The following is a 72,089-nucleotide window of genomic DNA, read 5'->3' as shown; positions in this document are numbered from 1 at the left end:
CTGAGTATATTGGAAACCGTGTATACTGGTATTGGATGCAGGAAATTGAAAGGGAATACCAAATTTGAGAGACACAGGGTAAAAAAAGACAAACAACTACAAGAAATGAAAGTCATCAGTAAAGTTTTTAAAGCCCAATATTCAAATACTGCTTTTATTTTTCTATCATGAGTACATTTCTCTAATAAAAGAACTCATACATTATTGTCTCAATAAGAGCTTTCTAAACTTCTCTTGTCTTTCCATCCATTCTTAATCTTTCCAAAAACACAGAATGCCAAAAGTCCATGAAACTAGAATTCTATATGCCTGAAATTACAAATTTTGGAGTGGTGATTATATTTTTCAGAATCTAAATAATAGTTATTACTTAAGTAGTATAAACAATTTAAAAAATTTATATTCTATATTTCTTTGTCTTTTTATCTCTAACATTATGGATATATATATAAATATGTCATAGATATATTTATTAGTATATTACTAATATATATTTATATATTAGTACCAATATCAGAGCTTGACTCACACTTGAACATTCTTGGCTTCCCTATTTATTGCTAGAACTCTACCACTTGAGCCATGTCTCCAGTTGGATTTTTGCTGATTCATTGGAGATGGACTCCCAGATTTTTCGATTTTGGCTGACTTTATATGGTGATACTCCAGATCTCAGCTTTCTGAAAAGCTAGGATTATAGACAAGAACTACCAGTACCTTCCTTAAAGTATAAGTAATTTTAGTTGACAGTATTCTGATTTTCTAAATTTTACTTTAAACCCAGGATATGTGTGTATATTTAAAATATCCATATGGGTGTGTAGGAAAAGATTATTCTTAGTAGTGAATATCTCAATATTTATAAATATCACAACTTGTATGCAAACAAAATTCTACCATATATAGGTATAAGGATGTGATGTTTTCTACAATTTAACTATTAATACAAAATAGTGCTGGTTTCCTCTACACTGCATACTTAATATAACTCTTGATAAACTAATTTGTCAGCAATATACCATTTACAAAATGCTAAAACTATGCAGCTTACGTCAATGCAACTATGATCTTGGAGTTTATGAAGTTTAGAAGCTATTACAAGATATGAAAAAATAAATGTTCTTTAAGACACTATTAAAGTTAATACAGACTAATATATAAATATATTATGTATATAAATATATACATATATCTGTTCAGGAATGTTTCTCCTATGGAAAGAATATATTTTCTATATAAATTGACATTAAATATAAATCATATAAAATGTTGCTATGCTTAAAAGTGTACAATACATATAGTATTATTTTCTTATAAATATTTATTTTAAAATTTATTTATTTTATCATCAAAGTGATGTACATAGGGGTTACAATTTCAAACATAAGGCAGTGCATACATTTCTTATTCAACTTGTTACCTCTTCCCTCATTCCTCCTCCTGCCCCCCTGCTTCCCCCTTCCCCAGTTTTCTCCCCTGCCATGAGTTGTACAGTTGGTTTACAGCATATCGTTTTGTAAGTATTGCTGTTGAAATGGTTTTTCTTTTATCCTTTGTCTCTCCATTTTGATATCCCCCTTCCCTTTCCTAGTTTCAATATGCTTATATACAATATCCAGGGACCCTAAATTAGCTACAATGGTATCAGAGGTAAAACCATGGGGAAGAAAGACTAAAGCAAAAGGCATAGTTTCACATGGTATGTTGAAAATAATAGCAATGATAAACCATTTGTTTCCATAACTTGAAGTTCATTTAAAATACTTCTTGCCTACAATAAGGAACACTAATATTACGTAAGTAATATTATGTAAGTAATATTTATGTAAGTAGTGAAAAAGACAGGATCATATATCAATTATATATTTTTATTATTTCTACAAAACTATTGTGTATTAGCTATTTTTAAACTACATTTTTCATTATAATTTACAAAGTTTCTATTTGTTATTTTAAATTAATCTAAGAGCACAACATAAGCTCCATTGTAAAGATACATTTTTTGTGGAACACACAAAATTGTTAATGGTAGACATATACACAACGTCTTTATAATTTTATCATCTTACATAACTGAAATTTTATATATGTTGAAAACTGCCTGATTTTCCTTGTTTCTTCTTTCTAATCTCTGTTTTTACAAGTGTGACTTGTTTGTGTTTATTTTTAGCATACATAATAGCTTATTGGGTTGTACAAAGGAGAGAAGTGTGGGAAGAATGCAATCAAGAATTCAAGAAGAGTTAAGAGAAGTGACGGGTAGGAGAGAGATAGGTGAAAGTGTTGAAAGGGGAGACATTGATCAAAATGTGTTGTGTTAATAAACTGTTTTGTTAAATGGAAACTCCTTTGTACAGTTTCTTGAAGATAATAATTTAAACCCTCCCCTCAGGTTACCCCTAAACAAATTTTTCCCTTCTATCACTCCCCTTGTCACTGTTCAACCCTTCTTATAACAGTTTCAAAGCTTAATCATACTGTTTTAATACCTTCATATTAAATAGTCTACCATATTAGTTTTCATTCACCTACTTTGTTTACCCTGTACCACCTCCCACTGCCACCTCCAAGCCTAACTTGTTCTAAATGTGTATGATTTGTTTCCTTTAGTGTATATTAATTGCACAAAATGGCTCCATTATGTTATTTCACACATGCATATATTACACCTTATTCAGATTAACCTCTCTATTGCTCTGTTCAACTTTTGTTATTCAACAGCTTTCATTCTTTGACTTAATTCCATCTTCATGAATAGAAGCAAGTATTACAATATCATTCATACTCCAACATTCTCTGTCTTTCTATGAGCTACATCCTCCAAAAGGGTCTCCTCACATACATAATTATATCAGCTGCTGCACATAAGTGGAATCATGCAATATTTGTTATTCTCTGAATGGCCTATTTTACTTAACATAATGTTTTCTGAAAATAATAAAAATCATAATTTTAATGAGGTATTTATGCTCTCAGGTTAATTGCAGCATTGTCCACAATAGCCAAAAGGTAAACAAAATAATGTCCAATGAAGATATTCATTTGGTAATATAAATGTGCTAATTGCCAGCACAATAGAACAGAAATCACAGAGGTAAGTCCAGGAAATACTGTCATCTGCTTCTGTTTGTGTGTGTGTGAGTGCGTGTGTGTGTGTGTGAGTGTGTGTGTGTGTGTGTGCATGTGTCTGTTTGTACTAGAGCTTTATGTCAGGTAAGTGCTCCCTTGCTTGGCTTCTTTACTGAAGGCTGGTATTCTACCACTTGAGCTACACCTATATTTTCTGTTGCTTCTTTTTTTTTTTTTTTCAAATTTTAATTATCAAACTGATGTACAGAGAGGTTACAGTTTCATACGTTAGGCATTGGATACATTTCTTGTACTGTTTGTTACATTATTAGAGATGAGTCCTTCGGATTTGTCTACCTGAGCTAGCTTTGAACTGTGATCCTCAGATCTCAGCCTCTTGAATAGCTAGTTTTACAGGCTGTCACTAGATTTTTGAAAAAGAAAATACAGTGGGGAAAAATAAAATAAACAGCAGTCTCCTTAACAATTGCAGCTGGGGAATTGGATAGCCATATATGAAAGACTGAAACTAAACTCTTTTATGAAGAGTAACTCAAATATCTTAAATTTGACTATGAAACTACTGAGGAAAACACACTGGAAACAATTCAAGATGTAAGAGGTGGCAATGAATTTGTGAATTGGAATACAAAAGACTAGAAAATAAGAACAAGAAATGAGATATTCATCAAATTAAGAAATTAATCAAATTGAGAAATTAATCAAATTATGAAGAGACAATAGAATTGGAAAAAATCTTCACCACCTCACCCAATGGGAGAATTATATCCAGAATATACAAATAGCTGTAATAAACCTTAAATGAAAGAATATAATATGGTCCATAATTTTAAATTAGATTCAGAACTTTTCAAGTGTAGAAATATAAATAGCCCATAAATATATTTTAAAAAGTGTTCAACACTTTTAGCCATCTGAGAAATGCAAATCAAAACTTCATTGGATTCCTCCTCACTACAATCAGAATGGCTAACATTAAAAGGCAAGAAAAGAACAGCAAATACTACCAAGGATGTTAGAGGTTAGGAAATACCATTGGTGGTTCAAATGTAAATTACTGCAGCCAATGTGGAGATTAGTATGGAATTTCCTCTACAAACAGTTTTAAAAATCCTCATGTGATCTATCCATATCCATTCTAAAGAAATAAAATCAGTATATACATGTATTTACACATTTTAATTGCACCACTATTTATTCTGGTCAAATTATGGAGTCAGCGTAGGCACCAATCAGTGAATAAACTATAAAGAAAATATGATATACATACACAATTGAGTGAAGACAATTAATGATAGTGTGTTACATGTCTCAAAAAATTGGAAGAGAGCAAGCTGAGTGTGAACTTTGATAACAGATTAAAGTGATAGATTGCTAATTATTCTAAGTTTCTAATAGCAAATATATCAATACATAAGACTTGCATGTGAATCCAAATATCATATTATGCCTAATGAATATATACAAATAATTCTGTTGCCACTCAAAACTAACCATTTTAAAGCAATTTTGTGAATAGTATATTGAGGGATATCCAGAAGTCCTAATATTTAATAGAACTTACAGGGAACAAAATTGAGAAAATCTGTTGAATTATTCAGTATGCTACAAATACTTTTACAAAGAAAATGCCATGTACTACAGGACCAAATCATGGTAGCTGATATACTAATGCTGTTTGCATATGTTTCATCACCGAGATAAAATCAAGTCTTTGGGAGGAAAAGTAAGTTGAGAAGTTAAAGAACCATATTTAAATAGATAGCTTTATTTAAAGTAGGAAATTAGAAATTAATGAACTAATAATTACAAATGAGTGGAACCATGGTTCCTATTTGCTCTAGGATAGTCTTAAAAGAGGATCACAATAGCTCAGTAGCTATATACATATGACCATATAAGATGTTGCTAAGTGAAGTGAACTCCAAAAACAAGACAATTTTTTTGTTTGTTGTTGTTTTTAATGTACTGTGTGAAGTTATTTCTTTGTTTTCTTCATTTTCCCCCTTTGGCTTATCCCCTGTAGTCACTGTATTTGATTTTGGTTTCCTGTCTTGTATATATGTTTATATGAATTGGGGAAGGGAAAGGGAACATCAAAATGTTGAGACAAAGGACAAAAGGTGAATCAATACAACAGTGATACTCACAAGTCAATATGTTGGAAATGAACTTTACAATTCAGAGGGATGAGAGAGGGAAAGTTGGAGAAAACTGAGGGAAAGGGTAAAAGTGTTGGGCAAGAAATGTACTCATTACCTTACGTATGTAACTTTAACCCCTCTGGACATCACCTTGACAATAAAATTAAATTAAAAACTAAAAATAAAGTAAAAAGAATATGTCCATTTATAGTAATATTCTAAAGAAGAACCCAAGCTTTGAGTAAAGGTTTTCATTTTATCAAGTCTTCCCAGGAAAATTAGTTGTCAAGACTTCAAATAAAGTAATCTGACAAATTTAGCTGTTACCCTTTACAATTCCTGAAGGTAGCTTTTTTAATCTTCCTGAAGTCCTTTAAATCTGCATTTGTTAATCACTTCTACAAACCTTCATGAACAGACAAACAAGGAAGGACTCCATGAATAAATTGGAGTCATCCCATGCTAACCACATTTCATTTGATATTTCCCTTTTATACTACTCTATACTATTTTTTAAATATTGTCTTATAAAGCTTCCAACTAGGAACTTCCTATTTTTCATTTCCATTTTAGTCTCTGGTTCCCTTCATAGCAGAATAATATATTATTCTCTCACCAGCCCTCCAATGTCTTACTTTTTATTTACAGTCTTTCACTAATTCTCTTTGCTCTCTACAAACATACTAAGTAATTTCCAAACTTCTCACTCACATATGCACACATAATGTGTATACACAAAATGAACACTTCCTGGCATTTTTCTGTCTTTGTGCCCCCTATAATCTTTGTCACTTGCACTCCTTCCCAATCATCTCGCTTCTTTGTTTTCTTTTCTGTGTCTGACACTGTTTCCTTGTGGTTATTTACTTCTCAATCAGCTCAAACCTAGATTTTTCTAATGGACATATTTATATCTCAGTTAGAATTATATCTTTCAATTTTATATCATCAAATATGTCAATACTATTGAAGGAATTTTAGATGTTCATGTTCATGGACTTCAAAGAAATGCCAGATTATCTATTCTGTCCTGAAAACTCTCTTCAATGTCTATCTATTTGTATTTATTTTATTTTATTGTAAAGTTGATGTGCAGAGAGGTTACAGTTACATAAATAAGGTAATAAGTTCATTTCTTTCCATATCTATCTTTATATCCTCCCAGTCTAGATCTTGAATTGCTAAGCTTTCTGCTTTTTGTATTCTTTAATATGTGTGTGCAATTCCTAAGCAGTCTTATTCATGTAAAAACTATGTTAATTTCTTTTCTGAAAAAGACATCAGTGTTTATAGTCATACCTAGTTCTATCAAACTATAAGCACATCCTGCAGAATGGATATCCAGGTGAAAAACCAGAAGCTGCTCTCAAATGTTCAATCTCACCCACTGGAGCAGGCATCTGCAAGCATGTTCTTCATTGGGGTAAAGGGCAACAGTGCTTCCTGACCCCAAAGCCAATTTCATAAACATCCTCCCACAAATTTTCTGGGAAATCTAACTTATCTTATTTGACATAATAAATATATCTAAATAAAACTCCTCTTTTCCTTTAAATAGGCATAGTCATAACATGTCATTTGTTACAGATCAGATATTAATAACCTCTTACATTAAATATACCTTGCAAAATAACTTTCCTTTATGATCTTCAAAATATTTTGTTAGAAAAATATTTCTAAACACAATAGTCATCATATAATTTTCTATTCATAATTGTTTAAACGAAGAGTTAAATATTTGACTAATATTTTATTGGCTATCATTTTGTTTTTAATCAATAAGATGTATTTGATTGTTTGTTATAGGTCTATTTACCTGAGGTGAATATACACTCATGGAATATTCATGACATCAGAAAGCCAGGTCACAAAATATTACACAGATATGAATCTTTTTTCAAATATATATCCATGTCTCTATATCTGATATGTGACCTAAGACTAATCTATGTGTTCATTTGTAAGTTACAGTTTAGCTCATCTAACTAAGCTATATATTTTGGTTATAATACCTTTATATTCAATTATGTTTTGAACAAAATATTTCTATAACATTATTTGAATTTTACAGTATACATGGTATATGTTGTTAATCAATTAACAGTTTACTCAAGTCCACTTAACATTTCCTGTATTCTTTTTGATAGTGCAAAACAATTCTTAAGTTATTTACTATCATTCAAGATCTGGCCTATATCAAAATCCCAGTCCTGTGTTTTCCCCTTCCTCTGAAGTATATTTAATTAATTCTGTTTATAGAAGGTGCTTTAACATGTTTGCAAATTCTTGGGTTTTTCTGATTGAACATTATTGCCCAAGAAAGAAGCCACAAAAATATGGAAATTCTTTAGCAGTCCTACGATTAAATTGCCCACCAAATTCTATTGATTCTAAATTTTAAGTATTTTAAAAATTAGTCTCCCTTTTGCTGTCATAATTTCATTTCTTGTTCTTTTCTTTTGGGTGAGTGTGTTGATACTGGGTTTAAATTTGTTTGCCACTTTTTACAGATATGAATTATCTTTATCTTTTCTTTTTCTTATGATTGAGTCTTAAGTTTTGTAGGCAAACATACTGTACCATTTGAGACACAATATCAGCCCTTTCAGATTATTTTTCAGGTAATATTGCATTTAGTCTAAGAATGAATTTCTCTATCTATGTGTCCCAGTTCACTTTGTGAGGTCAAAATGTTTTCATTCTCCTCTTTGCTTGGCCCCAAGTCAATAATTAACTGACTTTTAAACCCCCAGAAGCTAGGATTACAGTCTTATTCTATTATTCCCAGACGTTTTTTTATCATAATTTCTAACTTCAGTTCTAATCATTTTCTGATGCTCTCTGATCAAACATAGTTATATATTTTTAGTTTTGCTGCCATAAATTCTTGGTGTCTTCATTCTATCACATATTACATAGTTTCCTGTTTATAACTGCTTCTTAGTTTTTCCTAGATACAGTAAACTTGACAGCACTAGTCATATTCATTACAAAAACCAGATAGCATAAATTGGCCAGAAATGTCTGCCAAGGACATTGTCAGTAGGACTAATATATAAAGACAAATAAAGAATAGATTCTGCTCCATGATGACAGACATTAGAGAGAAAGTAGGAGACCGGAGTGATAAAGAAGAAGGGAAAAGGAGATCAATTATCCATTTTCATTAACTTGCTGTTATTTGATGCAGTGTGATAGAATGAAGAATCTGGCAGTAAATCAAAGAGATGAGAAACCATTAATGGATTACCAGAGGCTCAATCCTGTAATCCTAACTTTTCAAGAGGCTGAAATCCCAGCCTGATCAGGAAAGTTTGATGATTCTTATTTGGAATATAATACCAAACAGCTGGAGATGGAGCTATGACTCAACAGGTAGAGAACCCATTTTGAGCAAAGAAAAAGTTAGCAGTTACTGCCCAGACCCTGAGTTCAAACCCCAAACACACACCCACACACACATACAAACACACACACACACACACACACACACACACACACACAAAAGATGTAAGATATGTACTCTCCAGTAACTACAAGAATACTGAAAGAAATGTGTATATCTGAGAGCAATGGGATAAATTTTTTTTAGCTCTCTATTTTGTGAATTAAGCTTTTTCTCTATCCAATTTGGATAAAAGTGGAAAATACCCTATAGATAAAATAAACTTAGTATTAGATTATGATAGCATATCAATTTACTTCATGAATTAAAATATTTATTAAAGAAAAGAAATATAATAAACAAATTTCAAGAAACATTAAAATGGACTTGGTTTGGTCAAATTTTAGTATTAATTCTAGCATACATATTTATAATATTTTATGTGGTATGAAAATATGCTGCACATGTCTGCAGTGAATAATAATGAACAACTGAGAATGTGTTATACTGTACCATAAAATCATTGGTGTAGTTAAAATTAAGGAAGCATGTGGTATGATGTACTAATGTGCTAACAGTAGATTCCATATATGAGTTTTTCCTTATAAGTGATCTACACCTCCTATTTTAAAGAGAACATGTTCCTTATGTAATAAATGATAACAGAAACAATTCATTGATGGTTAAAGTTTTGTTAGCTTCTTAGTATAGTATTGTATTAGAGGAAGATAGTACTTTTTGCAGAACAGTTAGAAACATCTCTAATCAGTTCATAGACAGAATCTGTAGCATATCTGCCTTAAAACATTGTTGACACTAATTTTTCTACAGAGTTTGGTAAAAAATAATAATAATAATTGGCTTCCACTTAACTTAAATCCTACTCCCTAGTTCTTTTTTAATAAAGCACTTAAAATTCCAGCTTTACTCCTAATGGCATATGTACAATAAAAATAGTAATTTTATATCTAAAATTTGTTGGAAAGACTACTACAAGGAAGACATAAAGAAATCCCTGAAGAACTTTGATATATTGAGAAGGAACTTGCTATAAAATTTCAAAGTGCTTCTTCTTGTATTAGGTGAATTTAATGGAGGAAAATATGAATTTGACATATTTTCTTGAACAATTGTTCAAATGGTTTGGATTTGGCAAAGTTAATGCTGCATTTTTCCAATCCCCTTTTTCTTATAATTTACAAAGCCATGTATACTTCTAGGAAAATTTAATCCATATTTTCTGATTCATTTGCACTTAGCTTGTTATAATGTTGTTCATGAAATTCATCTTGTGTTTAGGAAAGATTGTGAGAATATTTTTAATAAGTCCCTATTACCTCCCTATTCTAAAAAATCCTGCATTTTTCCTTTAGTTAACCAAATGGGAACTGAGAAAACTGAAACTTTAAATAATATGTATGATTTCATACACAGCCAATTTTTTCTCTCCTATTTACTTGAGTATTAAAATAGTATATAGTATTGTAGTAAGTGTATTTTTGTTCAGCTAAAGACACAAAGGTAAGACTTAAAAGTTTTAATATTTTAAAGTCAGTTTTTAGAAATAATTTTAATAAATTTTTTTATGTTATGAACATCTATTTCTTTCAAAAATTATTATGTCCATAGAGAGAATGATATGTGTAAATATACATATATATATATGTGTGTGTGTCTACAAATGATATATATATGTCTACAAATGATATATATATGTCTACAAAGACAAATTAAAAAGCAGATGGTAGATTCATGAGAAACTTTGTCACCTATCATTCTTTACAACTGAAAGGCAGTTATCAATAATGAATCTAACACAAAGGAACAGAAAACCAAGACTCATTAAAGAACACCTTTGAAAGTCATAATTGCTTGTGCTATACAGAATTTGTTTCTGTATCTTTCACACAGGATGAAACCATATGGAAAATAGCAATTAAAGGGTTTGCAAGTTAATTAAATATAGGATATAGACATTTGAATACTGATGCCAGGACAATTTAAACTTTAAAAGATTCTTTAAATAAATAGTTTAAAAGAACATAATGTCATTTTTTTTCTACCAATGCTTCTAATCATTCTCCCAGCAGCAAAATACAAGACTTGTGAATTGTGGTTGAACAAACCCCAGTACCCCAGACATTTCAAGGATGCATTAAGAATGGTAATGTGAAAAACAGAATGTACTGCACACTGTTTAAGACACTGAGATGCTATAAAAAACTCCCCAGGAAGAGTGAACTATGGTCTAGTGTAAGGCTAAGATTGGAAAAGCTCAAGTTTTCAACCAAACCTAAAATTTTAGCCCCCATTTATTTAAATCAATGTGGGCGGACCTATCTCCAGGGAAAATGGATGCCTATATTTGCTATGCTGTGAACTATTATAGAGCAGAATTGTTGTAGGTTCTCCAATGTATGTTTATGTGCACATCTGGATATATGCAGAAATCTGATGTAATTAGTGGGCTATGTAAAGTAATTTACTATTTTTAAATCACACACTGATTCTGGGTGAGTGTACTTATGGTTACAAAATTAGGCTTTCAATAAGACACATATACATTCATAAACATACACACTTCATCTCACTAACCACCAACTCCAGTAATAACTCTGGAATTTAGACCCTTGGACCTGATTGACACTGCTGATTAAGTTCATCTGGCCTGGAATGTTATGTTTCTGAAAGAAGAAACTCTTATAGCATTTGAATATATATTCAAATATTATAGTAATTTCAAGAAATATAACATTATTACATACTTTGTCCTTTATAGAAATGAGCTGGTTTTATGAGAGGAACAGCCCTGCAGTTAGGAATTTGCCTTCAGAAACTGTAAAGTAGGATTATTATTTATTCAGTGTGGCTCTTTGGCAGTATCTTTTCTTTTGTTTTTGAACCCTGGTGTTGCATTAAAAATATCCTTAGGCTTTAGTGTGAAAGCAGAAGAGGACTGATAACACAACTAGAAAATTCTCAATCTTGGGATTCTGTTGCTAATTTCCTAAAAAACATCAGGTAGGACATTTGGAACACTGAATGCCTACACAAATAAAAAACTGATTCTATCCTACAAGCTAAGAAAGGGTTTCATAGAAAAGTAGTTTAGGTGAGTGTGATGATTTCCTTTTACTCTCTGGGTCATTAGTTCCAGGACAGAAAAATGATTACTTATTACTTCCTATAGTATTGTTATGAGCCATTCCACCTGGTCCCTACATTTCCTGTACCCTTATTTTGTATTTATTATTTCATACTGAATTATGCTAGAAAGGGATTGCCTTAATTAAATTTTCTTTCTCTTGGCCTTGGGGAATGATAGAGTCCATAAGTTATGATGAATTAAGTTATTTCTCTTATTCTTCCCCAGCACACCTAATATAGAGATATCTTTCTATTATCCAGAATGCTTCTTGGAATTAAAGACAATTACATATGAAAAAAGTTCTTTCTATATTTCTTTTTTCTGGATTATCTAGACCATTGAGCAGACTGTCATAAGGCAATAATGCCTGCAGTGAGGTACAGAAGTTACAAACTTTAATGCATTCATTCCTTCATGCAAGTGCTACGAAACAAAGAAATTATCTACCTTATACTTTGCAATATACTAAAAGATGCATATATATATATATATATTATCCTATAGTTAAGTTTGTAACATCTGAAGCAAGTATTTAATCCATCATTCACTAATGCAATGGGGGGAAATGTATTAACATTAAACACTATTTTAGTAGTTTTAAACAAGTAAATTTACAAGCAAAGTATCTTTGAGGATTAAATTTTTGGTGAAATACATTTTCAAATTGTATATCAAAGCACTGCCTTCAGGACATAATGCTTGATGCGTGTATGTCTATGTTTTCTGCAAAAATAAAAATTCATTCTTATTCAGAGATCAGTTTTTTAGGTTTAAAATACTATGGTGATGGTGGACATTAGAATTAATTATTAGAGTACTCATGCATAATTTCAATAGCTATTAGAACTTGTAATGATGCTAAGTATTCTTTTACATCAATGAATTAATAATGTAAATATGAATGCATATGAAAATCATCCGATGAATTGCTGCTTTGTCTGGGCCCCAATTCAAGTTCATGAATATTTCTTTTGTGAGGTATAACCTCCTGAATTATAGTTAGTTCTTTAAGTATATTTTTCCAACTGTTTAGACTGTGATGCCAAGTGTCTCTTTGTATAGAGCTTGACATAAATGAGTACTGACTAAATCTTTGTGGAAATAGTGCATGACACAAGTCCTGTCATCTGAATCTGGCATTAACACAACTTACAATCTTTCCCCAATGGGTGGGTAAGGTCTCTTACCCAGTTTCTATACTTCAGTAAAAAGACTAAAGACAGATTTAAATTAAATTTAAATATCCAGATTGCCCATATAACTCATGCTTTCAATATGACTTACAAAAGTATGATACTATAATGATATTTATGACCAACGTCTTTTGCTTAAATTCTAAATTTCAAAATACATTTTCTTGTTTGAATTCTGATCTAATGAATATATGGCTATGAAGATAACGGGAGGAAAGTGCAATTAGTGACATAATGAGATTACATCACAATAGAAAAAATTCAATAGAAATGTTTCTCAGACAAAGGTTGTAAATTTAATTACTTATTAACAAATGCAAACCAAAAAGTTGAGGAATATATATAATAATTTGATTGACTCAGAATTTAAAACTCTTCATTGAAGGCAAAATACAGCTTTAAGTTCTTTTTATTTCTCTGTTTCAATAGATCTGTCATTTTATTCGTATTAACCTGAAAAACATTTTTACTAAAGATCTGGCATATTACTTTTATGTATCCTTCTGTACAAGCCAACATACATGAGAAACTAGGGAGTTAGCTATGGACAAGGCCTTAAGTTTTATCCCCAGAAATGTGAAAGAAAACAAAATAATAATAAAAGTAAGCATTAAAAAATAAAATTATCAAAGCTAAAGGAAGCATATTGAGAAAAAAGACTATTAAAATCGAGATATCTTTTTTAACAATTCCTTTTGTAAATTACATTTTATTGACAAGGTGATGTGCAAAAGGAGTACAGTTACATAATAAGGTAGTGAGCACCTTTCTTGTCATATTTGTTACACCCTAATTTTCTTTTCCTTTTCTAGTTCAGGTAAGCATATATACAATATCCATTGTACCAAAATCATATACAGTGACTACCTAGGGTACGCCAAAGAAAATTCACCTAGAACATTAAACATAATGACAACAATAGAATCTTACAATTGGAGGATTTTCCAACAGAACTCCTCTTGAGTTCTTTTTGCTTATCCTCATCTTATATGATCATGTGTAGAGATATCTTTTTAATCCCTTGGGTATTAATAGTTAATAGTGAAGCCTTTCTTCTGCTGAAAATTCTATCCGAAGAGCACTATAGGTCTTTAATACCCATTAAAATTGCAGGTTGGAACTTTGAATGCAGTGTTTTTCTATTCATGCTTATAGTTTATGTAACTAGAAAATATTAATGCTCACTAAATAATTATTGATTTCTATGTTGCTCTGTCACGCCTAAAAACAGTTTGATCAATAGCTATTGCAATGATACTGAAAGTCTATTTACCCTTACATGCTTCTGAAACATAAGTCTTTTCAATACTTTGAAGAGTCAAGATAAATAAAATAGATTTTGTACAACAATATTTGTTTCTTTCCATTTATTGCCTCTGTACTTTACGTTGATTATACAGAATACAACATGAACATAACAGCTCTGTGGAGAAGACAGCCAATGGCAATTTCTGTAAAAATTTAAATATTCTATAAGCTGTTTTGTCTCATACCTTAGTCATGAGCTATATCAGGTTGTTCAGTTATTAAAAAGTGACTAATGACCCTGAGAAATTGCACATTTAGTGTCATGAATTTAAACATAATTAAAACTTAAATGCAAAATAGACTCTGATATTCAGGGTCACTGGACCAGTCTTTATAAGACTGTAAGTTAATGTTATAATTCACATTTAAACAACTAAAAAAGCAAAACTGTTTGGTGTAAGTGAACTGAACACCTCAGGGGGCGAAAGGGAAAGTGGGAGGAGGGAGGGGGATATGAGGGACAAGGTAACAAACAGTACAAGAAATGTATCCAGTGCCTAAGGTATGAAACTGTAACCTCTCTGTACATCAGTTTGATAATAAAAATTTGAAAAAAAAACAATACTTGGTGGTACTACTTGTATTCTTCAAGTCAAGTCAAATTTTGCCTTTCTTTTCATATTACTTTGGAATATATAAACATGATATTTTTTTCATGTACAACAGTTATATATAACACAACGCAACCACTTTACAAAAAGTTAAACCCACTCTTTCCATCTACCCTGAAGTCTAGCAGCAATAATATGCAGGCAAAAATGATCATTACAGAGAGAACGCTTACAGCTATTTTCACATACTTGTTTTCAAATAAATTGTCATCAAAAAACGCCAAAGCATTAGGTATTTTTCACTATCTACAATCTAATTCTTACTTCATCAAAACAAAAGAAAATTAAGTAGTTTTTAATATCATTTTTTTCATTTAGTAGAAGATTTATTTCTAGAAATATTATCATCAAAGTTTAAAACAATGAAAAATGATGAGAGATTCTAACATTTTAATGATCCATGCATGCCAAACTTTGTATACTTATGAGAACCTTAATGACTGGCACCAGTATCAGTAAGTGAATTTTTATATCAAAAGAAAACAGAAATAGAGCAAAAGGCTATGTTTTAAACAAAACACTAATTTGAGAACCTTAATGACTGGCACCAGTATCAGTAAGTGAATTTTTATATCAAAAGAAAACAGAAATAGAGCAAAAGGCTATGTTTTAATCAAAACACTAATTTTCATTAGGTATATAATTGTTGCTAGCCACAATAAGTAGAATGCCTTGTTGAACAATACTGGCTACTTTTTCGCAGGATTGTACTCATTGAATGCCAGGGATATCATTTTGGCAAGAGAGGCTTAAACACTTACTTCTAAAGGTACAATACACTTGCCAAGAACACTAGGGTATCTTTCTGTTTTTATTAGCCTGGCTTCTCTAATAAGTCCCCATAAATTCTGAGCCTTTGCAGGGCCACAAATAGCTGGGAAATAGATTGCTTTCAGGGTCCATGTATCTTTAGGCAGGCTTTCATGCAGCAGCTGGACAATGATTCTTGAACCAGACCCACAGTGTAATACTAGGAGAGATGATATTATAAAGAGTCAATTTACTATTCCATTTATAGCTGTCAGTAAATTCAACCGATTTTCTGGGATAAAGCTGATTACTTTGAAAGCCAAATAAGGACATTTTGTTCCTGATACGTTGGAAGAGGAGAGATTTCTTTTTATTTTGTGGAGACTTGTGGTTGAGTCTTTTCTGAGTCGTGTTTGTCATATACACAAGTCATAGTGCTTTGCACTAGTTTTGCACATGACATGTTAATAACAGCTACTTTTATACTACCTGTTCACTTACTGTTTTGATTAGTGTAAAATAGCTAAATATGTATAATTTTAATGTATAAGGGTGAGTTTAATGAAAATCTTATATTTTTTCTGAAAAATGCTTTGGCCTTTTTTTCACTTTTTCCCTTCACTTCCCCTCTCCTCCTCCTTTCTTTTCTTTCACTTCTCTTTCTCTGTTCTCCTTCCTTCCTTCCTTCCCACCTTCCTTCTTTCCTCCTTCTCTTCTTTCACTCCTTCCTTTTTTCCATTCCTCAATCCCTCCTACTCTGTTTTCCTCCCTCCTCTCTTTCTTTTTCTCTTCTTCATCCTTCTTTCCTCCCTTCCTTCCTTTACTTTCTTTTCTTCTCTTCCTTTTCTTCCTTCCCTCCCTCCTCCCTTCCCTCCCTTTCTCCATTCCTTCCCTCCTTCCCTCTTTCCTTTCTTTTTTTCTCTTCATTTTTGGTCAAACATATGTCAAAGAGCTAGTTTTATTCTTGCTGCTAATCCTTACATTGTATGATCTTTGCTTTTTTTTAAAGAAATAAATGTATTCTGACATACTTTCAGAGTAATTTTAGAATGAGATTGGAAGGATAAGAAAAGCAAAGAAGAGAAGAAGGAAATAAAGACTGCTATTCGGTTTGCTTCATAGCTATAATATTTTTTCCAATGTTATGTTTCCTATAAATATTTGGGCCTATTATACAAAATATTTAGGAAAGGGTTATGTCAATATATATGTCAATATATGTCAATTCATGCTCAGCATGAATTAAGCCAGCCAGCATTCATCTGAATATAGTGTTTAGTACCTTATAGATTTGGATGATTACAAGCTTCTGCTTCTGCTTGTGTCCTAATTATTTGTAAAAGACAATATAAATACTATCAAGCTGAGAACACAATCATCAATCCTTTATAGACTTAGATTAGATATGATATTAACAATATGTTCCTTGCAATTTATTCTAACAACAGAAATAATGTAATATATTGCTCATCACCCAGAAAAATTGAAAAAAAAAGCCTGGATTTGTTCTTATCCATTTCTTTCTGCCTTCTAAGAGAGAAGAGAACACTTACCAACTTTATGCTGAAATCATAAAGACAAGCCAGGCTACACACCCAGCTCTATGCTTAATCTCTAGATTTTTCATTCATAGATTTTTTTTAGTTTTTTTTTTTTGGTTCCTGATTTTATTTTCTACTCTGGGAAAATATTTCCCCATTGTGATCCCAAATAAAAATTTTTATGGAAGCAAACATCATAAAGGAAAAGTATTTTTATATTATTTTTCTTTTTATCCTTTGTCTCTCAATTTTGATATTCCCTTTCACTTTCCTAGTTTCTATAATGTGTTCCATTGACATATGTCCAGATTCACGAGCAACTCTAAAATAAAAAAATCAAAAGAGCCTAAAATTTGGTAGATATGACCAGTGCCTTTTAATCTTATGTTCAGTTATTAGTTTGGGTTTACCAGGAAGAATATGCCATAAGCATGAATGCAGAAAGTAAAACCCAGTATAGATGAAGGCTGACAAATGAGATTGTAATCTTGGCATATAAGTTCTCATCATGTAACTTCTCCATAGATCTATGTTAATAATGAATAGAAATTCCTAATATAAATCTTACCTGAAAGAATCTTGGTAATTATAATAAAATTTTTGGCATTATAATAAATGTCATATCATGACCAAGCAGAATTTATCCAAGGGATACAATGATAGATTAATATGTACACAAGCCAAGTTAAGCATATATCTCTTCTTTCAATTTATTCTAAAACACTATATACACATATATGATAACATTTTCATGTATACCTGTGAAGATTTCAATAATAAGGATATTCGGTGCAAAATTTCACAATTCATTTTTGAGGCACACACAGAGGTTGTTAAGCTAACCTTCCAAGCAGCTACACACATACACACACACATACACAAACACATACATAAATTCATACACACATACAACATATAAAGAGTGAGTAAGGAGGAGGGAGAAAAAGTTTCATGTTATCAGAACTTGCTTGCCATTCTCCAGATGTTTTGTTTTTATGGATGTTGCATATGATGATTTGATTTATAGAAATTCATTAGAGATTTGCAAGGTACATATTTCAAATTTCAACACTGATTTCTTTTTACTAATTACAGTCATAGATGATCATGGAACATACATAGTGTGAACTAATTGAGTCAAGATAATTCTAATATCCATTACCTTAAGTATTTATCTTTTATCTGACCAATGACTATTTTGCAAGGAGGTATTACTTGTCTTCAAAGATGAAAAGTATTTTATCTTTTGGTAAATACAGATGAACTTTGAAGGCATTGTGTTAAGGGAATTCGACAATGTACAGAAGTAAATATGCTGCAAATTTTTCTTGTATTTGTCATCTAAGACTAGGAGAAATGGTAGGCAGCAGGCTAAATAGATGGGGAAAAGAAGATACTGGCAAAGGGCTAAAATAAATAGAACTTGTCTTATCATTGAACTTCGTTGGGTAATAGTTCAAGTTATGTTTCAAGGTATTGGAAAGGTACTTTATATTAAAGCTCACTATGTTTGATAGTTCTCATAAAGTGCGAACCAATACTTTGTAACCTCATACTTGATTTTATATTACTATCCACCAAGTAGTTTGAAAGTATTCAATATCTGTTGTCTTATCACATTTGATATAATACATTATTTGTTACAACATATCATTTGAATAAAACCTAATTTCCCTAGTTATTGATAGAATGATAGAATAGTTCCTACTGAAGTTATATAAAAAATAAGCTATTCTGATTACCACTAATATTTAACAAAGTTTTGTAAATAATCATAAATGTCAGATATAAAGTTCAAAACATTACAATCATTAAGTTTTGGTTACTTGATACTAAACATCTAGCTAAATTTTGTTAGAGTCAATCATAAATCTTCTGAAATAATCAGTTATAAAATATATGAAAAATAATACTGTCACATGCTATCTGGCAGTAGATTACAAACAATTCTCTATGAAAAATATGTGAATAAATGATATTAATTACAGCAAATGTTTCAATGATAAGCTTTAAGCACTGGATAAAAATAGACAAAGGATTTCTACTAACAAGAGAAAATGAATGAAACCAAAAGACAGGAGGACTTAACATTATAAGGATATTAGTTCTTTTCAAATGATTTGTAAATAAGAACTTAAAATGGTTCATAGCTATTTTGTTCAAAAATATTTTTAAAATTCACTGAAAATGTAATCATTCAGAATATCTAACAGGATATATAAAAACAAGTTATACTTGCCCTGACTTATGTGTTAAATATTACAAACTTAACAGTTATTTTTGACTGTCAGTAATTTTCATAAATGTAAATATATTGATGTTATTTTATATTAGGGTATGCATCTTAAGATTACCAAAGTTCTAAAACTCCTAGCTACTAAAAGATCTTTATCAAAAGTTCAATCTCAAAGTAAAGAGAATTAAAAGAAATTAGAGAATAATTTCCAATGATGTATGAGATCTCTTCCTCTATAAATAGAACTAAAGCAAACTTTGAATATGACTATATTGGACAGTTAAAGGTTAAAATTTTCAATATTTTTCATTTATTTCTTTGAGAATATTTCATTGAAAATAATAAATTGGGAGACAAAAGTAATGTGCATGTTTTATTTTCGTATTATCTGTAGCTATCATTTTTAACCTTTTTAATCCTGCATATTTTCAGAACTGTTAGATTAAGTTATAATATAATTTAGTGTTCATGCCTGATTTTAATTTTCACTTTTCAGTGTATTTCCCCTGTCTATATGTTTCCTCATACATTTTTGAATCATTATAATAATTGGGATATTTGTGATAAATGGAAAATTTGGTGTATACCTCATAAAAAGGGGGAACATAGATTTTCATTTCTAAATACTCGAAAGAACATGAAAGTATTTGTCCATGAGGAAGTCTGGGTCCAAACACCAATGAGAGCAGTTAGGCTGGCAATGGTCAACTTATAAAATTTTGATTTTGTTAGTTTTTTTATCTAATAACTTTTAATTGCTTTTCAATTCAGAATCATAATCTCACATGTATTCAATTCATTTACTCCATCTGAAGAGCTGATGCTTTTTTGTTTCACATGTAGTCCATGAGATCCCATGGTAAATTGTGTTATTTATCAAGTGCTTTCTGAAAGATAAATTCCATATAATCTGTGTGGGAAGATATAAGAAATATAAATGCGATGAACTGGAAAATGTATTGTGCTCACCGGAAAGTATTTTATAATCAAACAGAAAGAATGTTTAATGCTACAATAATTTTTTATAAAGCAATTCATTTCCTTTTTGTGTGTTCTACAAATAGGCTTATTTGGTAAAATACAATTTCTGCACATAAGTGTAAGAAGAGCAACAAAATCCAGACATTTGTCTCAGAGAAGCACTATTTTGGTTTATATATCACAAAACAGAGGGGAAATAATTATTCTGGAGCAACACCTCACCTTTAGCCGGCATGGGTATTCAAGTGGGCTGAGACATTTGAAGTTATTTCAGACTATGTCACACTGGGAGAGTCTTTGAGTTTTCTCGGCCCCCTGAATGCCTCTTCTCTTTTATTTTACTTTCAGTTCTTTGTTGGTGCATTTTAATCGATTTGTGAATATTCCCATATTCTCTTTTGTGCTAGAAGTTCAAATTTCTAAGCTTAAACAGTTTGTTTTAAACTTTCCTTCCCAGATAACACATATTTTATCAATACCTCTGCAGAGAATATATGTATATATGTATATATATGTATACATATATCCAGCAATATTTATAGTTTGAAGTATCAACCACTTGTTTCATTTTGTTCAAACCATTTAATGAGTAATGACTTTGCTAGGTAAATATTATGCTTTCAGAGCATGGTACAATGTAAGTTTGGAGGCAATTGATTAAATAGATGAAGTCATTATCTCACTTCTTGCTCTGGTTCCTATAATAAGTGCTTGAACACTTTCAAGCTTTGCAAACTTGGAATATATTTTCTTATTGACTATAATTAAATGGTGTCACATTAGTAATAATTAAAAGTAATATGACATGCAATTCTATTTTTATTAAATAAGTTCATTATTTGCTATCATTTTAAGCAAAATAATATATCTGGGCTTTGTGAGAATGTTAAAATATATATTTAGTATTATAAAACAAAAGAATAAAGGGAATAAAGGATTTCAGTTAGATCTTTCTTTCTTAATCAGGTATTCACTTGCATAACCTGTGTTTTATGTCTGCACAGTGATATGTTTAGAAGACTATGTCAAAGGAACTTAGGAACACTGGGGAAAGTATTAAGAATGAAATCACAAAAGAATAATGTAATAGAGAAAGTATCTATATCATGCAAAGTATTTGAATAGTGTTCCTGAGTACTGTGGAAGGATGGAGTGCATTAGTCAGTGTCCTACTTTTTCACTGCTGTGAAGTGAATCATTTTAATGTTTGAACTTTTTATTCTTTTAGTTTGGTTTAGTGCCTGACAGAAAAACCATGTTCTTCACAAATTTAAATAACAGAAGAGTTTTGTTTCTTGAAACCTATGACCACTATTGATACTTCTTCAGCTTTTTCTATTTTTCAAATTTTTACCGGGATGAGTATTTCTCATTGGGTCTTAAACTGTAAGGCCTGCTATCAGCATTTCACCACTGCTATAACTGAGAGGTTTCACTATGATTACTGCAAGTATTAAATGACAAAAACACAGGGAGTTAATTGCAAGTCAATAAAAATTTCCCTTATCCATATGAGCATATATATGTATATATATATATATATATATATATATATGCTGAAGCAAATAGTTGTTACAGGTTTATAACAATCTGCACTCTCAAAAGGAACCTGTAAAATAGTATATCAATTTTGTCAGCTTTTTAATTTGTTATAACTTATCAACTTTCTTAGGGGTTTTTCTCCCACAAATGTAGGGAAAAATTCTTGTGTTCAATGAAATTTGCTTGGTTTTGTTTGGGGGGGTGGATGTCTGGTATAAAATCATCTTTTCAGGTGGTCATCCAATTGTTTTCTATTTTTATTTTTTCAAGATAGTGTCCACATATACAATACAGAATGAACAGCTACATGATGGAGTCAAATTAGTGAAATTGCTAATCTATTCTGCTCTTCTAGCAAGCTAGACAAATGTCTTCATTGTATTACTAGCATTGATTTGCCAATGAATGTTTCTCCCTGACAATGACTATCTATCTATCTATCTATCTATCTATCTATCTATCTATCTATCTATCTGTCTGTCTACCTATCTGGCTTTCTGTGATGATGCTGACTCCCATATTCACCCAACGCCATCAGTTCTTCAAAGTATTTACCACTGTAGAAGTAGGATTTACGTATTTTTAAGGAATAGTCACAATAAATTGGAGAATAACTTAGATGATGTATGTACATCTCTCAGTGATTTATGTAATAGTGTTACAATTCCTTTAAGTTTCATTGAGGAGTCCCATGTTTGCTGTAATTTTGTCGTTATTTCACCATGTTCAATTGGATTTGGAAAGAAATATTTTATACTCATTGTTGTTGTTGTTGTTTTCCTGGAGCTCTCATTTTTGAGATTTGTCATGTATTGAAACATCTGGACCAGCTTCAGTCACTCTCTCCTGTGTTAAAACATTATGAAATTTTGTGTGTTGGAAATAATTTGCTTGAAATAGGGCACACAAATAAGATTACATATTTAAAATCTTCTTTTACTTCCCTTGTTGTAGATATTGTCTTAAATTCTAGACTTATCAATGAAATTTTTATGTATTTTGGCATAAGGTAGATGAATTGTCTTTGGATAAAACTTTTATTTTGCAAATGATCCCTGGTGGCTCAATCCTATAATCCTAGCCACTCAAGAGGCTAAGATTTGAGGTTTGAAGCCACAGGGAAGGAAAGTCCATGAGACTCTTCCTTCAATTAACCATCAGAAAACTGGAAGTGGAGCTGTGGCTTAAAGTGGTAGACAACTAGTCTTGAGTAAAATAACTCAGGGACAGTGCTAGGCCCTGAATTCAACCATAACCACCACCAACATCAGCAACAAAGTATTGCATAGATTACAAACTGATACAGTACAAGCTTCATTCAAAACCAAGTTTTCCCTAAGTAAAAAGTAATATTGTTTCTTTCAAGCAAAGGTGTTATCCATTATATGTAAACATGCTTTTGAAATATGACTTTTACCATAATAGGAAATAGAATGAACCTTGATTAAAGATCTTAGATTTAGTAAAGTTACATGCCAACTTGTAATTTTTTTGTCATGAAGATAGTCACATATCTGACAGAAATAAATAGCTCCAAATACAATTTAATTTCTCTCCAAATATTAAACAATTTTGAATGTACTATGAGTATATTTTCTCCATAGAGCACATGATAGCATCCTTGTACTCCCTGATTACCAAAAGTAGTTCACTACCACATTAGTCTATTTTAAACAAAGTATTCATCAAAAATACACAAAATACAGCACTGAGAAGACTATGTGGAAAAGGTAATTGTTTGCAGTATTAAAGTGGATACAAGAAATATAGCATCTTCTATTTTTACCTCAGCAGAGATTGTGTTTATCCCACAATTTCATGTCCTTTTACAACCAAAATAGCAGTTAGAGCATTGATTTACCATGAAGGAAAGTGGAGGATGGGTGGATTTATCAAACTGTAGCAAGAAGGCAAATTCACAAACATAGAATCTGAAAATAAAAGGGGCTTATTATATTCGTACATATACATGTTAATTCAGAGTCATCACTTTTAATATAGTTATTACATTTATTCTGAAAGAAATAAATCAAATAGTAAAAAAAGTCTAAATTTACAAATAGTGAATTTCCATGTGTTTATGAAGAATACGTGTAAATCAAAAGAAACAATGGTAAATGTAATTGTGTGTCCTGGGATATGTTGTCACATATAAATACCATCTAAGAATATCCAACTGCAAAAAACTGCACACATTTTCCCTTCTAATTATTTAAATACTTGATAAAATATGTCTACCAATTAAGTGAAAACTAGGCTGTTCTGCATATTTTTATTAACATAACTTTGAAATTAAGCTGGAAAAAAATGAAGTTGGTCTTGATATTTTGTCCGAAAATGTGATGGGTGTCTATACCTTGACTTCATAGATACTGACTTGGCAAGAGAGAAGTAGACTTGTAATCCTTTGTAAAACCCATGGGTTTTTCTGTGTAAACAAGGTTTAAGAATATTCCATTGGAAATCCAGAGATGCAAGGCCTTTGAACTAAGACATTGCTTACAAAAGGTATACTATGAAGTATAAACATTTTTGATGGGGAAGAGTACAGAGAGCACATGGATGTGGAGGGGAGAGGATTAGCAAATATAGTCATTGTACTCAATGGACCTTAAGAATTGAGCCCTATAACTTGAGGACAGGGTAATCAGGAGATATAAGACTCAGCCTGACTTATGAAATTTAAACTTCTTTGTATAACCACTTAATAGTTTTAAAGAACTAACAAGTATGACAAAATAAAAAAGAAGTCTGTCATGAAGGAGGATTGTTTTTTTAAAAAAATTAAAAATTTACCTAATATTGGTATAATATAACAACTGCAGAAGAGATCATACTGCCTTTTCTTTTGGGGGAAAGATAAAATTATCTAATGACTATCTAAGTCTTTATACTGGCAGGAAAACTGTATATCACTTACATACAAAACTTTGTATTTATTTGTGAAATATTTCTGTTCTAGAAAGCCTAATGAAGAGTAACATTGATACAACACAGTTGTTTTGAAAACCAAGAGGACTGAAAGGAAATTTTCCAAAGCTACAATATTCTTGACCACCCAAGATGACTGCATAACTACTTACTTACGTATAGCTCACCCTTTACCATACTGAAAAGCAAGCTCCTCATAACTTCTCTTTTTTTAATGAGCAACCAGATTATTAAAAATGAACAACCAGACTAAATTAAAAAATGAGTACAAGACTATGAACGATTAGTCTAGCATGGAAGAACTATGTTTTACCTTTTCTCATTGCTGGGCCATATCCTGAAATTGTGCTAAGCCTAGTGAAATTAGAATAGGTCCTGAGAGACTAGAGAACTCTTGATGAGAGGGAATGGAACTACCCACTTGTGAAATTTTGAAGATTTCCCCCCCAGATTTTACAGTTTCCCATAGAAAACAATAATGACCTTATTAAAGTGCAAATACTTAGATGGAAAGCAAGCAATTGTTGCTTTCTTTTTTCTCAGGATGACTGGAAAAAATGCAAGATGAATAAAGCAGGTTTTTGTACTGCCAGAACCCCTCTAGGAAGGTAGAGTGCATACAGACTTTCTTCATGTTTCTGCCTTACCTTGTTGCATAAAAGAATGCTTATCAGGAGTGCAGTGAATCTTATGTTATCAAAGATGGTTTTTTAAGTTTGTTTCACAATTAGAAGCATGCATTAAAATCAAATAACAGTATATTTTAATGCCTTGGCATATAACTTTTCTGTTTCCTTAGGAAAAAAGTTAACTGAGGGTGAGACCAAACAAATCAACAACATACAGTAGGGTAGCAATAAAAGCAATTTATTTAAGCAACAAGAGCTAAGATACTACCTTTAAAAAAATCAAAGCAATACAAAAATACATATTTCTCCATTCTAATTTTATGCTATTATTGTCACATGCTATGTTACTTGGAATTTAATAGAGAGAATTTTATACATGTGTATATTGAATTTGTCTCCTAACAGGGAATATCATTTAAACTTAACCAGGAGAGCAAGAGAAAGAGAATGAGAGAGATGAGAGAGAGGAATTTCTTGTTTATGTGTGTATATGTTTGTATTATGTGTATTGTTACATGAAAGCATAGTTGAGAGCAAGCCATTAAAACCTTAAGTTCTATCTTTAAATGTATAAGTAACTTATAGGTAGATGCTCTACCACTTGAGTCATACCGCTAGGCCTCTTTTGTTTTAGTTATTTTTCAAGTAGGATCTTACATTTTTGTATAAGGTTGGCCTCATATTACAATCTCCTTACCCATAAAACATGCATAGCTTCAATCAAAGGTACACTTCACCACACTAGTAGTTTTATAAGAAGGGAAAATTCCATTGGCTTTTCATTTTAGAATTGAAACTATAAACACTATATCATCTGAGTAATCCTGTTTTTTAATTTTTAAATTCTTTAAGCCTCCTTAACCCAAGACAGATGGTATAAGAACAAAAGCTTTTTGTCAATACATTTCTTAACTTAGTTGTCAGGTCAGACTAGAGATCAATGAGGATTATACATTTCATAAAAGTTTGCCCTGGAAAATATTTTTAAGATCAATTGCAACCTCAGTTATGTATAACATGTAAAAGCATTCGTCTTCTATTCAAAATTCTGACAACAATTATTAGGGCTATCAACAAGTTCATTCACTTTTTTTCTGCTTCTCGTACATATATTCTTTTAAAATTTCATTATTACCTTTAAGTAGTTGTACAAAGAGTTGTTATTTAACAAAGCAGTTTAAGAATAAAATATTTCAACATTACTCCTTTCAACATTCTCACCTAATCCTCTTCTACCCTCTTTACCCTTCTTGATTTTGTAGAACATGCATTGGATATTTGAATGCATTCTGACCTTTTTCTTTTCTTCATTTGTCTACTTCTTTCCCCTTCATCCCACACTGCCCTGTCCAAGTATCTGTTTCCTGATGTTTTATTGTGATGAACTTCAATTTTGTCTTTCTAAGGAAATGTACTATTTGAGATATCCCTTGAATCTTCTGTATTTCAGTTAAAACATTTGTACACACTTGCATACCACCCAACATTTTTACTTAGGAGTTTGCAAGCTAAACCTAGCTTCTACATATAAGGGTTTTCCCTTTGGTTCTCTAGGCTTAACTCACTCATATAATTTTTAATTAACAAACATAATGTTTTTCCAGGTGTTTCTGCTTCTTTACAAATGGCACAATATCATCTTTCTGATGGATGAGTAAAATTCCATGGTGTATATACCCAGGTTTTCTTGAGCCATTCATCCTTTGAGGGGCTTCTGGGCTGATTCCATACTTTGGCTATGGTGAATAGTGCTGCATGAAACATGGGTTGTGCTGGTGGCTTTCCTGTATCCTGATTTATATTCGCTTTGTTTTAAAACAATAATTAGATACTAACAATGGAATTATTAGGATCCAAAACTAAAAACTATGGGAAATCCAGCAAGTTAAAGACTGATAAAGAATTTCTTCACCTAGTAACATAAATTTGAGTAAATTATACTTCATGTAGTACATAAGAAAACTTTATTAGTGACTGTTCTTAGATTTTTTAAATACTCATAGATTTTAAGAAAAAATATTTATATTTTCTCATTTTCTATTAAATATTTTATAAATAGTCTATAGTCCATTTCAATAATTTTCTGTTCCCTAGAAATTGTTTGATTATCAAGTGATTTAACAAAATAATTACGATTTTTTCCTACAAAGTGCTCTTTGTATATTGGTGTTGTTAGGGGTATTGAGATTCATAATGAATGCCATCAAGATGTTATCACTTTTCCTTACTTTTTAATACTATATTCCTAAGGGACTGGATCAGAATAACATCTTGTATTTCTAATCTTAATATTTTACATAAAATAAAACACTTTAATTCCCTCCAGAACACTTAACAGAATAATAAAGGGTATCCAGTATCATCTTTTACTGTTGCAGCTATAAGCATTTTTATACAGATGTGCAGGACAAACTCTCCTTTAAAGAAAAAAGGGGGAAATATGCCAGAATTGTAAAACATCTAGACAAAACACACTTTTTATTGTATAGAACCACAGCCTTTCTTTGTCTAAAAACAGATGATAGAGGAAACCTATCATAGCAACTGATCATGAAAAGAAACCCCAGGAGCACAGAGAAACTATAAAAGAGCTAGGAGGAAGTCATTATGCTGTTGAGCGAATGAGAATCTTATGTCAGAAAGTTGTGAAATGTACTCATTATAGGTCATCTTGGTAATTATCTGACATCTACAGACAGAGTCACTTCTTAATCACAAGAATGCATCAGTACTAATAATGATTCAGACCAAGATGATTGAAATAATGAATACACTAACTAAAATGTAAATTCAAGGCTAATTTCTCTCTTTTACTATACTTTCACACTAAAGGATAAAAACATGTTTTTATATAAACATGTTAATAACAATAATAGCTCAGAACAAAATTATAAATAGTGAAATCTAAAAATGAAGATCAAAATATTTAATTCCATTAATATCTCATATCTCATTGACAGATACTTATTAACTATACCAGTTATTACTTTGACTAGAGAATATTTAAAAACAATCCAATATTATTTGGCTGAGAAAATGACTTGATACTTTCAAACATGTTTTTTCAGATTTAAGTACCTTGATAATTAGTAAGTATACAATTTTGTATAAAGAAATGCAATGAATCCCAAATTATGTTTATTCAATTATATATCAGATAAATCCTAATATGCTTCAAGGCTGCTTTGGAGGTAACCTGTAGTCTATACACTCTTAGTAAAAAAAACAATCATTAATGACAAGAAATATAAACTACAGAGTCAAAACATGATTATGTAAATAAGTGGTTAAGCAGTAAACAGGGAAAAAATAACTGGAGAGTTTATGTACCACAGGCATCAAGCCATGGAATGTGGCTCTCTGTTAATTTTATCACCGCTGACCATTGACTAAGAGAACAGAAGAGGGAAGTATTTCTAGAAAATCCAATTTTGTTGCCCCAGTCTCATAGTACTATGTGGTGAATTGAAATAAAATGAACTCAGGAAGTGATTCACAGTATAATTTAATACTGAATAGTTCAATACTTAATAGTGGAATTTGTTATGTCACAAATATTTTTAGCAGGGTTTGCTATAGACACAATTTTTCCAAAGAAAACAGCTATAGCCTATCAAATAATATGTAATTAGTGCTGAAACATGTTACAATTCATACTATTTCCTTAAGGGTTATAAAACATATTATGTTAAGTATCTGTACATTTTCTTTCATATTATTTTTTCCCATTTTAGGACTTTATGAGTTTGGATTGTTCCAAACATTCACTAAACAGCAGGATGAAATTGGAAAAACCAAACAAAATCAAGTCTGCCAAAAAAAATGCTCTGAACATTCCTCAAATGTAGCTGCTCATTATCTTTTATGAAAAACATTAGAAGCATAGAGACTTATGGTTTTATTAAAATATATCACATTAGTATAAATTTAAAAACCAGAAAAATGAGAAGATTTTATTGCAGAACATCATGTGAGGGCATGTTGTGTGTCCTCTTGAATTTATGAGAAAGTGGATTGCTGATAAAATATAAGGTGATTTGATATAATATTCCTAACAATCTGAAATATGAAGCGCTTCCAGCTAGTTTTGAAATGACTTTTTGCAGGTAGAATAATACAAATTTAAAGCCAGAACAGATGATAGGACAGATATAACAGATACTTGCACAGCAGTACTTAGAGCACAAAAGAAGAAAACATTTAGAGTTATGAAGACATGCACATTTTTCCCTTTGAACTAAATAAGTGTACTGAAGAGATCCATAACCAAATTTTTACCTTCAATTATAGGATCCTTTTTTGTTTTCTAAACTTCATTTCCTAACTATATTTAGAATGCCATAGTGGATCCTTAAATCAGATTATATGTAAGTGGACAATATAATTATCCATTTTGTGTTTCTTTTTTAAGCTTTAAACTATACAAAATAGTATTTGCCATTTTCTTAGTTTTATCTACAAGAGTTTGTTGTTAAATCTGCAGCAGTGTATTTGGAATTTAACCCCAACTGCACCAGCCTTCAGTCTGTGGAAATTTGACTGGAGAAATCAATCTCTCTTCTTTAGTCAAATGAATAGAGGGAGGATATGAATTTGTAATTTGAAGGAAGGGGGTTTAAGATCTTCAAGAGTTCCAGTTTGCAGTGTCGCATTGGAAAAAAATGAAAATTGTCACTCATATGCGCACAACAAAGAAAAGTCTCAACAATTAGAAAAATCAGAAACTCTTCTTATACTCAGAAGAGAATTGTGGCTAATGGGAAAAGTTCTCTCATTTAAAATAGATAGATAAAAGGGCGGAATCCCTCTGCCAGAACCAGAACTGATAAGAACGGTCCCAAATACAATTTATGAATCATTGGGGTGTCAGCAACTCAATCATAAGACTGACAATTAAAAAGACTGAAGGTCCCTGATATCACAGCCTCCTCGACTACCAGACCTAGTGAAAGAATCAACATGCACAAATATATTTCAAGAGCAACATTTTTAAAACTTAGATTTTTATTGATACTGTAAAGGTGATGTTCAGAGGAGCTACTGATACCTAAATCAGGTAATGAGTAATAGCCTTTTGGACATTACCACCCCTTCCCTTGGTCTCTCCCAGTTCTCTATGCCTATTCAGTGACAACTTTTCACAACTTTCAACACAGAAATGTAAGCAAAATGGAGAGGAGTAGAAAGGATGGAAGAGAATATGTAACAAAGTTTTTCAAAGGTTCAGTGGGTATGCTGGAAGGAGAAGAGAGAAACAGGGAAAGATATATTTGCAGTAAAAAATGGCAAAAAAAAATTAGTTTATATTGAGGGTAGACACAAAATACCACATCTGGAAAGCTCAGAGAATATCAGGTAAGATATGTGCAAGTAATTTTCAACTAAATAAACCATATTCATATTCTATAAAATGATATATGAGAGGAATATCAAGAAGTAGAGGAAGAACTACACTATTGATAGAGAAACAAGGAAAAGGATTCCACTGGATTTCTCTTCAGAAAGCACACAGGTAAGAAAAGAGGGAGTGGAAATATTAACTATGTTGAAAGAAAAACAACCTATTTTGAATTGCATGTCTGGCAAAATTATCACTCAAAAGTTAAAAGTAAACAATTCACTTAGGCATGTGAGTTTTAATAAATGTAAAGTATATGGAAAGTGAATTTCATAACTCTTAGTTCAAAATGGTAGGCATTTTACTTACAAAGAAGAGAAAATAATCATATTTTGAGTAATTACAAATACTGTGTGGAGCACTGTTTCAGAGTTTTAGTTAAGCCTCATCATGTTTCACAATGAAGTAAATTGAAATAGGAAAGGTTTTTATTAATCTCAAGCAAAGAAAAACAAGTTTTCAATGAAAGACAAACTCAAAGCTTCTATTATTGATGATGTTCTTGTATCACCTTCCTGTGGTTGTACCTACACTATCTCTGTAATCTTATCTGAGTATATTGGAAACCGTGTATACTGGTATTGGAAATAGGAAATTGAAAGGGAATACCAAATTTGACAGACACAGGGTAAAAAAAGACAAACAACTACAAAAGCAATACTTGCAAAACTGTTTGGTGTAAGTGAACTGAACACCTCCGTTGGGGGGGGGGAGGGAAAGGGGGAGGAGGGAGGGGGGTATGAGGGACAAGGTAACAAACTGTACAAGAAATGTATCCAGTGACTAACGTATGAAACTGTAACCTTTCTGTACATCAGTTTGATAATAAAAATTTGAAAAAAAAAAAGAAATAACAGAACCTGGAAAGCATATGTTTTCTAGTTGACATAAATTCATATTTAGCTAAAAACAAAAGTTAGATATTTTAAAATAAAGCTATTGAGTAATGCTACATTTCAATAATATTTTTAGAGTATGTATACTTAGAGAAACACGAAGTGTTTCCAAATCTACATGCACTGATTGGACATACTATAATTTCAATTTTGTTGAACTCTCTTGCACACTTGTCATGAATCGTTGGTCCTTTCAAATGTGGATCTTCAAATAAGCCTATAAATCATAAAATAATTCCAATAATATATGTCAATTCTTTAAGGAACAAGGCAATTCTAGCTGTGTGGGAAAGAAACAAATTCACTCAATGCAATGGAGGTTAGTGAGCACTAAAATTTCTCTCAGAATAATTAAATTGAACAGCAATAGCCAGGCCATTTCTAGCAATGAAATGTAGGTCTCATAATTAATAAATTTTCTATTTTTGTTTCTCCATTAATTTTAAAATAATTTTATGTGTAGAATCAGATTTACCATATGTTCTAAGAGGATAACTAACAGCAAAGAGGAACATATAAAAATATATGTAAATTCAACCAAAAGATGACATAAAAATATTTATGAAGACAAGCTTTAATCTTGAAATAATGATAAAAGTATAGGAATTCACCATAATTTTATTTTAAAATCTTTAAAAATAGCTTATATTAACATTGTTGTGCAATAAAATGAAAAAAAATACTAGAAAATATGCTGATATCAGGATATGATATAATCAAAATCATTGCATGAAATTCTTTTTACTTGATAAAGTAGGTAACATTCTTTCACTTTCTTAATATATGCTTTGAAAGAGGTTTCACAGTAAAACGAAAATGCTATTATTCCCCAGGTAGCATATAACTTTGTGAGTTAAATATGAGCAGAAACAGAAATGAAAAGAAAGATTTGTCTGAGCAACAAACAGCTTGGCATAAATTTAGGAAATCATTTATGTTGGGAGAGGACTGTATATCTTTCAGCTTTCTTTTAGAACTTAATGAAAACCCACAGTACCTCACTGGACTAAAAACTAACCACTCCAGGGAACATTTTATGTGCATTTCAAGATTTCACTAAATTACTAAATGTTATAGGGGTGTTGAACAGAAACAACAACAACAAAACTGCTGTTTTGATCAGGTGTATTGTCCATAGAATTCACTATGTTTCTGAAACCTGGCTATTACTTTAAATTTACTTGGCAATTTTTATGATATTTGTGAATGGTTTGTAAGAAAACAAATACCCAGGTCTCATTTTATTCAATCAAATATTAAAATGCTTCTTTTCTTTTTTTTTAACATCTTTAAGTAGTTGTCCACAGGAACTTTATGAATACAGTGTCTGTTGTTCAATAACATGCATCTTTTTCTCATCATAAATCCTCATCCATCCCTCACAACCCACCACTTTCCTTACTTTTCTTCATTTTTAGATTATATTTTGAATTTGTTTGCTTTTTAACAAAGCATTTTATGTATACAATATCTCTTGCTTGATCTGTGTGTCATTCCTTAACATCTCCACACACACACCCTTCCAGGTTGAATTTGTTGATTTTTCAACTGTTTTGTTTATATGGCATTTTTCTAAATGATTTCAGATGAACAAATATGTGTCTTATTTTTGTGTGGACTCTTCAAAAGTTTTAAAGTTTGTACATGTTACACAGGGAATTATATAATGTGAAACTAACATTCATTTATTTCCTTGACCCAAATACAAAAATATAGGAAAAATAGTTATCTGTTTTGATATAAGCATTCAGTCCATAATTCTTCAATTAATCATTTAAACCTACGTGAATAAATATTTTATTGTAATTATTAAATATAACTTTACTTATAGATATGATGCTACCATTTTTATCCAGATTAACTTCTCTTATTTATTTTTATTTTATGAATCCTCAGATCTCAGCCTCCTGAATAGCTGGGATTACAGGAGTGAGATACCAGCACCTAGATGTGGTATACCATTTTATTCATATATGTATGGTTTTATTTTTTTAAATAAAATATTATTTTGTAAGACTTCACTGAATTAAATAGAAAATGAACAAGTTTATAATCAAATATCTTTGCACTTGTACCTTCTATAATGTTCTGTATTATATGTCATTTGTCAGCCATTGCCTTACCTCAAGCCACTTAAATTAATAACCATGCTTATAATGTCCATTTTATTTTTATTACTATCTATTTTTTCTCAAACAAAAGTTTAAGAGCTCAGAATCATCACAACAAATCTTCAGCAAATTGACAGAAAACTATCACAATAGAACCTTATTTTGAGAGCAAGAAATTTGGACTTGCTAGACAATAAATGTAAATTAGGTTATTAAAATTATAATCAAAAGTGACACTGTCCTTTAATCCTAGTCTTGGGATCCTAGGCAGAGGGCCCCTGTGTTTGAGCACAGCCCACATTTTTATCATAGGACCCTTGTCTGAGAAATACCTGCTTGAAATGGTGTTAGGGGACCGATAATATATGTATATGTAAGTTTCATATTAATAAAAATAAAAGGAAATGGCTATGGCTGCATCTCTATTATATATTTCACTCCTCTCAGCCATTGTTCAGTAAGAACAATTCCAAAAATCCAAAAGAATTTTGAGACTTTCCTAGCCTATTTAGTTTGTAGGAAACAAAAGGCTGTATGAGGGACAAGGTAACAAGCAGTACAAGAAATGTATCCAATGCCTAACGTATGAAACTGTAACCTCTCTGTACATCAGTTTGATAATAAAAATTTGAAAAAAAAGAAACAAAAAGCTTGACCCCCTTCTTTCCTTCCTTCCTTCCTTTCTTGCTTTTTCTTTCTTTCTTCATTCCCCTTCCTTCCTTCCTTTCCTTTTTCCTTCTTTCCTTCCTTCCTTTCTCTCTCTTTCTCTTTCTCTCTTTCTTTCTCTTTTCTCTCTTTCTTTCTCTCTCTTTCTCTCTCTCTTTCTCTTTCTCTCTCTCTTTTCTCTCTCTTTCTCTCTCTCTTTCTCTCTCTTTCTCTCTCTCTTTCTCTCTCTTTCTCTCTTTCTCTCTCTTTCTTTCTCTCTCTCTTTCTTTCTCTCTCTCTTTCTCTCTCTTTCTCTCTCTTTCTCTCTCTCTTTCTTTCTTTCTCTCTTTCTTTCTCTCTCTTTCTCTCTCTTTCTTTCTCTCTCTTTCTTTCTCTTTCTTTCTCTTTCTTTCTTTCTCTCTCTCTCTCTTTCTTTCTTTCTTTCTCTCTTTCTTTCTTTCTTCCTTTCTTTCTTTCTTCCTTTCTTTCTTTCTTTCTTTCTTGTCCAAGTCCAGGAGCTTGGACTCAGGGCCTGATTGCTATCCCTGAGTTTCTTTTGCTCAAGGCTAGCACTCTACCACTTGAAGCCACAACACCACTTCTGGCTTTTTTAGTTTATGTGGTACTGAGAAATCGAACTCAAGGCTTCAAGCATGCTAGGCAAGCACTCTACCCCTAAGCCAAATCCCCAGCCCCAAAACTAAGTCCTTTCAAAAGGAAAACAGGGTATAAATCTCCTAGAGTGCATGAGCAAATCTTACTTTAACAAAACACATTTTGAAATCTCTAGTGGATAATTTTGTATAAAAATCTTTAGAAATAGTATATTCTATTTAGAAATAGTGATTAATTCTGTTAAACAGATACATCTTAAGAAAGTTCAGTTTGTAATAAGCTTGTTAAGGAATGTGTTTGACTTTCCTGACTTTCAGTGATAATGCACTTGTCATAGGCAACTGCTGGAAGTGGCCATCATTCTTCCTGTCATAAAAAAATACAAAGCACAGTAGTTTGATCAATAAATGATAAAATGTTGAATCTTATGGTGTAATGCCATTCATGATAAAATAGATTTTGTGTGAACAGACCCATTATAATTACGTCTCTCTTTTGTAAATATGTTAACAATAAATATGTGACCATGCATATTTATTGTACATAGAGTATATGAACTTGGGAACCAAATACTGTTTCTTAAAACTATTATTGGGTTAATAATTTTTTTCAAAAAGTTTTCCTCCAAAAATAAACAAATGATTTTATTCATATTAATTTTTATTACTGCTAATTTCTCAAATAGAATACAATGCCAAATTAAACAGAATGAAAAAATGTCAAATCTTTAGTTTTAAAGTTACAACATGAAAATCTATTGCAATTAAAGCAAAATTTTAACAAGGCCAATCAGAGGATTTATAATAGTTTTTTGGGGTTTGTTTGGGGGGAGGGCTGGTCCTGGGGCTTTAACTCAATGACTAGGCACTCTCTCTGAGTTTATTTAGGCTCAAGGCTAGCACTCTATTAGCATTTAAGTGATAGCTCCACTTCTGGCTCTTTTGAGTATTTTATTGGAGATAATATTCTCACAGGGATTTATGACAGGGATTGCTTTGAACCGTGATCCTCAGATCTCAGCCTCTTAAATAACTGGGATCATAGGCATAAGTCACCAGAGTTGGGCTTAAGTAATTGTATTACTATTTAATATTCTGTTTGCACATATGTTTATGTGTGTGTTCAGGTTGCAGAGGTTGAATTCATGGCCTGGCACCACCCCTGTGCTTCTTTGCTCAAGGCTAACACTGTATGACTTGAGCCACAGCTTCCCATGCAGCTTTTTCATAGTTAATTGGAGATAAGAGCCTCAGAAACTTTTATGCACATGCTGGATGGAGATTCTCAGACCTCAGCCTCCTCAGTGTCTACAGTTACAGGCTTGAGCCACCAGCATCATGCTTCTATTTGCTTAGTAAAACTAATAAGGGAGATGATTTAAGAGAGGAATTTAAGAGAGGAATTAAGTAGATTTTCTTGAAAGAAAATTCCAGAAATAGATTTTATGCTTTACATTCCTAACTGTCTCTTAAACAACATGATATTGCACTACTTTGTGTACTTTTCATGAACTTCAAACAAGCAAACCAAGTGACACTTGTCAGTTCCTAATTCTTTATCTCATTTTCTTTATTACATAATAATCACACTAAGGAGTAATCCTGAAATTGTTATAAAAAAGTGTAGAAATGTATTCAAGAAAAGAAAGCACACACATAAAGCATAAAGTAACTTTAGAACCAGTATTTGAGTGCATTCTATGATGTGTAATTAGCAACACTAAGCAAACAATGCAAAAATTATTCCTGCTATTTCTTTCCCCATAAGAACTAATACAGATGAAACAAATTCTGCAGTTTCAAACTAAGCATAAAAAACTACTGCGGTTTGAAATTTTCTTTCTAGAACAACATTTTTGGGGGATATAGTCCTTGTGAAAAATTCAGTTGAAGTGTTGGAGTTCATGAATAGTACTTACCTGCCCTCATGAATACAGATAAAAGCTATAGATGAAATTTGTTTACTCAGATTTGTTGTTTTCTCTTTTTCACATGAGAGCACAGCAGAAAGTAAAACATCACAGTCTCCATCTTAGAAACAAGCCCAGAGCATTACCAGATACGAAACTTATAAACACTTTTTTGTCTTTAAAATGATATATAAACATTAAATATCATATACATTAAATATCATATATAAACGTTAAATATCATGTACATTAAATATTAAAAACATTTACATCTTTTTCAATAAGAAATCTTGTTCAATAGGAAGTTTATAGCTTAGATCTGTGGATATAGAGAAAAAATCTTCCATATATTCCTCCCTACAATAACATTTGAGTTCATTTTACAAATATTTACTAAATATCATGTGTGCATTATATATATAGATGATAATTAGATAGATGGATACATACATACATATAATTTGCCAATTTTTATGGTTTAATGTGTACAAATTATGAAGAAATTTAAAGATAGTTTATTAAACATGGTATTTCTAATTGTACCTGAAGTGACTTTCTGAATAAATAAGGAATTCATACATAGCTCTCTATTAATTGAGATTGATTCCAATTCTCTGTCCATTTAGTCATGTTGAGTCCCATAGAATTATGAGAGTCATCCTCAAATAAGAGCAGCAAACAAAATTTTGTTTCCATCAATCAGTGTCTAGACTAATTATAGTAGAATATAGGGATAAAATTGTTATAGTCAAACTTACTACAGTAACCTGTGAGCGTTTCCTGGTATTAATTTTCTATACTGAGTAAGATAGCATGAAGGGGCATAAGATCCTATCCATCAATATTCTCGGGTTCTGTAAATTAAAACTCTTAGTATATCATGAGAAGATTCTCTGCTAGGTTCTTTGATCAAATGGACTTAGTTTCACCATTGTAGAGTATTAGTAAAATTCACTTACAAGCCAATATGATATACCGGACAAGTTATTTTCTTCATTTTGTAGGCCTGGAATTGTCTCTATTTGCTGGACAATTCTTTGGGTTACTCTAAGTTAGCAGAGGACAATCTATGGTCCTTGGAACATGACCTCTTCCATATTCAAAGCCAGCCAAGAAACACTTTCTTCTCTTTAAAAATCTTCTTTATGTCTTTAATCCCTCTGACATTGACTTTGGTTTCAATAAAACTCGGGTCTCTTTTGAGGGCTCACAAAATTAGGTCAGCCACGGTAAAGATGGCATTTCTTTGTTAAAAATGTACTGTCCTAAATAGCATAACCTAATCTCAGCACACTAAAATACAATGGTTCTTAATGGTCACATGAACATCTTGCCTGTCACTTCCTCTGCCGTTGTATAAGTCAGTTCAGTCTCAATGTCATTGTCCTGTAAATACATTAATAAGCCCATTTCAGAATAAGGCTGGAAATATTCTTGATAAGTAATACATGAAAGCATTTAAAGAGATTACCTGGAATAAAACAAATATACAACAAATGCTAAGTTATACTATTAGTGAAGTATTTTTCTTAACTGTTAATTTAAAAAAATCTATAATATGACACTTCAACTGTGAGGATTACTGAATGTTTCAGTGTATACATTTTGTTATTAAAAGGGCAAAAACATTCACACAACTAGAAACTCTAGTTAGAAATAATTCCAAAAGATTTAACCTTTCTTAAGATTTTCTAAAACAGAAGCTCCTTGATTGAAACCAGAAATAAATTAAAAAAAAAAAAAACAACATTTTCCACTACCCATTTAATCACACTATTAATGCTCATGAGTGGTAGTTTAATTCCAATTTCATTCATTTTAATTCCTCATTAAGCCAAATGGTGTTCTATCTGTCATATACTTGAACATATTCTTAATGAGAAAAATAGTAATCATTAAATTCACCATTTAAACACTGAAAATGGATTGGATATTATTCTTCCACTTGCATGTTAAACCAAGCCAAGATTCCTGTGTTATCTATGGCTGAGAAATTATGTGAATGATTTCAAACAAGTCAGTGAAAAAGTATGATCTACTAAAACATCCATATGCTTGAGGAAAGCATATGGTAAAAAGTCTGCTCATTTATTTTTAAATAAATACTATGTACATGTACAGCTTTAGAAGATTTGTAAAGAATATCAGATGCATCAAAACTAAAATATGTTCCTAGTACTAAAGGGCCTATAACTTAATTATGTGAGATAGAGGGAAAATGTTTACATGCTGTAAATAAAGGGAAGATATTTTATTTCCAATGTGAGAAATGAATGCCTTAAAATTAAGCAATTTGGAAAATATATGTTTTAAAGAGCTGAAATCAAAATGAAAATCAATTTGGTAATCTTCCTCTACTTTTCTGTACTTTTCATCATTAGTTAGTAATCCATGTACTGGAGAAAAATGTGTCCACTCTCTACTTTCATTTTTATTAAAAAATAAATGTATAGATTTATTAATAAAATATCGATAAAGACTCCAAATATGAATTTTTATAAAAGTAAATCAATTATAAATTAATAATGCAATGCTCATGTGATAAGTCATATATGCTTGTACATGTACAAACATGTATATACATATATACATGTATGTATACGTGATATACTTTCCATTAGTCTTAGGTAGTCAAGAAGTTGAGACCTGAAGGATCATGGAGGTTGTACCTCCAATTACTGAGTCTAGTCTGCAAGATTGTATCTCTAATTTGGAAATACCAGCAACCTGGACTGGTGGCATAGTGCAATGATAGTTTATCAGTTCTGTGCAAGAAAACACAATGAGAGCACTAATTTCTAACTTTAAGCCCTGGTTCTAGACTGGAAAAAATAATTAAAGAAACATATGGAGAAATATTTAGAGATTATGATTTGAAAGAATTTAAAATAATATTTGGAAAGTAAAATTATTAATATGAGAATATTATCAGTGAAAACTAATGTTACTATGAAGAGACTATATTTGAATCCATAGATAATGAAAATTAAAATTAATGGAAATGTATTTTGTGTTCAAATTGCTTTACTCAAATATAATTATAAGTATTATATATCTTGAGTTTCCATTTTTTTTCTTCCCGTTTGCATCACACTTCCTTTTGTAGGCAAACTACAACCCATATAGATGGTTTTAATTTTTCACAAATGTTTCCAAAGCTATAGCTTGAGAAGAAATAAGCAGACATAATTACATAAAATGGGAATGGAAATTTTTATTGCTTTGGAAAGTCTGGGTTAAGCATCTCAGAGAATCCAAAGAAAAGAAACTCAATGCCAAACAAATTAACACTTTCTCATTTTATCCTCCTCCTGTTCTTACAGAACTCTGTTTGCCACATGTTTATATGGAAGATTCAAAACATATCATTTCTCTTCTTTTTACTTGAAGAACCATGGCTGATTTGAATAATGTAAACAAAAATACTGTTTCTAAAAAATAGCAGCATTTATTTGTAAATTATTTTAAAAATTATTTTTTCCATCAATGATCTTTTAAACTGAAGAAACTGTAACCTTATTAAGACTGAAGTAAGAAAATAATATAAATAAGAAAATGAAAATATCAGAGTACCTTATTTTTAACCTAGGGATTGTTTTCAAGTATGTCAAGCTATTTTCCATAACTTCAAGACTTCAGTATGTAAACATCTTGATTTAAACAAGCACATTTATATTTGGTGACCCAAATTGGTTTATATGCTAGTTCTTAATTAAATGGCCTGCAGAACAGATATGTCCTGTCCTCAGGCTGTCAGACTTAGGTAAAGAGAAGATGATATTTCATTAAGTACTCAAGATTAATCTTACCATTATGTTGCATCTACTAGTGAAGCTCTTAGCCTAACTATTTGTATTACGTTGACAAGTCTATAGAATTTCTTTAGAAATATGTGCAAGAGGAAAAATAAATCAGTTATTTTTTGATAACCTGTTTTGCTCTTCACAAATTGCCTCTGCCCTTCCTTGCTAATAGAATATAGAACTTAAAATTTTACTCTTAAAAATTTCTGGAACAAAACTGTCTAGCAAACCAAGTTTGCCTTTTGTTGAGACACAATCACTACCATACTGCAGGCTGATGACTAATTCCCAGTATCTACCTTGTGCCTTTGATGGTTGAGTTAACATCAACCCTCTGATCCTGTTTCATCATCTGTGAAGTTATATAACTTATATGGTTGTAGAGAGGATTCATACATTTGGGACATAAGAAAAGGGTAATAAAATGGCAGCTATTGTTCTCTATATTGTTGGGTGGTTTCCAGCTTCTCTGAGTAGTTATGCACGTAGATTTTTACTAGTCCACACAGTTGCCGTGAACTTGCTCTGTACCAGAATCACTCCCTATTCTGTTTCAAACTAATCAAGTTATTAGAGTAGGTAATTTCAGTGAAAGTTATAACTGCTTTCTGAACATAATTATTCTTCTTTGATAGCTCTTGCAAATATACTCACAGGAATATTCTACAGCTCAGCACTAATGGGGATAGTTATAGTATCACCAGGCAACAGAACCTTAGGTGATTACATCATGCATTTGTTCTATTGTTAACAAAGGCATCATTATGCAGTGCATGCCTGCATAATAAATTTAATTTATGTTTTGCTTAGTGGATGCTAAAAACCATTCCCAAGTCTTTAAGTACATTGTGTCAATTAACCCCCCAAATTCTAAAAAGTACAATTTTTTCCCACTAATGAATGGAAAACAAAAACACATAGGATGGAAGTACACCAGAACCTTTCAAACTATGAACTTTTGTGGCCTCTTGAATAAAGGTCAGAATGTTCAAAATAAAAGCCTGTTGCAATGAACTGCTGTATGTATGTTTTGGGAGATATGTAGAACCTGGGCATTCTTAGAGGATACAGTTTCCCAAACTGTAGCATGATTTCCAAAATATAATGGTTATGAAGGTCCTGTTGTTGACAATATTTTATTATATGCTAGTCTTTATATATGTTAATATATACACATATGTAGGTTAATAGTACTGAAACTCCTGACTTCACTCAATAATGTTAAGTAAAATTCAAAAAATATATTACTTTTAATAAATAAATCAATATAGATTATCAGTAAATATTACAATATTTTGAAGGTAGTACAGACATTGTTGAAATTTAAAGTTTACTGACAAACCTACTGTACTTCTCAATGCTGATGTTAACAGTAGTGATGTATTCCTCCATTTTCCTCATGAAACCTTAGAATCCTGGTTTTATCCCTCTCTCTCATAGTGACAATATATCCTTTCCAGATATACTTTAATGTAAACATGTAGATTCTCTGTCATGGGACCACATACATAATGCTCAAAGGAAAGTTTAATTCATTTATCCAGGACTTCATGCACTCAAAAAAATTAATATTTTTGTCATTCTCTTCTGAAAGGTCTAGTTACCTACAGTACATAGGATTTTACAACTGGATTTACATAGACAAAGGAGAAGCATAGTTGTATCTAGTCAGGCATTTCCCAAGTGTTATCATGTTTCTCCCCTACTTGTGACATCTCCCAGCCTCATCTTGGTTTGAGACCAACATGTATTTATCATTTTCTGTCTAGAATTTCTAAGTGATGATATTTCTGATGGTGATTTGTAAGTAAGCTAACAGTCCAACCTCTGTCCTTCATACACTCATCAAATATATAGGCTAGACAGTTATTTTTTAAATGGCCAACTTTAAAGCAAGGTATTGATGGCTCATGCCTGTAAGCCTAGCTACTCAGTAGGCTGACATGTGAGGAACAACCTTTGAAGCTAGCCAGGGAAGGTAAGTCTTTAAGATTCTTATCTCTAAATAAAAACACAAAACAAAACAAAAGTAACAAACAAACAAAAACACAGAACAGACAAAGCCAGAAGTGGAACTGTAGCTCAAGTGTAGAGCACTAGCCTTGAGAAAAATAAATAAATAAATAAAACAGCTCAAGGAAATCACCTGTGCCTGAGTTCAAGCCATGGGCCTGGTATTAAAAAAAAGAAAGAAAACAGAAAGACACAGCTTTAGAGACAGTGCCATGCATTTTGAGACTGACATATAAACATAACTCAATGTTTTCTTAATTTCAGTTGCAAGGATATTTTGTTAAACATATTTCTTTGCATGATTTAAAATGATATTTTCCCTTGTAATGAAATATTTAAATTTTTCAATGTCTGGAAGTATTCAAAGCATATTACAGAAAGGCTCTTAGAATGCTTTTACTGAGATAAGAAGGACTTTTATATTGTTCATATGACAGCCTTATCCTGATGATATTTTGCATTCTCATTTTATTTCTCATTTTATTCTGTTGTTCAGATCCTTTCTATACGTATTTTTTTACTTCAAGTATCAGTTCTACATTTTCTTTGTACTGAAAGAAGAGAATTTTTGTGTGCTTTAGTATTGATGTCCTCTTCCTTTCAGAGTCTCTTGTCTGCGGGAAGCAAGTACAGAATTATTTGAACCACATACTATAGAGCAGCTGTGTTAATGAAAGCATTTGTTTTCATTTATTTTATGTGCACATACCTGAAGAGCTATGCAATGGCTATGCATTTATAAACCGAATGAATGGACATCAAAAATAAACACAGGAATAGAATCAGTTAGGAACCAGAATTTGTAGTTAAAGGGATTATATAAACCACAGAATTAGACGGGAAATTCCATCCCTATGTCTCTTGGGGCAATAGTATATCATCATGCACTTTTAGTTTGTCGTCATTGTCTACTTAATACCTAATAAATGAATTTCTTGTCATTTTAAATAGTCTAATATTGAGTATGTTGAGGCTTCTAGTGTTCTACTATTGCATATTGAGCTATAAGACAGACTTTAAAAATTCCAAAATGCTATGGTGTGATTACATATATTTAAAATATCCAGAGATGTTAGCAAAGTATAAACAATTTGTCCCACAATTTTTTTGAAATAGAAAAAATATATAGAGTGAGAAAGAGATGTTAATATTAATTACTACTAATAAAATATTCTTATTTAGACCAATCCCAAGGGAAGTAACTTTCATTTTGATATATTAAAATGTTAAATGAAGACTTCAAGACTCAGCAATGACATATAAAATATATGATGTCAATTTTACTATTATTTGTCTAACAAAAGAAAACTGAGCTATCACAAATCAATGGTTGCCTTTGTCTCTAGAAAACATGAATTCAGAGGACTTGCCTTTCAAAGAAGCATGTGACTCCTGGACCACCATTGCCCTCTTTATATACCAGGAACAAGTGACTAGAGGCAAGATAAGAAGACTTCCCTGCTGGCTGACTTGATTCATTAGTGAGAGTTTTATGTAAACTAGCTTGAGAAAGGTACAGTCTAATGCAGATTTCCACACTTCTGTGTGTTTTGCCTACACTATCCTCCCAAAATTCTTACTGTGAACATCCCAGAAACATTTCTTCATGGATTTAGCATAAGTTCACAAATGTCAGTCTACTCTGAATACCATACTAGAGTTTATCCTAAATCACAGAATGATTAGTCTTACTCCATCCTCCTCTGATTTTCTGTGGCTGAACAGGAGAGTAACTACCATACTACTGCAGAAATAGTTTTGAAAATCCATAATTTGGAACATGGGAATAATAAAAAATATTCAGTTTGAACATCAATAATTTTTCCATTCCCTATATCATCCAACCACGCAAACCAGGCTCTCATATTAAAAAAGAAGGTGAAAACTTTAATCACTATGTAAGCAAGTGTAATTTCTTACTTTTGTAGCCTGTGGAGCTCTCCTGGTGGCCTTGCCTAGACATTGAAAGTCCAACTACAGACACATCTGGTCATGACGTGCTTAAGAGTTGCTTTGGCATCTCTTCCTCTGTGTTTGAATTTCCTTCCAAGTTCAGACACCTGTCTGTTTCATCTGTTTATGTTTAGACTAGTAATGTTTAGATATTTTTGTTATATGCTCGCAAACCGTAGCTCAAGAGAGGGAAAAAAAAGCATACAATAGAGTTAAACCTTTGACATCAACAGATACAGGACACATGAAACAACCCATCTCTAGGGAGATTAAGATGAATCCTCAAAATAAAGGAATACCTTCAGTTTGTGATGTCTGCAAAAACACATCTGCTAGGAAAAACATTACAAGACTTTCATGAAAGAAAAGAATAACAAAACAAGAAGAGGAAAGAAAACCTCAGAACAAGATTCAGATTTAACACATAAGTAAAATAACTGTGATCAATAGGTCAAAGCATCTAACAAATAAATAGACAATAATAAAAAGAACAGATGGCAAATAAATATTAAGAAATAACCAAAAAGACCTGGTAGAAATTTAAACCACTCTGAAGACCACTGCTTGGGAAATTGCCTGTAGACTATACATGTCAGAGGAAAAGGATAAGAGTTTTACATTTGGTCACAAGAAACTTCCCAGACTGAAATGGGGACAAAAATGATGAATAAAAAGGGAATAAACAAAATAGGGCATCTAAAAATACTGGGAGAAACGTAAAACCTGTAACACATGCATAATACAAACACCAGAGAAGAAAAGGAGAATAAGAAAATAAAAGGGGAAGATGTATTGAATTAATAATGCCCAGGAACATTTTTAAATGAATATACAAAACTCTGGATTTAGAAAAGCAAGAGGAAAATAATCAGGATAAATAAAAAAACTTGTTATAAACAAACACAAATAATACACACATATATACATCTTACAAAAGACAAAGAGAAAATCTTGAAAGACTTGAAGGAGTAGAGTCCCTGGGGAATCTTATATGTATAAATGAATTAGAACCACAATAGAGGGGCTGGGAATATGGCCTAGTGGCAAGAGTGCTTGCCTCATATACATGAAGCCCTCAATTCGATTCGCCAGCACCACATATATAGAAAATGGCCAGAAGTGGCGCTGTGGCTCAAATGGCAGAGTGCTACCCTTGAGCACAAAGAAGCCAGAGATAGTGCTCAGACCCTGAGTCCAAGGCCCAGTACTGGCCAGAAAAAATAAATAAATAAAAGGAACCACAGTAGAGTTCACTAGTGTAAATGAAAAATAGTAGTGTTTTCAGGGTATCTGATTTCACTTTGAGGTCTTTGATCCGTTTGGAATGGATTTGTTGCAGGGTAATAAATAAAGATCTAGTTTTAGCTTGTGACAAGTGTTGAACCAGTTTTACCAGCACCATTTGTTGAAGAGGCTGTCTTTCTTCCATCCTATTTTTTTAGCCTCTTTATCAAAGATTAAGCAGCCATAGTTCTGAGGGTTCATTTCTGGGTCTTCAGTTCCATTGTTACTCAGGCCTATTCTTGTGCCAATACCAAGTTGTTTTTATTATTATAGCTTTGTAATACAGCTTGAAGTTTGGTATTGTATTTCCTCCAGCACTGTTCTTTCTACTTAAGATTATTTTTCCTATTTGGGGTCTTTTATTGTTCCATATGAATTTCTGGATTGCTTTCTCTATTTCATTAAAGAATGGTGTTGGGATATTGATGGGTATTGCATTGAATTTGTAGATAGCATTTGGCAATATTGCCATTTTTACAATGTTAATCCTCCCAATGCAGGAGCATGGGAGGTTTTGCCATTTCCTTAATTCTGCATTAATTTCATTTTTCAGGATCTCATTCTAGAGATTTTTCACTTCTTTGGTTTAGATTATGCCTAATTATTTTCTGGTTTTTTTTGAGGCTATTGCAAAAGGTGTTGCTTTTCTGATTTCAGCCTCACTCTTCTAGTTGTTGGCGTATCTATAAGCCATTGATTTTTGAGGATTTATTTTATATCCTGCTACTTTGCCAAAATTTTGGATCAGCTCTAGTAGCTTGGGAGTAGAGTATATGGTGTTCTCTAGGTATAGGATCATGTTGTCTGCAAAGAGAGAAAGTTTTGATTCATCTTTTCCTATTTGGATCCCCTTTATGTTTTTTTTTTTTTCTTACCTAATTGTTCTGGCTAAGAATTCTAGGACTATGTTAAAGAGGAGAGAATAGAATGGACATCCATGTTTGTTCCTGATTTTACCGGAAATGGCTTTAGCTTTTCACCATTTAGTATTATGCTTGCTGTTGGTTTGTCATAGATAGCCTTTTATTATATTCAAGAATGTTCCCTGGAATCCCAGTTTTTCCAGGGATTTTATCATAAATGAGTGCTGGATTTTGTTGAAAGCCTCTTCTGCATCTAGGGATGAAACCACATGGTTCTTTGCCTTAGTCCTGTTGATGTGGTAGATTACATTAATTGACTTGCTTTTATTTAACCAGCTTTGCATCCCTGGAATGAATCCAATTTGATCATAGTGTATGAATTTTAATTAAATATTATTGACACAGTGATATACAGAGGGGGTACAGTTACATAATAAGGAAGTGAGAATATTTCTTATCATATTTGTTACACCCTCCCTCATTTTTCTTTCCCTTCCCTAGTTCAGGGAAGCATATATACAATATCTAGTGTACCAAAATCATATGCAGTAACCACGTTGGGTACGCCAAAGGAAATTCACCTGGAACATTAAACATAATGACAACCATAAAGTCCTCCTGTGTCCTTCTCTTGGAGTTCTTTTTGCTTATCCTCATCTTATATAACCATATGTTCATAGATTTTGCGCTATTGTGATCCTTTGATAGGTCTATCTTAGACCTTTCTATGTTTGTTTAGTAGAGGTTTGGTTTTAGAAACATAATGTAAAGTCGCTGACCCAAACATGTGGAAATACCATCTGTAAAGAAGTTTGTTATTTTGCATTCCTGGTCTCTATTATTCTCCCGCCCAACAATTATATATCAGGGAGCACATGTGCCTTTGTTCTCTATTATTCTCCCGCCCAACAATTATATATCAGGGAGCACATGTGCCTTTGTTCTCTATGTTCTAAGCTTGTCTCGCTCAACATTATTGGTTCAAGATCTGAACATTTCCCTGGGAATACCATTATTTTATTTTTTCTAATCACTATTTAGTATTCCATTGTGTATAGGAACCACATTTTTGGAATTCATTCATCTGTAGTGAGGCATCTGGGTTGTTTCCATATTTTGGCTATTGTGAATTGTGCAGCAATAAACAAGAATGTGCAGATGTCTTTATGGTATGGTATCGTGGGACCTGTTATTCAGGATAGATGCCAAGGACTGGTATAACTGGGTCATAGGGTATGTCTATGGTGAGCATTTTGAGGAACCTCCATACTGTTTTCCAAAGTGGTTGTACTAGTTTTCACTCCCACTAACCATGAAGAAGGGTCCCTCTTTCCCCACACCTCCTCCAGCATTTGTTGTTGCCTGAGTTCAGAGTATAGGCCATTCAAACTGGAGTGAGGTGGTATCTCAGGGTTGTTTTTATTTGCATTTCTTTTACTGCCAGGGATGTTGAACATTTTCTCATGTCTTTGCCGTTTTTATTTCTTCTACTGTGAATTCTCTCTTTAGCTCCTTTGCCCATTTAATAATTAGTTTACTGGGTTTGGAAGGGGTCAGTTTCTTGACTTCTCTATGGATCACAGATATTAGGCCTTTGTTGTTGTGATGGCAAAGACCCTTTCTCTTATGGTTAGCTGTTTTTCTAGTTTAGTGGCTATGTCTTTAGTTGCCAAGTCTCTCACCTATCTGTTGTGCCCCTGTGACTCTGTTCAGGACGTTCCTCTCTCTGCCTATATGTTCTAGTGTCTTTGCGACTCTACTGCAGTAGTTTCAGGGTTTCAGGTCTGATGTTGAGGTCCTTAATCCATTTTGAGTTGATCTTGGTGCATGGTGATAGGCTAGGGTCCACTTTGAGTTTTCTATATGCGGCTGCCCAGTTTTCCTAGCACCAGTAATTGAAGAAGCTATGTTTTTTCCATTGTATGTCTTTAGCTGCTTTGTCGAATATCAGCTGACTGTAAGTATGCGTACTTATTTCTGGGTCTTCTATCCTATTCCATTGATCTTCTAGTCAGTTTTTATGCCAGTTCCAGTATGTTTTTGTTATGATGACTCTATAATAGAGCTTGAAGTCTGGTATTGTGATAGGTCCTGCACTGCTTCTTTTTCCTAGAATTGCTATGACTATTCTAGGTCTTCTTTGTTCCATATGAATTTATGTGTTGTTTTCTCTATGTCAGTGAGGAATGTGGCTGGGATCTTTATCGAATTGCATTGAATTTGTATAACATTTTGAGCAATATGGCCATTTTCACTATATTGATTCTGCCTATCCATGAGCATGGGAGGTCTGTCCATCTCCTGGTGTTCTTTTGATTTCTCTTTTTATTTTTATAGTTCTCATTAAATAGGTCATTCATGTCAATAGTTAGGTTATTCCTAGGTAATTTATTCCTTTTTTTAGCAATTGAAAATGGTATTATTTCCATAATTTCCTTTTCTGCTTGTACACTGTTGGCATACAGAAAAGCTGCTGATTTTGAGGGGTTGATTTTGTAACCTGCTACTTTGCCAAAATGGTTAATTAGTTGTAGAAGCTTGGGAGTGAACTTTTAGGGACCTTCAGATATCAGATTATGTCATCTGCGAATAGGTATAGTTTGATTTCATCTTTTCCAACGTGGATCCTTTTGATGTCCTCTCTTGCCTTATTGCTATGGCTAGGGATTCCAGCACTATGTTGCATAGGAGTGGAGAGAGTGGGCATCCTTATCTTGTTCCTGAGTTTAGGGGAAATGGTTTTAGTTTCTCCCCATTTAATATGATATTAGCAGTTGGTCTGTTGTATATGGCTTTTTTGTTTTAAAGAATGTTCCTTTATTCCTATTCTCTTCAGGGCTTTTAACATTTATGGGTGTTATATTTTGTTGAAGGCTTTTTGGGCATGGACTGAGATGATGATGTGTTTCTTGGTCATAGCTCTGTTAATGTGGTGAATTACGTTTATTGATTTGCAAATATTAAACAAGCCTTCCATCTGTTGGATGAAGCCTACTTGATTGTGATGTATAATTTTCTTGATCAGTGTCTGAATACTGTTAGGTAATATTTTGTTGAGGAGCTTTGCATCTGTGTTCACATGTGATATTGGTCTTTTGTTTGTTGCGTCTTTGCCTGGTTTGGGGATGAGTACGATAGCTTCATAGAATGAGTTTGGGATTTCTCCCTCTTTTCTATTTCGTGGAAGAGTTTGAGGAGTATTGGTATTAGCTCCTCACTGAAGGTTTTATAGAATTCATTGGTGAATACATCCTGGCCTAGGCTTTTCTTTATTGGAAGGCTCTTGATTACTCCCTGTATCTCCTTGTAGCTTATTTGTTTATTTATTTATTTATTCTTGATTTAGTTTGGACAGTTCCTACTTCTCTAAGAATTGATCCATCTCTGTAAAATTTTCGTGCTTTAATGAGTAAAGGTTCTGTAAATAATTCCTTATAATTGATTGAATATCCTGTGTATTTGTTGTAATTTTTCCGGTGGAGTCCCTGATCTTACAGATCTGAGTCTCTTCTCTTTTTTGTAAGTCTTGCAAGGGGGTCTGTCAATTTTATTTATTTTCTCAAAGAACCAGCTTTAAGTTTTATTTATTTGTTGGATGGCCTTTCTATTCTCAATCAGATTTATCTCTTCTTTAATCTTTGTGATCTCTCTCCTCCTAGTTGTTTTAGATTCAATTTGTTCTTGTTTCTCCAGTCATTTTAACTGCATTGTGAGGTTATTCACCTGATCTGACTCCATTCTTTTAATGTGTGTGCTGAGGGCATTGATCTTGCCCCTCAGCACTGCCTTTACTCTATTCCATAGATTTCTTTGTGATGTATTTTCATTCTCATTATGGTTTATGAACTCATTAATTTCATCCTTAATTTGCTCTGTGACCCAAATGTTAGATAGTAGTGAGGAGCTTTGCCTCCAAGTGTTTGTGAGTTTCTGCAGTATCCCTTGTAATTGAGAGCTAGCTTGATTCCACTGTTATCAGACAGAACACATGGGATAATGTCAATACTCTTGTATTTGCTGAGGCTCTTTGTGTGGATTATAAAATGATCTATTTTGGAATATATTCCATGGGCTGCTGAGAACAATGTGTATTGGGTCTCTCTGGGGTGAAATACTCTGTACAGATCTGTCATATCCATGTGTGATATGGTATTACTTAGGTTTTTCACCTCCCTTACTAATCCTCTGTGTGTTGGATCTGTCTCTTGGAGAGAGTTGAGTATTAAAATCTCCCAGTATTATTGTATTTGTGTCTATCTTGTTGTGTTGTTCTGAAAGAATTTGTTTGACATATTTAGAACCTCTTTTGTTAGTGAGTATATGTTTATCATCGTGATGTCTTCTTCCTGGATTCTTCCCTGTATTAATATGTAGTGTCCTTCTTTATCTTTTTGAAATGATTTTAATGAGAAATCTAGCTTGTCTGAAGTCAGGATGGCTACCCCTGCCATATGGGTAGGTGCGTTTGCTTGGAAGATCTTACTCCATCCTTTCAATCGGGGCCTTTTTTTGTCCTTTGCTGTAAGATGGGTCTCTTGAAGACAACAGATAGATAGATCTTGTTTGCAGATATACTCTGTCGATCTTTTTCTTTTTATTGGAAAGTTCAGTCCATTGTTGTTTATAGTTACTATGGATAGGTGTGTGCTTTTGTTTATCCCTTCCATTTTCCTATTAAACTGTGTTTTGCCTCTTTTTTTTTTCTTGTGTTTATAAAGCTGTTTTACTTATTGGGTTCTGGCTATTGGAGTTTCTGTCTATTTCCACCTGGAGGTCCTGTTTGTTTTCTGTTGGTGATGTTCTACTCTTAGAATGCTGTGTAGGGCTGCATTTTATTCATATATTCTTTTAATTTTTCTTTACTGTGGAAGGTTTTAGTTTCTCCATCGAAAATTCAAATTTGGTGGGTATCTAAGTCTGGGTTAGCAGTTGTTGGCCTTCAGGACTTGGATGGTGTTCCTACAGGCTCTTCATGCGTTGTAAGTTTGTGTGGAGAGGTTTACTGTGGTTCTGATCTTTTCGCCATTGTAGTGTAGTTCTTTCTTTGTTTTGACTGCATTCAGGATATGTTCCTTGTTAAAATCTGAGGCGTTGACTATGATGAATCTGGGAGTGTTTCTTCTACGGCCTGAACTGATAGGTGTTCTATATGCTTTTGTTATTTTTTTGAGGTTTTCCCTTTTGAGACTGGGGAAAATATCTTTAATAATTCTATTGATTATGTGTTGTATTCCTCTATTCTGATACTCCTCTCATTCATCTATTCCGATTATACGCAGATTATATCTCTTCTTTCTGTCCACTATCTCCTGGATTAGTCTGTTAAGAATGTTGACAGTTTCTTGGCATGTGATAATCTTCTGGTCCTTATCAGCTGATTCATCTTCGACAACTGACACCCTAGATTCCAAATGATCAATCCTTTGAGACACAGCTTTGAGTGTAGTTTGCATTGAGGCAAGTGAGCTGTTTATGGTTGCTAGATCAGCTCTAAGTGTGATAATTTCTTCTTTTAATGAGTTGCATTTTTTTTTTTTTTGGCCAGTCCTGGGCCTTGGACTCAGGGCCTGAGCACTGTCCCTGGCTTCTTCCCGCTCAAGGCTAGCACTCCGCCACTTGAGCCACAGCGCCGCTTCTGGCCGTTTTCTGTATATGTGGTGCTGGGGAATCGAACCTAGGGCCTCGTGTATCCGAGGCAGGCACTCTTGCCACTAGGCTATATTCCCAGCCCCCCAATGAGTTGCATTTTGATTCCATTTTTTTTTCACACATTTCAGTTCTCAGGATGTTAAGGTCTTCTTTAAGTGAGGAGTGGACTGTATCGATTTTTACTTCTGTTTCTTTCTTGACTTCCTGAAGTTCCTTCGAGAATTCCGTTCTGAATTCCTGAAATTGTTTTTGAAATTCATTCCTGATACTTTCAGTCATTTCTGCTTTCATAACCTGAAGTGTTGTTTTTTTTGTTTTTTTTTGGCCAGTCCTGGGCCTTGGACTCAGGGCCTGAGCACTGTCCCTGGCTTCTTCCCACTCAAGGCTAGCACTCTGCCACTTGAGCCACAGCACCGCTTCTGGCCGTTTTCTGTATATGTGGTGCTGGGGAATCGAACCTAGGGCCTCATGTATCCGAGGCAGGCACTCTTGCCACTAGGCTATATCCCCAGCCCCTGAAGTGTTTTTTTAATCCCCATCTACTTTTTGTTTTCACCACTTTTCGGAGGTAGCGACTTGGCTTGAACTTTCATAACATTTGTAATATTTCTTTGTGATTTATGCATCTGGAATGAAGGAGGTATGGAATCTTGATTCCCCCTGCACTTGGCTGGGCTTTGTGCTGGTCCCCTTCGTCTGCCAGCTGGGACTTGTTTGTATCCTGGCTCCGAGTTTGAGTTCTGCTGTTGAACCTTACTGCTCTATGGGTGAGTGTTTCTTCCTCAGTTGTTGCCAACATGGTCACCCTCACCACAGTTAAGGGTGGGTAAGTTCTGTGGCTTTCTCTGCAGATCCGTGGTCTGCCACTGTGATGTGCTGACCCTTGTGAGTCCCTGTCGGAGCTCGTGGGTCACTGATTCGGCATGGCATGGAGACTTTTTTCTTTTTTTTGTTTCTTTCCCAACTAGTTGCTGTGGGTCAGTAGTGTGTCTCTCAGAGTAAGTGTTGCTGCTGAGGGGCAGCCCACCCACATGTGCGGAGTGTGCGCCTCAGTGTTGCTACTGTGGGATGGCTCTCCCACCTGTGCATTCCCATGGGGGAGTGGGTGCCCAGGCCCTCCTAATGGAGGCCTAGGACATTGATCCATGCAGGCCTTCTGGGGGGCACGTGAATTTGCACCTCCTAGGCTGCTGGTGGGCGAATGGGCGTGAGCTCTCATGCTTCTTTTGGGGGCACACTGTCCCAGACTGTTGGAGGGTGCTTGTGCCCTCTTGTGACTCTGCTGTGGATTGGTATGGGTGACTGCTGGGCTAGGTTTACCTCCCCTGGCATGGGGATGCTAAGCTTACTCTCTTATCTGCACTCCCTTTCTCACCCTCTCCCCTGGCTGCCGGACCTGCAGGCAGGCCAAGGTGGAGTGGGGGAGCTAGGGAAGGCCTCAGGTGCATGTGGCTGAACGAGATCCCCTTTCCTCCATCCTTACCCACCAAGGAAGCCAGGCACACACGGAGTCTCAGAGAAAGCTTCAAAAGCAATCTGGTTTAATAGGGGAGTGGCTAACAGTTAATATAGTAATGCTGATGAGAAAAGGGGTGATAAACCAGGAACTGGCGATAGGCTGGCGAGCTTGTCCTAGGACCCCTTCATGGGCTAACGTCACTCCCATAGTACCAGCCCCTGGGCAAAGCCCATGAAAAGGGGAGCACATGTGCTAGCTGGTGAGAAGTTGGGGGGGCTGGTCACAAAGCTAACCTTCTGGTTCCAGACCCAGAGAGGTGTGGCTTGCTTCCACACTGCCCCAGGGCTGGGGGAAGGGCAGCATCTTGGGATAGCTCTCCTTGCCCTTCCCCCCTCAAGGCGAAAGCTGAATCCCCAACAGGTGACCCTAAGTGGGTTCAAGTGTCTGGGGTCATTGGTGTCCGAGGCTTCTCTGCTCCTGTCTTGGGGGTGCGGGGTCGTGTATGCTTGGGCCCAGGTGACTCTGCTGGGCTGGTATTGCACATGCGGATGAGTGCATCTGCCATCCAAAAAGTCCATGCAAAACCCAAGTGCCTCACTCAGCCAGAGATCAAATGTCTACCAGCCCCAGGATCCCTGCTCGGGGCCTGGTGCATAAAAATTCAGGCACCCCAGCTGGTGAGCTGGGAGATGTTGGCCTAATGTGTCTCCCCAGGAGACTTTGTTGGGAGTTGCTTTGCCCATTACTACTTCCTGTGTTCTCCCAGGAGATGTAGGGTCCTAGACCAGCCAGGTATGGGGCTTTTTTGTTCCCTTTGGGTGGGAAGGGGGAGAGAGGTAGCTCTGGTCTCTTTGTCCCCTTGTGATGAGGTCCAAGTCAAGTTTTGGGTCTGCCAGATCTTATCTTCCATTTGGAGGGGTGCAATGGGGAACTTACTGTTCCTGGGGTCGTTGTGTGTCCCGCGATGCTGTGGGATTTTTCAGGGGTGGGGTGTGGCAGTGGTGTGGTGGCTGTGGCCTCTGCTCTCCACATACATGGTGCCCAGCTCCCTTCTGTTTTCTGGTACTGGCCCATTCGGTTCCATGCCACCGTCTGGCTTGGCCCATTCTATGTGTGGTCTGTGTCCCGTGGAGCTCCTGCTGTCTGGTCTCCGCACTTGTGGTGGGACTTTTCTGCTGTACCATCTGCGCTCACTGAAGATCTGTAGTTCCTGGTGCCAGGGCTGCTTGCCTGGCCTGGCCCTGTTCTGACAGAGGTGGGGAAGGTACCCGGATATTTTCTGGCTTTGTACAGAGTATAGGCTTGTTTTCCTTTATTCATTTTCCTTTCCTGTGTTTCTCTGTTTGTTCTGGTTGTTGAGTTTGCTGGTCTCTTGATGGTGCCTGAGTGATGAGGTTCCAGCTCACTATCTGGTTGCAGAGTATTGGGGTGCCTCCCTATTGTGTGGATGCCATCTTCCCCTCCCTCATAGTGTATGATTTCTTTGACAACTTGTTAAAGTCAATTGGGCAGAATTTTGTTGAGAACTTTTCCATAGATGTTCATCAAGGAAATGGGTCTATAGTACTCTTTCTTTGATGAGTTCTTGTCTGGTTTGGGGATTAACATTATACTGGCGTCATAGAATGTGCTTGCTAGTGAACTTTCATTTTCATTGAAGAGTTTGAGAAATATTGGTGTGAATTCTGCTTTGAAGGCCTTGTATAATTCCACTGTGAATCCATCTGGACCTGGGCTTTTCTTTGATGGATAATTTCTTATTGCAGTTGCTATTTTATTGCTGGATATGGGTTTGTTTAGTAGGTTTAAATCTTCATGGTTAAGTTTGGGCAAGTTTTGCTAGGATTTCATCCATTTCTTCCAGATTCTCAAATTTATCAGTAAATAGGTTTACAAATATTCCTTTATTATATTCTGAATCTTGGTTGTTTCTGTGATGATGTTTCTAGTTTTGTCTCTGATCTTGTTTAATTGGGTGTGTTGTCTTCATTTTTTGGTCAGATTTTCTAGGGGTCTGTCTGTCTTGTAAATTTTTTTTTTCTCAAATTTTTATTATCAAACTGACGTACAGAGAGGTTACAGTATCATACGTTGGGCATTGGATACATTTCTTGTACTGTTTGTTGCCTTGTCCCTCATGCCCCCCTCCCTTCCCCCCTTTCCCTCCCCCCACCCTGGTGTTCAGTTCACTTACACCAAACAGTGTTGCAAGTATTGCTTTTGTAGTTATTTCTCTTTTTTTACCCTGTGTCTCTCGAATTTGGTATTCCCTTTGAATTTCCTACTTCCAATACCAGTAAACACGGTTTCCAATATACTCAGATAAGATTACAGAGATAGTGTAGGTACAAACATAGGAAGGTGATACAAAACATTATCAATAATAGAAACTACACATACACATAGGACGTTGAAAGTAGTTACAACTGTGATATATCACTTGTTTCCATAACATGGAATTCATTTCAATTAGCATCATCTTATGTGTTTCTAAGGGTATAGCTATTGGGCCTTGTGATGCTCTGCTATGGCTTGCCTAAACCTGTACTAATTATTCCCAATAAGGGAGGCCATAGAGTCCATGTTTCTTTGGGTCTGGCTCACTTCACTTAGTATAACTTTTTCCAAGTCCTTCCATTTCCTTACAAATGGAACAATGTCATTCTTTCTGATAGAGGCATAAAATTCCATTGTGTAAATGTACCACATTTTCCTGATCCATTCATCTATGGAGGGGCATCTGGGTTGGTTCCAGCTTCTCGCTATGACAAATTGTGCTGCGATGAACATTGTTGTGCTGGTGGCATTACTGTGATTTTGTTTGTGGGCTTTTGGATAGATACCCAACAGTGGGGCTGCTGGGTCATAGGGGAGTTCTATATTGAGCCTTCTGAGGAATCTCCATACTGCTTGCCAGAGTGGCTGAACCAGTTTACATTCCCACCAACAATGAAGTAGGGTTCCCTTTTGGCCACATCCCCTCCAACAATTGTTATTATTAGTTTTCTTGATATATGACATTCTTGCTGGGGTGAGATGGAATCTCAATGTTGTTTTGATTTGCATTTCCTTTATGGCCAGTGATGTAGAACATTTTTTCATATGTCTATTGGCCATTCTCATTTCCTCATCAGAGAAGTTTCTTTGTAAGTCTTTAGCCCACTTGATGAGGGGGCTATTGTTTCTTTGCAGTTTTGTTTTGGAAGAAGGTAATTTTTTTAGTTCTGCATATATTTTAGAGATGAGGCCTTTGTCTGTTGAATGTCTGGTAAAGATCTTCTCCCAGTCTGTGGGCTTTCTGTTTATCTTGAGAGCTATGTCCTTTGCCGTGCAGAAGCTCTGGAGTTTGATGCAGTCCCATTTGTCCAACCTTTCTTTGATTTGTAGCCTTTCAGGGTCTTTGTTAAGGAAGTTCTGTCCTGTGCCAAGGAGCCCAAGTGTTTCTCCTACTCCTTCCTTTAGTGTCTTCAGGGTGCCTGTTTTGATTTCAAGGTCTTTAATCCATTTGGAATTGATTTTGGTGCAGGGTGATATGTAAGGATCTAGTTTTAGTTTGTTGCATGTGTTGAGCCAGTTTTGCCAGCACCACTTGTTAAAGAGGCTATCTTTCTTCCATACTATTGTTTTAGCTCCTTTATCAAAGATTAAGTAGGCATAGTTCTGTGGGTTTAATTCTGGGTCTTCAATTCTGTTCCATTGGTCTTCAGGCCTGTTCCGGTGCCAATACCAAGCTGTTTTTATTACTATAGCTTTATAATACAGCTTGAAGTTGGGTATTGTAATTCCTCCAGCGCTGTTCTTTCTGCTTAGGAGTGTTTTTGCTATTCTAGGTCTTTTTTTGTTCCATATGAATTTCTGGATTGCTTCCTCTATTTCATTAAAGAATGGTGTTGGGATATTAATGGGTATTGCATTGAATTTGTAGATAGCCTTTGGCAATATTGCCATTTTGATTACATTAATCCTCCCAATCCAGGAGCATGGGAGGTTTTTCCATTTTCTTAGTTCTGACTTAATTTCATTTTTCAAGCTTTTAAAGTTCTCTTCAAAGAGGTCTTTCACTTCTTTGGTTAAGGTTATTCCTAGGTATTTTATGTTTTTGGGGGCTATTGCAAAAGGAGTTGCTTTCCTGATTTCAGCCTCGGTCTTCGGGTTGTTAGCATAGAGAAAGGCCGTTGATTTTTGAAGGTTTATTTTATATCCTGCAACTTTGCCAAAGTTTTGTATCAGCTCTAGTAGCTTGGGGGTAGAGTCTATGGGATTCTTTAGGTATAGGATCATGTCATCTGCGAAGAGAGAAAGTTTAACTTCATCTTTTCCTATTTGGATCCCCTTTATATTCTCTTATTGCCTAATTGCTCTGGCTAGGAATTCTAGTACTATGTTGAAGAGCAGGGGAGAGAGTGGACATCCCTGCCTTGTTCCTGATTTTAAAGGGAATGGCTTTAGTTTTTCAACATTTAGAGTTATGCTTGCTGTTGGTTTGTCATAAACTGCCTTGATTATATTCAGGAATGTTCCCTGGAATCCCAGTTTTTCCAGGGCTTTTAGCATAAATGGGTGCTGGATTTTATCGAACGCTTTTTCCGCATCCAGCGATAAAACCATGTGGTTCTTTACCTTGCTCCGGTTGATGTGGTGGATTACATTAATTGACTTGCGTATATTAAACCAGCTTTGCATCCCTGGGATGAATCCAGTTTGATCGTAGTGTATGATTTTTTTGATGACCTGTTGAATTCGATTGGCCAGAATTTTGTTGAGAATTTTTGTATCTATGTTCATCAGGGAGATTGGTCTGTAGTCCTCTTTCCGTGATGAGTCTCTGCCTGGTTTTGGGATGAGGGTTATACTGGCTTCATAAAATGAGTCTGGCAGTGAACGTTCTCTTTCAATTTCATTGAAGAGTTTGACAAATATTGGAGTGAGTTCTGTTTTGAAGGCCTTGTAGAATTCTGCGGTGAATCCATCTGGACCTGGGCTTTTCTTGGATGGGAGATCATTTATTGCTGTTTCTATTTCAATACTGGATATGGGTCTGTTTAGAAGGTTTAAGTCTTCATAATTGAGTTTGGGGGTATCAATTTTTTCTAGGAAATCATCCATTTCTTCCAAGTTCTCGAATTTGTTGGCATAAAGGTTTGCAAAATAGTCCCTTATTATTTTCTGAATTACGGTTATTTCTGTGGTGATGCTACCTGTTTCATCTCTTATCTTGTTTATTTGAGTGTGCTGCCTTCGTTCTTTGGTCAGGTTTGCCAGGGGTCTGTCTATCTTGTTGATTTTTTCAAAGAACCAACTCTTTGTTTTGTTGATTCTTTCGATGGTTTTTTTCGTCTCTAATTGATTTAATTCTGATTTGATTTTAGTTATTTGCTTCTGTCTATTGACTTGGGGTTTGGCTTGCTGTTCTCTCTCCAGAAAATTAAGGTGCTTCCTTAAATTACTGAGTTGCTGTTTCTCCAGTTTGTTGATGTATGTACTCAGAGATATAAATTTTCCTCTGAGTACTGCCTTTGCTGTGTCCCAAAGGAGCTGGTACTTTGTGCCCTCAACTTGGTTGAAGTCCATAAACATTTGAATTTCTGTTTTAATTTCTTCAATGATCCACTGATGGTTCAGCAGTGTGTTCTTTAGTCTCCATGAATTGTGGGATTTTCTGTGGTAGCTGAATGAGTTGAGCTCTAATTTTATTCCATTGTGGTCTGAAAGAATGCAGGGAATGATTTTGATACTTCTGAATTTGTACAGATTTTCTTTGTGCCCTAAGATGTGATCTATTTTGGAGAATGTTCCGTGTGCTGCCGAAAAGAATGTGTATTCTGTCCTTGGTGGGTGGAATATTCTGTAGATGTCGATTAAGTCTAGTTGGTCTATGCAATTGTTTAGTTCTGTGGTTTCTTTGTTCAGTTTTTGGCGTGTTGATCTGTCCAGAGGTGATAGTGGAGTGTTAAAGTCCCCCACTATCATTGTGTTTGGGTCTATGAATGTTTTTAGAGCAAGTAGAGTTTGTTTGATGAAGTTGGGTGCTCCTGCATTTGGCGTGTAGATATTTAGGATGGTTATTTCTTCCTGTTGGAGAGATCCTTTTACTAGTATGTAGTAACCTTCTTTGTCTCTTCTTACCTTTTTTAATTTGAAGTCAATTTTGTCTGATACTAGGATTGCAACTCCAGCCCGCTTATGGGGGCCATTTGCTTGATAGATTTGTTTCCAGCCTTTCACTTTTAGAAGATGTTTGCTTTTGCTGGATAGATGTGTCTCTTGGAGGCAGCAGAAAGATGGATCTTGATTTTTGATCCAAGTTATGAGCCTATGTCGTTTGATTGGAGAATTAAGTCCATTAATGTTGACAGTTAGGATTGAGAGGTGATCGTTTGTTCCTTTCATTATCACTGTCTTGTTTAAAACTGTGTCTTCCCATTTCTTGATCTAGTGTTTACTAATTAGGGTTCATTTCTCTGTCTGTGTTGGGATCTTGATTATTTTCCCTGTATAGTACATCTTTAAGGATTTTGTGTAAAGCTGGTTTGGTGGAGATATATTGTTTCAGTTTTTCCTTATTGTGGAAGACTTTTATTTGACCTTCGGCTATGAAGGAGAGTTTGGCTGGGTACAGAATTCTTGGTTGGTAGTTATTTTTATTTAGAGTTTGGTATACTTCATTCCAGGCTCTCCTTGCTTTCATGGTCTCTGCTGAGAAGTCTGGGGTAATTCTGATTGCTTTTCCTCTATATGTGATTGTTTTCTTTGCCCTAACAGCTTTGAGTATTTTTTCCTTGCACTCTGCTGAAGCTGTTTTGATCACAATGTGTCGGTGGGAAGTCCTATTCTGGTCTGGTCGATTTGTGGTTCTAAATGCTTCTTGTATCTGTATAGGCCTTTCCTTCTGGATGTTTGGGAAGTTCTCAGCTAATATTCTGTTAAATAGGTTGCCTATCCCATTAACCTCTTTCTCCAAGTTTTCCTCAATACCTATTATCCTTAAATTGGGCTTCCTGATTGTGTCTTGAATCTCCTGTAGCGATCTGTTTTGTTGCTTGGACTGGATTTGTATTGATTTTTGATCTTTCTCCATAGAATCTAAGGAATCTTCAGCTCCTGAGATTCGATCCTCTGCTTCAGTTAGTCGGGACTGTAGGCTAGCTACTTGATTTCGAATCTCTTTTCCTTCTGACTGGTCTTTCCTGATGATTTCCATGTCATTTCTTAGGTCCTGTATGGACTTCTTTACTTCATTAACTTCACTACTTTGGTTTTGAGTGTTGTCTCTCAAATCTTGAAGTTGGGTAGCTATCTTTTCATTTGACTCTTGAAGCTCACTTATCTTTCTATTTGTGGATGCCATGAAATTCTCCATTAATTTTTGCTTTGCCTCCTCACGCTCTAACATAATTGACTGAAGTGATTCAAACTTTTCTTTTATCATGTTTATCAGTAAACTTTGTAGAGCATTTTGGGGGTTTTCTTCTATGTTTTTGATTGACTGCTCTGCTTCCTGCTTGTTTTGGGTGGGGGATAAGACTTCATTATTTGCCATCTTTCTTGTGTTTCTTCTGCCCATTTGAATTGGGAATGCCAGTCTACCAGCACCTGTGAGCACTGTTTAAGACCCAAAGCAGCCCTTACCAAGCACTGTTGTGTAAATCTTACAATTTCACAATTATATACAGATAACTTGTATACCTGTCCATAAAGTTAGATTTGGTGTTCCTAAAGAATACAATTTCAATATAACATCTGATCCTGGGCCCTGTATTCAGTAGTTACTTATTTACTGTTGCAACCTTATACGCAATTCTTGTTTTTATATTAAGTTCTTTTAGGACTGGCTTTCTCTATGAACCCCTTTGATTCACTCGTATTAAGCTGGGATATCCTCTATCCAATAACCAGGAGTCAATGGAGCCTGGAGGTCCAGGCAGTAAGTCAGGGGGGTAAGTTGGAGGTAGTAAAGAGAATAGAGTAAAGTGTATTGGGGGGGGTGGTGGTGATTTTGGTTTAGTTTCAGTGACGTGGAAATGTGGAGAAGAGTAGAATCAGTAGAAAGCACATTGATAAAATGACAGACACTGGAGAGTTAGCAGAAAAGGGTGTAGGTGTTATTTATAGGAAAGTAATTTTTAAAGGAAGAGGACGCAACGAGAGAAATGAAGTAAAAATACTGGAAGACAGATGCACAAAACAGAGAAAAATTATTTAACAAGGAAGCATAAGTAAATAAAAAGGAAAATAACAGAAAAGGGACAACCCAAGCAAATAAACAAACACACAAAAAAAAAACTTGATAAAACAAACCAGTAAAAATGGAAAACAAACAAAAAAAACAACAACAAAAAAAAAACAGCCATTGATGTTTCAGGTGTGAAAAAATTAAAAAGAAAATTTAAAAGAAAAGTTAAAAAAAATGTTTGAAAAGAAAAAGAAACCAGTCTCTGGTTTCTCTGCAATGGACTGCAGTCTATTTTCCTGATTGGCTGGTTTGACTTGATTTCAGTTGGCAAGGGGTGGATCTGTTCTGACCTTCTCCCCTGTTGGTGCAATCGTGGGTCTCTGAGGTTCGCACAGCTTGCAGGCAGGCCTTGGGCGTCCTCTGTCGATGGGGACGTGGGCAGTCACAGGAACTGTGGCTCCTCTGTCTGCTGTGGGGCCGTTGCCTTTGATGCCTGGACTTGACTAGACTGTGAACTCAGCAGAGCGTGGCGCCTCTGGCCTGTTTTGCTCCACTAAGAGTTGCTTGCCTGAGGGAGGCGGCCTCTTTGGCATAGGTAGCTATGGAATGCAGCTCCGTTTTGGGCTGGGAATTAGCTTCCTCTGTGATGGGACTGTTTAGCTGTCCCCGGAACTGTTTGTTCCTCCTTCTATTGTTTCTGTGCCCCTGGTAGCTGCTCGCAGCTTTTGCTTTAAGTTTAGAAGTTCCGGCGGGGAGGGCGGGGCATCTCTGTATAATCCCTGGACTTGCCTCCCGCCAGGGCAGGGGGCGTTCTTCTGGGAGGAGCTGGTTCTCACTGATTCCGCCCCTCCTGCCCTTTTCAAAGATGGCTTTTTTGACCTCGCTTTCCCCAGGCCCGCTTCAGTTCCAGTCTGGTCTGACCCTATGCCAGTGGCAAAGATGGCGCTTTGCTCTGGCGGTGGGGACAGGGATGCCTTCCAGAAGCTGGACTGTGGGCACAAGTGAGGATAACTTTTGGGGTACTCACACTGTCTCTGCGATGTCAGGTCCTCCGTGCTCGGCTGGCGTCTGGAGTATTTCTCGCTTTAGCTGCGCGGAGTGCGGGGGGCTGTGCCCGGCACTGTGCCGGAGCCGGCGCTGGCGCCGCGGCGGGACGCCGCCCGGAGCTCAAAACTGTGTTTTCAGACCAGCAAAGTCAATTTTTCCTTCCTGTTCAGAATCCCTGTACTGTTAGAACTTACTTTGGCTGTCTTTCTCGGAGAAACAGTTTCTATGAGGTGAGAAACTACGATATCGGAGGGAGCTCTGCAGGGCTCAGCCGCTCCTCCGCCGTCTTCCCCGGAAGCCTGTCTTGTAAATTTTTTGGAAGAACCAATTCTTTTTGTTGATTGTTTCTTTTTCTTTTCTTTTCTTTTCTTTTTTTTTTTTTTTACTGTAAGTCATTTAAGACCTGAAGCAAACCTTATCAAGTCCTGTTTTATAAATCTTAGAGGTTCACACTCATAGACCAGTAACTTCCTCTCTTTTTTGAATATATATATACACACACGCACACACACACACACACACACACACACACACACCTGGTTCAACACCTTAACAAACTTAAAATCAGATACCCTAAAAACACTACAAGAAGGAATAGGAGAAACACTTGGGCTCATTGGCACAGGACGAAATTTCCTTAATAAAAGCCCAGAAATGCAACAAATCAAAGAAAGGTTGGACAAATGGGACTTCATCAAACTGCAGAGCTTCTGCACTGCAGAGGAAATATCTTGCAAGATAAACAGAAAGCCCACAGATTGGGAGAAGACCTTACTGGCCATCCAACGGAGAAAGGCCTCATATTTAAAATATGCGTTGAACTCAAAAAATTAAATTCCTCTGAAACAAATCCTCAAAGAAAACTTGTTAATGGATTGGGAAAAAAAGTAATCCTTATTGCTGGAGAAAGTAAGATTATCCATTAAATATTTTTCACAAAATGTTAAGGACTCTTTGGACAACAAACCTGTTGAAAGGATTTTTTTTTAAATTTTCTTTCTCCATTAAGGAAAAGAGAAATATAACAGGCAAAACTTCACATCTAGATAAAGAAGAAAATAATTTTAAAAAATGAATAAATAAATCAAATCATTTTAATTGATCATAAAGGATAAAACATATATGGAAATATGAAATGAGTATCAGCAATATTGTAAGGATTAGAAAGAATTTACTAGGAATATTCATTCACAAAGTCCTTCATCACATGTAAACAAGATTATTGCTTATAGTAGTTAAAATACACGTAAAAACCTAGGGTAAAATACTATAAAATTTGCTATGTCAAATGAAAAGATAAAATGGCTTACTAAATCAGAGAATCAAAAAATAAAGAAAATCAGTGGTTTAAATGTGAATGACCAAAATGCACGAATTAACCATAAAAGAAAATAACAGATTCTAAGAATTTAATGTCCTAGAGTTAATTTAAAAAGATGAAACAGTATCAAGTCTTAACATAATATAAAGAGTGTTAAAAATAAACAAACATTAACAATACCAGTAACACTTATGAAAAAATTGGATTAGCTATTTAAATTTCTAACAGTGTAGAGACATTGTAAGAAATATTTATTTTTAAATTACTTACATCCAGGCATGCCATGCCTTTCATCTCATCTACTTGGAAAGAAGAAATGTGGAGGATTTTTCTGTGAGTTCAGTCCAGACTAAAAGTTATCAAACCTATATCTCAACTAACAAGCATACTAAGGTATGATGTCAGCACAACTGAAGGGAAAAGGCATAGAGAATTGTGGTTTGAAACAAACACAGAGTTAAAAATACATAAGATATTATATAAAACATTCCTAAAAGAAATGAAAGAAATAAGGGAATAAAGAAATGAAGGAAGGAAGGGAGGGAAGGAAAATGCATGGAAAAAGAAAGACAGGAAAGAAGAAAGAAAGGAAGGGACAGAACAAAAGAGTGGAATATAATTTGGATAATAATGATATCATTCTCTAATTATAAGAATATATAATAATTTTAAATGTATTTGCTTTTCACAGCCTTTTCAAAATATGTAGTGCATCAATACATAGAACTGAAAGAAAAAAATCCTTTAAATTTTTACTGAATACCCCAAATACTAATATATTAGTAATTAATACACTAAATAAGTAGAATGGTAGATTACAAGAGTGCTCTTAATGTGAACCAAGAGACCCTGAGGAACCACTGTATCTGGCAGTAGCAGAACATGCAGCCTTCCTTTGCTCACATGCTACAATCCCCAAGTTAGAATCCATATTAAATCTAAAACATACTTGAATGAAAGTGAAATAAAGTATGTACTCAAATCACAATGGGCTTAGAAATGAACAAAAGAAAGATAGATGGAAATTCTACAAATATTTGCAAATTAAATAACAGTTCTCAATAAAATAGGTTAAAGAAGAAATCTTACAATTAAGTAAGCTTAATTGTAAATAAAATAAATCAAATACAAAGGAAGAAGGTTATAGATATATTGAAAATATATCAACAGCAGTACTTATGAATTTTAATATTATGTACATATTAAAAATGATATGAAATCATTTTATAAACTAGAAAATGGAGGCTCATTCTAAGTCTAAAAAATAAGGAAATTAGCTGAAATTAACAAAATTAAAAAACTGTAAAACCAAAAGGAAAGCAGTGAAATCCAAATTCAGTTTATTTAGATTAGTGAAGTTAAAAATTATTCATTCAACCTAATTAAGAAAAGAAAGCCTAATTAAGTCGCTAGTATGAGATATGAGGGAAGGGGCTTCACTGCTGCTCAGGCCCAATGTAATGATAATAATATCCTAACAAATTGCATTCAATGGAGTATAATCTAATTTTTTTTCAGTACCTCCTTCTGGTATTGATTCAAGTAAATTCAGGCATTGAAAAGCAATTAGTGAGGGCTGGGAAGGTGGCCTAGTGGTAAAATGCTTGCCTCTCATGCATAAAGCCCTGGGTTCCATGCCTCAGTACCACATATATAGAAAAATCCAGAAAGCACTGTGGCTCAAGTGGTAGAGTGTGCTAGCCTTGAGCAATAAGAAGCCAAAGACAGTGTTCAGGCCCAGAGTTCAAGCCCCAGGACTAGAAAAAAAAAAAGGGTGAAACTTGCATAGCAGGAGTTAATACAGAATGGTTGGCAAAGAGAGATACTAAAGAGAAATAAAATGAAGGATTGAATAAACAAAAAATTCATAGGTATAAAAAAATGAGAACAGTGATCCAGCACTGGTGGCTCAGACCTATAAACCTGGCTACTTAAGAGGCTGATATTGGATAATCATAGTTAAATCTTTGAGACCCTTACCTCCAATTAATCACCAGAAAACAAGAGATGGAAGTGTACCACTAGCCTTGAGCAAAAGAGCTCAGGGACAGCACCCAAGCCCCCTGAGTTTCAGCCCTATAACCCACAACAACAAACAAACAAGCATAACATACTGATTACAATTTAAACCCTGTTAAAATTGGCATTTACACAAAAGAGAAAAGAGAATCAGAGTTAATCTTAGACAACTTGAGTGGATTGAAAAATGGCCTACATAATTAATATAGCAAATTTCTCAATGTGTCTGTGATGATATTTCGAAGTTGATTGGCTTCTGTGCTAACAAACTGTTGATAGAGAATCACAGCAAATGTGGTGAGAACCATGCAATGGGGTGATAGGAATGAAAAAGCAGATGAGGAAAACTTGTGGGAGCTCATGGTCAACAAGGTATATTTTTTTGTTCCTTCAACTGCCAGTGGCTATGGAATATAAGAATAGACTTATGTAGACTTGGATATCAGAATGTAGACTTACGTTTTGACTTTCCAGGTAACTTTTATTTTATTTTTTTTTTTCAAATTTTTATTATCAAACTGATGTACAGAGAGGTTACAGTTTCATACGTTAGGCTTTGGATACATTTCTTGTACTCTTTGTTACCTTGTCCCTCATACCCACCTCCCTCTCCCCCTTTCCATTTCCCCCCCCTGAGGTGTTTAGTTCACTTTCACCAAACAGTTTTGCAAGTATTGCTTTTGTAGTTGTTTGCCTTTTTTTACCCTGTGTCTCTCAATTTTGGTATTCCCTTTCAATTTCCTACTTCTAATACCAGTATACACGGTTTCTAATACACTCAGATAAGATTACAGCGATAGTGGAGGTACAACCACTGGAAGGTGATACAAGAACATCATCAATAATAGAAGGTACAGATACACATGGGATGTTGAAAGTAGTTACAACTGTGCTATAACAATCATTTCCACAACATGGAGTTCATTTCACTTAGCATCATCTCATGTGTTCATAAGGGTATAGCTATTGGGCTCTTGTGATGCTCTGCTATGACTTGCCTAAACCTGTACTAATTATTCCCAATAAGGGAGACCATAGAGTTCATGTTTCTTTGAGTCTGGCTCACTTCACTTAGTATAATTTTTTCCAAGTCCTTCCATTTCCTTACAAATGGTATAATGTCATTCTTTCTGATAGAGGCATAAAATTCCATTGTGTATATGTACCACATTTTCTTGAACCATTCGTCTACTGAGGGGCATCTGGCTATGACAAATTGTGCTGCGATGAACATTGTTGTGCTGGTGGCATTACTGTGATTTTGTTTGTGGTCTTTTGGATAGATACCCAACAGTGGGGCTGCTGGGTCATAGGGGAGTTCTATATTTAGTCTTCTGAGGAATCTCCATACTGCTTGCCAGAGTGGCTGAACCAGTTTACATTCCCACCAACAATGAAGTATGGTTCCCTTTTGGCCACATCCCCTCCAACAATTGTTATTGTTAGTTTTCTTGATATATGACATTCTTACTGGGGTGAGATGGAATCTCAATGTTGTTTTGATTTGCATTTCTTTTATGGCCAGTGATGTAGAGCATTTTTTCATATGTCTCTTGGCCATTCTCATTTCCTCATCAGAGAAGACTCTTTGTAAGTCTTTAGCCCACTTGATGAGGGGGCTATTGGTTCTTTGTGGTTTTGTTTTGGAAGAAGGTAATCTTTTTAGTTCTGCATATATTTTAGATATGAGGCCTTTGTCTGTTGAATGTCCGGTAAAGATCTTCCCCCAGTCAGTGGGCTTTCTGTTTATCTTGCGAGCTATGTCCTTTGCCATGCAGAAGCTCTGCAGTTAGATGCAGTACCATTTGTCCAACCTTTCTTTGATTTGTAGCCTTTCTGGTTCATTGTTAAGGAAGTTTCATCTCCAGGTAACTTTTAGACCCTCAGATTTAGACTGAGGATTTATCTTTGGTTTCTGAGATTTTGATCTTAGACAGAGCAACTGCTGGTGATCAGTTTTCTATTCTGCAGACAGCCATTCTGAGATTGCTAAGCCTAGAAAAATGTAAACGTACTCAATAATCCCTGTTATAATTACAAAGACATTTTTCTATTTCTCTTATTTGGCTGGAGGATATTGACTAAGAGAATGGAAAGACAAGTAAGAAGGACATTTAATGAAAATTTACAGTAGGCTAGTAAGAACAGAACAAAGAGCAGAAAGGAGAAAATGAGTAAAACTTTGAAGTAGTTATTTTGTTGAACTCAAGTCTCTCTGATATAAGCAACATGACCCAAGAGTGTGAAGAGGATTACACAAAGTGGAGGGAATAATTATTTCTAACACAGCCATGTGGCTTTGATATAGAATGTGAAGAATGTTTGGAAAGGAGAAAAGAAATGGTAACTCATTCAGAATATTCATGTTGATAGCAGTTAATGCATTGCTTTAATTAACAATCTTACTTTTTACCTCCCACTTTCACTCAGTTACTGAAGCCACTTCTCACAATGTTGCCAACAACAACGATCATCTTGCCAAATTCAGTGTTTTAGTCTCTGAATTCACTACTCTGCAGCTGCAATTAATGAGAATGATCACATTGTTACCCCAACTTTTTATTTTCTTAACTTTCAGTATATTGTACATATTTGGTTATTCTTTTCTTATTTTAGTTATTTTTTCCAATCTTCATTTGCTATTTTGAATTTTCACAATGTCTCCCCCAATTTGGCTTAGTTTGTCTAAAGAAGTGTACAGAGTATTTCCACTTGGATATTCAATAGCTTAACATGAATTAAACACTACAATAGCCTCTCCCTATCTCAGTCAAAGGTCTCATTTTTATCAGTTCTAAGACAAAAATTATATGATCACCATTGTTTCTTTTTCCTTCATAGTTGCTTCATCTGTAAATCCTATCAACATCATTTTCATAATAAGTCCACAAGACTTCTCACCACGTCATCTCTCTCATTCTTATCCACGTCATATCCTATCTCCCCCGTTAAGGCAACAGTTTTTCGGCATTCCTCCATCTTTTCCTTGTTATGTATTTATTCTCCATGAAACAGGAAGCTACTCATCTGCAACAATAAAATGATACTGTATGCATTCCAATTAGCTTTTCATCATGCTATAAGACCAAAGCCCCCAACAAGTGGGAAATATTCTATTTTTAAACCCAATGGATATTTTTAATTTAATTTAATTGTAAAGGTGATGTACAGAGTGGTTACAGTTACATAGATAAGGTAGAGAGTACATTTCTTCTCAAACGTTGTAACCCCCTCCATCATTTTCCCCCACTTTCCTTCCCTCCCAATACACTCCCCAGCCCCCCAAAAGTTGTACAGTTCATTTCCAACATGTTGTCTTGGGAGTATGGCTGTTGCATTGGTTCACCCTTTGTCCTGTGTCTCACCATTTGTTTTTCCTCTTCCTTCCCTAATTCAGACAACTATATACACAATAAACATGGTACCAAGATTAAATACAGTGACAACAAGGAATAAACGATATGGGAAATAAACAAGAAAAAAAAACATACAACTGAGCAAGTACTTTTCCTTGGTCATATCACATCTCAAGAGTCTTTAATTCACTTTTATGTTTTGGACTACACCTTGTCTATCTATAACTGGAGATCTTGGTCTTCCTTAGGCCTAGCTACCAGATTTCTTCTAGATTGAAGACTGTGTTACTAAGCTTACCATCTCTGTATGTACATATGGGACTGAGTGATGCCCATGATATAGCTGTTTCTGTGTAAGAATAGCCCTGAGACATGGAGGCTACAATAAGGAGCACAAAGTCATTAATTGTGCAGCTTTGAACACAGTCCATAGAGTCGTGTTAGTGCTTAATAATGCAGAAATACTAAATTCAATGTGACACTTTGGATGTTCTAAAAAAAGATATTTACCAAAGTAAAAATAATGTCTTTTATTTAGCAATTTTTAGCTTAGGTTAGTGTTGTCTTGAAATTCATTTACAGATATGAATGTGTTGAAAGGACATCATTTAGTCACATAAATTCCTAATTTATTTTATTTCTAATTATGCTTATTTTGTTAAAATATGTGTGGCAGAAAAATGATCATCTTACCCACTTTAAATGTAAAATTGCATTGTATAAAGACATTCATTATGTAGTGGGCACTTCATCACCATCTGTGTTCACAGGTCTTTTGCATCTTGCACAGCTGAGACAATGCCAAACACACAAGATCTGACCTAGCTGAGTAGCATTCTCATCCAAACAGAATCGTGCAGCATTTTTCCTTTGGTATCTGGCTTATTTCACTTAGCCTAACATCTCCAAAGTTCATCCATATGGTAGCATATGACAACATTATCTGCAGTTCTGACAACAAAATCTTTTTTATATATACAACATTCTGCTTATCCATTATATCTGTCAATAGATTAGTTTTGTTTCTATATTCTAATTATTTCAGATACTGGTGATACAAACACTTATGTACAAATACTGTATCTTTGTACAGATATTATTTTTTGTAACCATGTGTCTACCATTGCCATTGCTGAATACTAGGTGGTAATGCTATTCTTGATTTCTCTGAAAACCATTTTACTGTTTTCCAGTGCCGGTAGCATTTTACGTTCCCAATGAAAAGTCTACAAATCTTCAAACTTGTCCTGTATCAAGAAAACCAACACTAATAAATGTTGGAGGGGATATGGCCAAAAGGGAACCCTACTTCATTGTTGGTGGGAATGTAAACTGGTTCAACCACTCTGGAAAACGGTATAGAGATTCCTCAGAAGGCTAATCATAGAGCTCCCCTATGACCCAGCAGCCCCACTTTTGGGCATCTACCCAAAAGAATACAAGCAAGACCACACCAAAGCCACCAACACAACTATGTTCATTGCAGCAAAACTTGTCATTGTTAAAACACGGAACCAAGCTAGATGCCCCTCAGTAGACAAGTGAATCAGGAAAATGTGGTACATATACACAATGGAATTCTTTGCGCCCATCAGAAGGAATGACACTGCCCCATTCATAAGGAAATGGAAGGACTTGGAAAAAGTCATATTAAGTTAAGTGACCCATACCCAAAGAAACAGAAACATTATGGGTCCCTCATAAGGAATAGCTAGTAAATGATTAGGCTAGTCATGGTAGAAGATCAAAATATCCCAATAGCTTCACGCATATGATCACATAAGATGATTCCAAGTGAAATGAACTCCACTTTATGGAAACAAGAGTTATACCATTGTTGTAATTATTTACAACATGCCATGTCAAACCGTACCTTTTGTATTTTTTTCTTGTCTGTTTGATTTTTTTGCTTAGTTTTTTTTCTCTTGTATTCCCTTCCTATGGTTGTATCCCTGCTACCACTGTATCTCATCTGAATACCCTGGATACTGGCGAAGGGAAAGGGAATATCAAAATTGAGAGACTAAGGACAAAAAGACAAACCATTCCAAAAGCAATACTTACAAAACCATTTGATGTAAACCAA

At 34.2% G+C, this 72,089-nt stretch overlaps 1 long non-coding RNA gene across 1 annotated transcript; it reads left to right on the top strand.

Annotated features, from left to right (window-relative positions):
• The first annotated feature begins 26,816 nt into the window (after window positions 1–26,816).
• On the top strand, window positions 26,817–42,338 carry LOC125361080. The gene is made up of 3 exons (XR_007212875.1): window positions 26,817–26,950; window positions 30,850–30,853; window positions 42,327–42,338. It is a non-coding gene; the product is annotated as an uncharacterized LOC125361080 (long non-coding RNA).
• The last annotated feature ends 29,751 nt before the right edge of the window (window positions 42,339–72,089 follow it).

Source organism: Perognathus longimembris, chromosome 12 (genome assembly GCF_023159225.1).
Source record: "Perognathus longimembris pacificus isolate PPM17 chromosome 12, ASM2315922v1, whole genome shotgun sequence".
NCBI classification, from domain to species: domain Eukaryota; kingdom Metazoa; phylum Chordata; class Mammalia; order Rodentia; family Heteromyidae; genus Perognathus; species Perognathus longimembris.
Note: the sequence above shows the minus strand (reverse complement) of the source record. Positions and strands in the feature narration are given on the sequence as shown.